Here is a 72,089-nt window from a genome sequence, read left to right on the forward strand (position 1 = left end):
CTTGGTCAAAAGGTAGCGGGACGACCCACGAAAAGTATGTTAACGACATGTTCGCATATAGCCCATCTACAGCCCGCTAACTCACAGCCTAACGGAATTTGGCCCAGTAGCGTCATCTGGGCCGTCCAATATGATACCATCCCGTTGTAACTTTCGGCCCATGTATACCCCATGACGTCTTTCGGCCCATAGGAGGCCCTTTGTAACTCTGGGCTAGTGCACGGTGGTTTCGAGTTCTTGAAGGGCAGCTTCGCATGGATCAAGGGATAGGCTGTGGGCCGGATGACCAAGAGTCGTCGCGGCAAGCTCTACATCGATGATGCAGGCTCGGGCCTCGAGGCCGGCTCAATTGAGTACGGGTATCAGGTCCCCTTCGGCGCAGTCCATGTTTTCGGCAAGATTGGTGAATCGGGCCCTGAGGCGGACACCTACACCGACATCGTCGAGATGGCTCAGCATGCACGAATCGCCAAGGTTCAGGCCGCTTTGAGGCATGCCTTTGTTGGTTTCATCCATGGGGCGGAATTTTAGGAAGGATTTGTGTCTGGTGGTGAGACGGCCGCCCACTCGGATGGTGAACCGTCAACCGAAGAGACCAATTCAATGTATCAGCTCCAAGATGGCTGGCTTGGGGGTTGTTTAGATGGCGACAGTATTCCGGACCCCTATGAGCTGCCCAATAGGGTGGCAATCTTCATGGTCGGTACACAACTGGTGCTCGGCTCGACAACTGCCGCAGCCATGACCTCCAGCACGACGGCTGGGGCTAGCGGCCCTGTGTGCCCGCCGGCTCAGGTCCTGACTGAATTACTGGATGCTTTGGCGGCTTTGATGGGGGTGGAGGCGACCTCGGACACTCAAGAGCATCATAAGGTGGATGTTGCGAAGCTACGAGATGAGATAGCTCAAGCCAAGTGAAAGTGCAATCATGCCCTGCTACCTCTTGAGCACTGCGTTGGTTTTCCCTTGAAGAGGAAAGGGTGATGCAGTAGAGCAGCGTAAGTATTTCCCTCGGTTTTTGAGAACTAAGCTATCAATCCAGTAGGAGGCCACGCACGAGTCCCTCGCACCTACAAAAACAAATAAACTCCTCGCAACCAACGCGATAAAGGGGTTGTCAATCCCTTCACGGTCACCTACGAGAGTGAGATCTGATAGACAAGATAAGATAATATTTTTGGTATTTTTATGATAAAGAGAAATAAAGATGCAAGTAAAATAAATAGCAAAGGAAATAACTAAGTATTGGAAGATTAATATGATGGAAAGTAGACCCGGGGACCATAGGTTTCACTAGAGGGTTCTCTCGAGAGCATAAGTATTACGGTGGGTGAACAAATTACTCTTGAGCAATTGACAGAATTGAGCATAGTTATGAGAATATCTAGGTATGATCATGTATATAGGCATCACGTCTGAGACAAGTAGACCGACTCCTGCCTGCATCTACTACTATTACTCCACACATCGACTGCTATCCAGCATGCATCTAGAGTATTAAGTTCAAGAGAACAGAGTAACACTTTAGGCAAGATGACATGATGTAGAGGGATAAACTCATGCAATATGATATAAACCCCATCTTGTTATCCTCGATGGCAACAATACAATGCATGCCTTGCTGCCCCTACTATAACTGGGAAAGGACACCGCAAGATTGAACCCAAAGCTAAACACTTCTCCCATTGCAAGAAAGATCAATCTAGTAGGCCAAACCAAACTGATAATTCGACGATACTTGCAAAGATAACCAATCATACATAAAAGAATTCAGAGAAGATTCTAATATTGTTCATAGATAAACTTGAGCATAAACCCACAATTCATCGGTCTCAACAAACACACCGCAAAATAAGATTACATCGAGTAGATCTCCACAATAGAGGGGGAGAACTTTGTATTGAGATCCAAAAAGAGAGAAGAAGCCATCTAGCTAATAACTATGGACCCGTAGGTTTGAAGTAAACTACTCACACTTCATCGGAGAGGCTATGGTGTTGATGTAGAAGCCCTCCGTGATCGATACCCCCTCCGGCAGAGCTCCGGAAAAGGCCCCAATTTGGGATCTCGTGGATACAGAAAGTTACGGCGGTGGAATTAGGGTTTTGGCTCCGTATCTGGTAGTTTGGGGTACGTAGGTATATATAAGAGGAAGGAGTACATCGGTGGAGCAACATGGGCCCCACGAGGGTGGAGGGCATGCCTGGGGGGTGAGGGAGTCCTGGATTAGGGGGTGTTCGGGTAGCCGGACAATACCTTCAGCCGGACTCCCGGACTATGAAGATACAAGATTGAAGACTTCGTCCCGTGTCCGGATGGGACTTTCCTTGGCGTGGAAGGCAAGCTTGGCGATGCGGATATTCAAGATCTCCTACCATTGTAACCGACTCTATGTAACCTTAACCCTATCCGGTGTCTATATAAACCGGAGGGTTGTAGTCCGTAGGCAATCAACTCCATATACAACAATCATACCATAGGCTAGCTTCTAGGGTTTATCCTCCTTGATCTCGTGGTAGATCTACTCTTGTACTACCCATATCATCAATATTAATCAAGCAGGACGTAGGGTTTTACCTCCATAAAGAGGGCCCGAATCTGGGTAAAACATCGTGTTCCCTGCCTCCTGTTACCATCCGGCCTAGACGCACAGTTCGGGACCCCCTACCCGAGATCCGCCGGTTTTGACACCGACATTGGTGCTTTCATTGAGAGTTCCACTGTGTCGTCGCCTTTAGGCCCGATGGCTCCTTTGATCATCAACAATGATGTGGTCCAGGGTGAGACTTTTCTCCCCGGACAGATCTTCATCTTCGGCAGCTTCGCTCTGCGGGCCAATTCGCTCGGCCACCTAGAGCAGATCGAAAGCTACGCCCCTGGCCATCAAGTCGGGTTTGGAAGCTTAAACTACATGGCTGACATCCGCGGAGACTTGATCTTCGACGGGCTCGAGCCACGGCCAAGCGCGCCGCACTATCTCGAGGGGCATGATCTAGCTCTGCCCCCGGACAGTGTCCTGGAGGCCGCACACGCATCGGTTCCGACCCCTAACTCGGAGCCTATTGCGCCAATCGAGGATGAGCGGTTGGACGTCACCTCGGGGGCTGCGATCCCGAAAGCGATCGAGCCGAACGCTAGCCCCGCACTCTGCACGGCCCGTGACTCCGAGGATCCGGACTCCTTCCCGGACTCCGAACCCCCCGCGCCCCTGCCAATCGAATCCGATTGGGCGCCGATAATGGAGTTCACCGCCGCAGACATCTTTCAGCATTCGCCTTTTGGCGACATCCTGAATTCTCTTAAGTCTCTCTCTTTATCAGGAGAACCCTGGCCGGACTACGGTCAGCGGGGGTGGGATACGGACGATGAGGAAATTCAAAGCGCACCCACCACCCACTTTGTAGCCACTATCGACGATCTAACCGACATTCTTGACTTCAGCTCCGAAGACATCGACGGCATGGACGATGATGTAGGAGATGAACAGGAACCAGCACCTGTAGGGCGCTGGAAGGCCACCTCGTCATATGACATATATATGGTGGATACTCCAAAAGATGGAGATGGCGATGGAACAGTGGGGGATGACGCCCCCATGAAACAGCCAAAGCGCCAGCGTCAGCGGCGCCGCTCTAAATCCCGCCAAAGCAAAAACGGTGATTCCGGCACGGGAGATAATACTACCCCGGATAGCACCGAAGAACACCCACCTCAGCAAGATTCGGCACAAGAAGATGGAGAAGCCAGCCCTCATAAGAGAGCGGCAGACCGAGAGGTCGAGGATGATAACTATACGCCTCCCTCCGAAGACGAGGTAAGCCTCGATGACGACGAATTCGTCATACCATCAGACCCCGCCGAACAAGAGCGTTTTAAACGCAGGCTTTTAGCCACGGCAAGCAGCCTCAAGGAAAAGCAGCAACAGCTTAGAGCTGCCCAAGATTTGCTAGCTGACAGATGGACTGAAGTCCTTGCGGCCGAAGAGTATGAACTCGAACGCCCCTCCAAGAGTTACCCGAAGCGCAGGCCGCTACCCCGATCAGAGGAGGAAGCACCTACATCACCAGCGCATGACATGGCAGACCGGCCACCTCGCGGCCGCGACAGAGAGGCCTCTCGGCCCTCCACCCAAGCCATGCCCCGACGCCGCTCAACTAAGGCACGGGAAAATGTGCCCGACCTGTGAGACATACTGGAGGATAAGGCAAGACAAACAAGATCGATCTACGGATCGCGCAGGCGCCCTACGGCATGTGACAATGATCTTCACTCCGGATACAACAAATCCGGCCGGGCCGAACACAACAGACATAGCTCTTCCGAGCTGCATCGTGATATAGCCCAGTACAGAGGCGCCGCACACCCGCTATGCTTCACGAATGAAGTAATGGATCATAAAATCCCAGAGGGTTTCAAACCCGTAAACATCGAATCATACGATGGCACAACAGATCCGGCGGTATGGATCGAGGATTATCTCCTTCACATCCACATGGCACGCGGCGATGATCTACATGCCATCAAATACCTCCCGCTCAAACTTAAAGGACCGGCCCGGCATTGGCTTAACAGCTTGCCAGCAGAGTCAATCGGTTCTTGGGAGGACCTGGAAGCCGCATTCCTCGACAACTTCCAGGGCACTTACGTGCGACCACCGGATGCCGACGACTTAAGCCACATAATTCAGCAGCCAGAGGAATTGGCCAGACAATTCTGCACATGGTTCCTAACAAAGAAAAACCAGATAGTCGACTGTCCGGATGCAGAGGCCCTAGCAGCCTTCAAGCATAACATCCGCGACGAGTGGCTTGCCCGGCACCTGGGACAGGAAAAGCCGAAATCCATGGCAGCCCTCACGACACTCATGACCCGCTTTTGCGCGGGAGAAGACAGCTGGCTAGCTCGCAGTAACAACTTATCAAAGAACCCTGGTAATTTGGATACCAAGGACAAAAGTGGCAGGACACGTCAGAATAAGCAAAAACACCGCGTTAGCAGCGACAACAATGAAGACACGGCAGTCAATGCCGGATTCAAAGGCTATAAATCCGGTCAGCGGAAAAAGCCATTCAAAAAGAATACTCAGGGCCCGTCCAGTTTGGACCGAATACTTAATCGCTTGTGCCAGATACATGGCACCCCTGAAAGGCCAGCCAATCACACTAACAGGGATTGTTGGGTGTTCAAGAAGGTAGGCAAGTTAAGGGCCGAAAACAGAGACAAGGGGCTGCACAGCGACGACGAGGAGCCCAAGCCGCCGAACAACAATGTACAGAAGGGCTTTCCCCCACAAGTGCGGACGGTGAACATGATATACGCAACCCACATTCCCAAGCGGGAGCGGAAGCGTGCGCTACGGGACGTATACGCGATGGAGCCAGTCGCCCCAAAGTTCAACCCATGGTCCTCCTGCCCGATCACTTTTGATCGAAGGGACCATCCCACTAGCATCCGTCATGGCGGCTTCGCCGCATTGATTCTTGACCCAATCATCGACGGATTTCATCTCACAAGAGTCCTCATGGACGGCGGCAGCAGCCTGAACCTGCTTTATCAGGATACAGTGCGGAAAATGGGCATAGATCCCTCAAGGATTAAGCCCACAAGAACGACCTTTAAAGGCGTTATACCAGGTGTAGAAGCCAACTGTACAGGCTCAGTAACACTTGATGTGGTCTTCGGATCCCCGGACAATTTCAGAAGTGAAGAGTTAATCTTCAATATAGTCCCGTTTCGCAGTGGCTATCACGCCCTGCTCGGACGAACCGCATTCGCAAAGTTCAATGCAGTGCCGCAGTACGCATATCTCAAGCTCAAGATGCCAGGCCCTCGAGGAGTAATTACGGTCAACGGAAACACCGAACGCTCCCTCCGTACGGAGGAGTATACGGTGGCTGTCACAGTGGAGGTACAAAGTAGCCTTCTCAGGCAATTCTCCAGTCCGGCCATTAAAAAGCCAGACACTGCCAAGCGCGCCCGGAGTAACCCACAGCAGGACCGCCTGGCACACTCTGAGCAAGCGTAGCAATGCGGCCCCAACCCCAGCTTTCGCGACATAGCGAAACCAGTACCTCGCGTACATAACTACGCCCTTGAAATACAATGGGCACAGGGGAAGGGGCACAATAACGGCACGCCCAAAATACGGCTTAAAACGTACTAGGGGCTGCCGCATTCTTTTTTTAATTTTTTCTTACTTTCAGGACTCCATACTTCGGACGACCTGTTCGGCAATTCGACTGCCGCACAAACGATGCAAGATCCAGGGAGGCAGACAAGCCATGCCGCATTATAGAACTCCCAGGTGGTCTCTGTTACGAGCGGTATACCTGTTTTAAATACAATTCCGCGGCCTGCCCCTGGTCAGGACATACTGAATAGTCCAATATCTTTTGCTTACCGCACTATTTGTATCGTTCGGCTTTGATAAATAGCCTCTCTATAAACAATGCTTAGCTTCTTGTCTATTTTTTGCATTGTCTTCTTTTCACATTTATGTTTATTAAATGACATGATTGCACCCGTACACCATGGTACGGAAAACACGCCAGGGGCTTCAGTACCCCTCATAATGGTGTGAGAAGTCCGTACACTTTCACAAGTGCGGCACCCCGAACTTATAGCACTATATGCATCGGCTCCGAATCATGATTTGGGTCAATAGTTGGGTTTGTCCGGCTCCTATGTTTTGGTGCCTTACGTCCGCTCTATCGGCTAAGGTAGCACTAGGAGAACCACTGTGATTGTGCCCCGGTTCAGCTGGGTTAAGCACATCAGTTGAGAAAGCTAAAACTGACTGTCATGATGTGGCGAGAGACCGGTCGCTGTTCGAGAGGTTTTTCGAGTCCCTAAAGGCTTATGCCGCTTCGAGCGAGGAGCTGGCTTTGTCCGGCCAAGGCGTGGATAGCGCCCCGAACTCGGTCTTCCGAACTAGGGGCTTCACCAAAATTTAAAATTATAGAGTTCAATGGCTAAGTGAGAGTGTTGAAGCATTATAGTCCGATTGCCTGGTTCGTTGTGCTGAGCGCCTCCCTCGAAGGACCCAACTATGGGAAAAAGAGCGCTCAGGTTTATCCCGAACACCCCAGCACTAGTGGCACGGGGGCAGAAGCCGACGACTGGCCATCTCTCAATTTTTGATAAACGGCCACACAGAAAGTAATATTTTAAATTCAATAAGCATTGCTTAGCGCATATGAACAACTTTTCAGCGCACAGGATAAACACGAGCGAGTTCATTCAAATATCAAATCCTTGGTACATTCATCCGCCACAAGGCGGGCACCTGCAAGAACATCCTTGTAGTAGTTCTCGGGCTTGCGATGCTCCTTCCCCGGCGGCGGCCCGTCCTTCACAAGCTTCTCACCGTCCAGCTTACCCCAGTGCACCTCTGCACGGGCAAGGGCCCGACGGGCACCTTCGATGCAGACGGAGCGCTTGATGACCTCAAGCCTCGGACAGGCCTCCACCAGCCGCCGCACCAGCCCGAAATAGCTCCCAGGCAGGGCCTCTCCGGGCCACAACCGAACTATGAAGCCCTTCATGGCCTGCTCGGCCGCCTTGTGGAGCTCGACCAGCTGTTTCAGCTGGTCGCTCAAGGGCACAGGGTGTCCGGCCTTAGAATACTGAGACCAGAACACCTTCTCCGTCGAGCTGCCCTCTTCAGCTCGGTAGAATGCGGCGGCATTGGATACGCTGCGGGGAAGATCTGCGAATGCCCCTGGAGAGCTCCGGATTCGGGTAAGTAACAGGTAGTTTACTTTTATATTTCTGCTTTGCATAAAGAATGCCTTACCCGCTGCTATCTTCCTCATCTCCTCCAACTCTTGGAGGGCCTTTTGGGCTTCGGCCTTGGCAGACTTGGCAGCCTCTAGGGCCGTTGCAAGCTCGGATGCTTGCGCCTTCGACTCCAGCTCCAAACTCTCATGTTTTTTCATGAGAGCCTGCAGCTCTTGCTGCACCTCGCCGACTTGAGCCCCAAGTCTATCTCGCTCGGTGCGCTCCGCGGCCGTTTTCTTTTCGGCCTCAGACAACGCCTGCTTAAGGGTCGCCACCTTAGTCGTGGCCCCTACAATAAGCAGTACAATCCTGTTACTCTTTTTTGCAATCAAGCCTTTTTATAGGCACTTTTTCTGTAAGGTATTTCTTACCTTCTTCCTCCTCGAGCCGCCGCTTGGCAAGGCCGAGATCTTGCTCGGTCCGCTCGAGGTCCTGCTTCAGGACACACACCTCCACAGTCAGTGCGGGGGTGGATAGCAGCAAAGCCTGCATACGCATATTGACTCTTTATTTAGACTCCTGTGAAATTTAATAGATCCTCTATTCGGCTTTTCTTTCCGAACGCCAAATAGAGCATCAGGGGCTACTGTCTATGCGGTAATATTTTTACATATTTTTACTTACCTCGAAGCCTGTTAGAAGGCTAGCGCAAGCTTCAGTCAGTCCGCTCTTGGCGGACTGAACCTTCTGGATCACCGTACTCATAATAGTACGGTGCCCCTCATCGATGGAGGCGTCGTCAAGCACCTCCAGCAGATTGTCCGGCCCCTCCGGTTGGACGGAGGCCGCCAGCTCAGAAGGCTTGCTCCTCTTGGAAGGAGTTCGCCTACAGCGGTCCGGAACTGATTCCGGCATGCTGTCCGGCACAAAGCCGGACTTAGAGCCCTGGGGAGCCTTATCCCCTTCACTCCTGGAGTCCGGGAGGTTGCCTTGCGGCTCCTCCGGGACCACCTCCTCCTACCCCAGAGCTTGTCGCGACGCCACTTCGGCGTCGTCTGCAGTGCGGGGGGAGACAACGGGCAGAACTGAGTTCACGTCTGATGAGTCCAGGGAGCCGCCCGACGATTCGTCGAATTCAGCCCGGGGCGGACTGCATAATTACATTCGACATTAGGGAAAGCTATGCAACAAAGGAACATCATGAGTTACTCTGATATCCGAACTTACGATTTCGCCGGACGCTTGGCCCTGTTTGGCCACTCCTCTCCGCCCTCTTCGGCATTGGGGGCGTAGTCCAGCGGAGGGGTCTTCCTTTTCCTAGACCCCTCGGCCTCCCCCGTTGGGGCGGCCTTCCTCTTCTCTCCTCCCTCCGCTGGGGGGGAGAGTTTTCTTCTTCCTCCTCCTCGTTTTCGCGGGAGGAGGGCGTCTCGGATTCGTCAGACGACGAGTCCGACACCACCACGTTGCGGGCACTCTTTCGAGTCCCCGTGGTCTTCTTCTTCTTGGCCTTCTTCTCCGGCACCACATAAGGCGCCGGAACTAGCAGCTTCGCTAGTAGAGCTGGGGCTGGGTCTTTGGGCAGCGGAGCCGGATAGTTAATCGGTCCGGATATCGCCCGCCAAGCCTGTCAAAGGTAAGGGAGTTTAGATCCCGCATAGAGTCAAACTATGAAAAAATCTTAACATCCTGTAAAAGGTGTAGATGGCATACCTCACTAACGTAACGCTGCGAGCTATATCCGCGGTCCTCAGAAGCGGATGCGGGAGCCTCGGCGCCCTTGAATAGCATCTTCCAGGCGTCTTTGTAGGTCGTGTCGAAGAGCCTGCTGAGGGTTTGATGCTGCGCCGGGTCGAACTCCCACAGATTAAAATCCCGTTGTTGGCACGGGAGGATCCGGCGGACGAGCATAACCTGGATTACATTAACAAGCCGGACTGGCTTGTTCACCAGGGACTGGATGCATGTTTGCAATCCGGTCACCTCTTTTTCGTCACCCCACGACACGCCCGTCTCTTTCCAGGACATAAGCCGCGTGGGGGGTCCGGATCGGAACTCGGGAGCTGCGGTCCATTCCGGATCGCGCGGCTCGGTGATATAAAACCACTCGGATTGCCATCCCTTTAGGGTCTGCACGAAAGAGCCCTCGAACCATAGGACGTTGGCCATCTTGCCCACCATGGCGCCTCCGCACTCCGCCTGGCTGCCGCGCACCACCTTGGGCTTGACATTGAAGGTCTTGAGCCAGAGGCCGAAATGAGGGCGGACGCGGAGAAAAGCCTCGCACACGACGATAAACGCCGAGATGTTGAGGATGAAGTTCGGAGCCAGATCATGGAAATCCAGGCCGTAGTAGAACATGAGCCCCCGGACAAATGGGTGGAGTGGAAAACCCAGTCCGCTTAGCTTCTTGACTTTGCCCTCCGTGACGGAGGAGACCATCCACTTGCCTCCCGCTCCAGACATTGCTGGAGAACGTTGAGGTGGGAAGTGCGGGCTTGGGCGCTGGAGCTCGGGTGCGCAGGAGATGGATAGGCAAGGGAGGAAGAAGGCGTAGGTAAAAAGGTGGATCCTTGTCCCCTTATATGGGCGGATGCGGTTGTGCGTCCCCACCTGCCTAGTAAAACTCGCTTGCCTCCCAAGCGCCGTGATAAGTGGCGCGGTTGGGTTACCCATGTCCGTATTGATGAGAATCCCGTAAAGAGGGGTACACGATCTCTGCTTTGACAAGACGTGCCAAGGAAACCGCCTCGCAAAACACGATGAGGTGGAAAAGTGAAAACGATTCGAGTGAAGGACTTGGCTGTAGTGTGATGACGCACTGTGGAATACGTCAGCAGATTTGATTTGTGTTAATATTATTCTCTCTATGGCAATATGTGGAAGCTTATTTTGCAGAGCCGGACACTACTCTTGGTGTTTACAATCTTCTATGAAGGACTTGGAGGAGGAACCCGCCTTGCAATGCCGAAGAAAATTTGCGTGCCGGACTCGTCGTCATTGAAGCCTGGTTCAGGGGCTACAGAGGGAGTCCTGGATTAGGGGGTGTTCGGGTAGCCGGACTATACCTTCAGCCGGACTCCTGGACTATGAAGATACAAGATTGAAGACTTCGTCCCGTGTCCGGATGGGACTTTCCTTGGCGTGGAAGGCAAGCTTGGCGATGTGGATATTCAAGATCTCCTACCATTGTAACCGACTCTATGTAACCCTAACCCTATCCGATGTCTATATAAACCGGAGGGTTGTAGTCCGTAGGCAATCAACTCCATATACAACAATCATACCATAGGCTAGCTTCTAGGGTTTAGCCTCCTTGATCTCGTGGTAGATCTACTCTTGTACTACCCATATCATCAATATTAATCAAGCAGGACGTAGGGTTTTACCTCCATAAAGAGGGCCCGAATCTGGGTAAAACATCGTGTTCCCTGCCTCCTGTTACCATCCGGCCTAGACGCACAGTTCGGGACCCCCTACCCGAGATCCGCCGGTTTTGACACCGACAGGGGGGTAGGCGCGCCCCCTACCTCGTGCCTTCCTCGTTGGTTGCTTGGCGTAGGGTCCAAGTCCTCTGGATCATGTTCGTTCCGAAAATGATGTTCCCAAAGGTTTCATTCCGTTTGATATTCTTTTTCTGCGGAACCCTAAAATAGGCAAAAAAAATAGCAATTCTGGGCTGGGCCTCCGGTTAATAGGTTAGTCCCAAAAATAATATAAAAGTATATAATAAAGCCCAATAATGTCCAAAATAGGATATAATATAGCATGGAACAATCAAAAATTATAGATACATTGGAGACGTATCAAGCATCCCCAAGCTTAATTCCTGCTCGTCCTCGAGTAGGTAAATGATAAAAACAGAATTTTGATGTGGAATGCTACTTGGCATAATTTAATGTAATTCTCTCAATTGTGGTATGAATATTCAGATCTGAAAGATTCAAGATAAAAGTTTAATATTGACATAGAAATAATAATACTTCAAGCATACTAACTAAGCAATTATGTCTCTTCAAAATAACATGGCCAAAGAAAGTTATCCCTACAAAATCATATAGTCTGGCTATGCTCCATCTTCACCACACAAAGTATTCAAATCATGCACAACCCCGATGACAAGTCAAGCAATTGTTTCATACTTTTGGTGTTCTCAAACTTTTTCGATCTTCACGCAATACATGAGCGTGAGCCATGGACATAGCACTATAGGTAGAATAGAATGGTGGTTGTGGAGAAGGCAAAAGGGGAGATGATAGTCTCACATCAACTAGGCGTATCAACGGGCTATGGAGATGCCCATCAATAGATATCAATGTGAGTGAGTAGGGATTGCCATGCAACGGATGCACTAGAGCTATAAGTATATGAAAGCTCAACAAAAAGAAACTAAGTGGGTGTGCATCCAACTTTCTTGCTCACGAAGACCTAGGGCATTTTGAGGAAGCCCATAATTGGAATATACAAGCCAAGTTCTATAATGAAAAATTCCCACTAGTATATGAAGATCATGGTGCTACTTTGAAGCACAAGGGTGGAAAAAAGGATAGTAGTATTGCCCCTTTTTATTCTTTTTTTGGGGTGCCTTCTTTTTTTGGCCTTTCTCTCTTTTGGGGACAATACTCTATGAATGATGGTCATCACACTTCTATTTATTTACAACTCAATGATTACAACTCGATACTAGAATAAAGTATGACTATATATGAATGCCTCCTGCGGTGTACCGGGATAGAAATGATGCATGAGTGACTTATATGAAAGAATTATGAATGGTGGTTTTGCCACAACTAAAATGTCAACTACATGATCATGCAAAGCAATATGAAAATGATGGAGTGTGTCATAGTAAATGGAACGGTGGAAAGTTGCATGGAAATATATCTCGGAATGGCTATGGAAATGCCATGATAGGTAGGTATGGTGGCTGTTTTGAGGAAGGTATATGGTGGGTTTATGATACCGGCGAAAGGTGTGCGGTATTAGAGAGGCTAGCAATGGTGGAAGGGTGAGAGTGTGTATAATCCATGGACTCAACGTTAGTCATAAAGAACTCACATACTTATTGCAAAAATCCATTAGTTATCAAAGTAAAGTACTACGCGCATGCTCCTAGGGGGATAGATTGGTAGGAAAAGACCATCGCTCGTCCCCGACCGCCACTCATAAGGAGGACAATCAATAAATACATCATGCTCCGACTACTTAACATAACGGTTCACCATACGTGTATGCTACGGGAATCACAAACTTTAACACTAGAATTTCTCAAATTCACAACTACTCAACTAGCATGACTCTAATATCACCATCTCCATATCTCAAAACAATTATCAAGTTTCAAACTTCTCATAGTATTCAACACACTCATAAGAAAATTTTATTATTAATCTTGAATGCCTAAGATAATTAAAGCAAATTACCATGCTGTTTTTGTAGGACTCTCAAAATAATCTAAGTGAAGCATGAGAGAACAATGGTTTCTATAAAACAAATCCACCAACGTGCTCTAAAAGATATAAGTGAAGCACTAGAGCAAAAACTATATAACTCAGGAGATATAAGTGAAGCACATAGAGTATTCTAACAATTTCCGAATCATGAGTGTCTCTCTCAAAAAGGTGTGTGCAGCAAGGATGATTGTGGAAAACTAACAAATAAAGACTCAAATAATACAAGACACTCCAAGCAAAACACATGGTAAATAAAAATATAGCTCCAAGTAAAGTTACCGATAGAAGTAGACGAAAGAGGGGATGCCTTCCGGGGCATCCCCAAGCTTTGGCTTTTAGGTGTCCTTAGATTATCTTGGGAGTGCCATGGGCATACCCAAGCTTAGGCTCTTGCCACTCCTTGTTCCATAATCCATCAAATCTTTACCCAAAACTTGAAAACTTCACAACACAAAACTTAAAGTAGAAAATCTCGTGAGCTCCGTTAGCGAAAGAAAACAAAACACCACTTCAAGGTACTGTAATGAACTCATTATTTATTTATATTGGTGTTAAACCTACTGTATTCCAACTTGTCTATGGTTTATAAACTATTTTACTAGCCATATATTCATCAAAATAAGCAAACAACACACGAAAAACAGAATCTGTCAAAAACAGAACAGTCTGTAGTAATCTGTAGCTAACGCAAGATCTGGAACCCCAAAAATTCTAAAATAAATTGCTGGACGTGAGGAATTTATCTATTAATCATATGCAAAAATAATTAACTAAATATCGCTTTCCAAATAAAAATGGTAGCAGTTTTCGTAAGCGCTAAAGTTTCTGTTTTTTACAGCAAGATTAAAAAGACTTTCCCCAAGTCTTCCCAACGGTTCTACTTGGCACACACACTAAATAACACAAAAAACACAACCAAAACAGAGGCTAGATAAATTATTTATTGAATAACAGCAAGTATAAATATTGGGTTGACTCCCGACAAGTGCTTTTCTTTAAAGCCTTATAGCTAGGCATAATATTTCAATGATGCTCACATGAAAGACAAGAATTGAAGCACAAAGAGAGCATCATAAGACACGTGACAAACACATTTAAGTCTAACATACTTCCTATGCATAGGCATCTTATAGGCAAACAAATTATGAAGGCAAGCAAAAACTAGCATATGCAAGGAAGCGGAAAGAAACAATAGCAATCTCAACATAACGAGAGGTAATTTAGTAACATGAAAATTTCTACCACCATATTTTCCTCTCTCATAATAATTATATGTAGGATCATAAGAAAATTCAACAAAATAGATATCACATAAAATATTTTCAACTTGACCCACATGCATGCAAAGTTAACACTCTTCCAAAATAGTGGGATTCACATTAACTAAAGTCATGACCTCTCCAAACCCACTTTTATCAAAAATTTCATAAGATTGAACATTCTCCAAATATGTGGGATCTAAAGTTGACACTATTCCAAACGCACTTTCAATAATATTGCAAACACTATTATCAATCTCATATTCATCATGGGGCTTAAATAAATTTTCAAGATCATAAGAAGAATCACCCCAATCATGATCATTGCAACAAGTAGAGGACATAGCAAAACTAGCATCCCCAAGCTTAGGGTTTTGCATATTATTAGCACAATTTACATAAATAGAATTTATAATAAAATCATTGCAATCATGCTTTTTATTCAAAGATCTATCGTGGATCGCTTCATAAAGTAATTCATCACACTTTTCAGATTCACGAATTTGAAGCAAAACTTCATAAAGATAATCTAGTGCACAAAACTCACTAGCAATTGGTTCATTATAATTGGATCTCTTAAAAAGATTAGCAAGCGGATGAGGATCCATAGATCTTAGGATCTCTGTTTAGTAATAAATAAAAAACTATTCCAACCAAACGAGCAAACGAGCCAAGTAAGACATCAAAGCAAATGGAAAGACGAAGAGAAGAAGGGCGAATAAAATGGCAAGGGTGAAGTGGGGGAGAGGAAAACGAGAGGAAATGGAAAATAATGTAATGCGGGAGATAAGGGGTTGTGATGGGTACTTGGTATGTTGACTTTTGCGTAGACTCCCCGGCAACGGCGCCAGAAATGGCTCATTGTCGGGAGTCCAAATCTTGACTTGACCTTGCGTAAGCCTCCCCGGCAATGGCGCCAGAAATCCTTCTTGCTACCTCTTGAGCACTGCGTTGGTTTTCCCTTGAAGACAAAAGGGTGATGCAGCACAAAGAAATAAACTCCTCGCAACCAATGTGATAAAGGGGTTGTCAATCCCTTCATGGTCACCTACGAGAGTGAGATCTGATAGATATGATAAGATAATATTTTTGATATTTTTATGATAAAGAGAAATAAAGATGCAAGTAAAATAAATAGCAAAGGAAATAACTAAGTATTGGAAGATTAATATGACAGAAAATAGACCTGGGGGCCATAGGTTTCACTAGAGGCTTCTCTCGAGAGTATAAGTATTACGGTGGGTGAACAAATTACTCTTGAGCAATTGACAGAATTGAGCATAGGTATGAGAATTCTAGGTATGATCATGTATATAGGCATCACGTCTGAGACAAGTAGACCGACTCCTACCTGCATCTACTACTATTACTCCACACATCGACCGCTATCCAGCATGCTTCTAGAGTATTAAGTTCAAGAGAACAAAGTAACGCTTTATGCAAGATGACATGATGTAGAGGGATAAACTCATGCAATATGATATAAACCCCATCTTGTTATCCTTGATGGCAACAATACAATACGTGCCTTGCTGCCCCTACTGTCACTGGGAAAGGACACCGCAAGATTGAACCCAAAGCTAAGCACTTCTCCCATTGCAAGAAAGATCAATCTAGTAGGCCAAACCAAACTGATAATTCAAAGGGACTTGCAAAGATAACCAATCATACATAAAAGAATTCAAAGAAGATTCAAATATTGTTCATAGATAAGCTTGATCATAAACCCACAATTCATCGGTCTCAACAAACACACCGCAAAAGATGATTACATCGAATAGATCTCCACAAGAGAGGGGGAGAACTTTGTATTGAGATCCAAAAAGAGAGAAGAAGCCATCTAGCTAATAACTATGGACCCGTAGGTCTGAAGTAAACTACTCACACTTCATCGGAGAGGCTATGGTGTTGATGTAGAAGCCCTCCGTGATCGATACCCCCTCCGACGGAGCTCCGGAGAAGGCCCCAAGATGGGATCTCGTGGATACAAAAAGTTACAGCAGTGGAATTAGGGTTTTGGCTCTGTATCTGGTAGTTTGGGGGTACGTAGGTATATATAGGAGGAAGGAGTACGTCGGTGGAGCAACATGGGCCCCACGAGGGTGGAGGGCGCGCTTGGGGGGGTAGGCGCGCCCCCTACCTCGTGATGTCCTCGTTGGTTTCTTGAGGTAGGGTCCAAGTCCTCTAGATCATGTTCGTTCTGAAAATCATGTTCCCGAAGGTTTCATTCCGTTTGGACTCCATTTGATATTCTTTTTCTGCGAAACCCTAAAATAGGCAAAAAAAATAGCAATTCTGGGTTGGGCCTCCTGTTAATAGGTTAGTCCCAATATAAAAGTGTATAATAAAGCCCAATAATGTCCAAAACAGGATATAATATAGCATGGAACAATAAAAAAATTATAGATATTTTGGAGACATATCATGCCCTTAATCTTATTTTGATGTTGATGACAACATGCAAATAGTGGACTAATCATTTTTATCAAGTATATCTCAGGATTAAGTCTCAAGGGTCGTGCGTATGGATCATGACTACAGACAAATATATATCACTCAAGAACGGAGATACAAGACAATAGCTTTGGCTCTTTTTCGGTTTGTTCTTGAGTATAGGAATCCCGCACTATTAAGAGGGGACCGTTAGATTTCGTAAAAGACTTGCTCAAAACCCACAAAGTATCATCTCACAACATCTCTGTTTCACCCCTAGCTCTTCCACTAACGTGTGGAAAAAGTTCTTTGTGCTCATGAGCTGGTGTGCTCGATTTTCATCGGACGACCGGTAATCTACGGACATCCGGCCCTTCACAGCCGATCAGGCATCTGGCTCTCTTCGGATGTCCGGTGCATCCTCACATAAAGAATATAGTGGAAATCTAGTCCACTTCAGACGACCGGTCATCGGACGTCCGTTTCTCTCCAGAAATACAGTACTGCCTCAACAGACCATTTATTTACGGATTTCCGGTCCTCACCGGACAAGCGGCACCTTTCGGACGTTTGGTGGCTGTGTGCCTCGTGCTTCTTTTGTGGCCTGGTAGGATTCCCAACGACCGACGCCCGGCCGGACGTCCATACCAATCTGTGCCACCAGACTTTCGGTACTCACCGAACGTCCGACAACTTCAGTACACTAAGTGGCTCAACGGTCAATTTTTACACTACTACTATATATAGCCTCCTCCCTCCACAGGATAAGGTTGACCATTCACTTTGAGCTTTCTAAGAACACATCTCACTCCCTCTCTTGATCCCCTACACCAAATCCTAGACCCCCAAGGGATTTGGGGACATTTGAGAGAAGTTCTCCAATCAAGTGATAGATCCACTCCTTCCCCTTCTGCTCACCAAAGGAATTCGTGATTTGAGCAAGTTCTTGAGAATTTCCCATTGTTTTTGTTACTCTTGGAGGTTGGAGACTCCTAGGCGGTAGGAGTCCTTCGGAGAGGAATCGATCATTGTGATTACCCCCGGAAAGTTTGTGAGGGTTTGGAGATCACCCCAAGGTCTACCACCAGTGGTTGAGAAACGCCTTCATGGTGTTGTCTCAAAGGGAGAATAAGGTGAGCTTTCGTGGCGTTGGTGTGCCTTCATGGTAACATCCACCTCTCTAACGGTGACGTAGCTACCCTCCAAGGAAGTGAACATCGGCATACATCCTCGTCTCGCGGAGTTGCGGTTATTCCTCACCCTAACTCCCTACTTCTGGCTACTTGTCTCTTGTCCTTGCTTATATATCATATTGTGCTTGTTTATTCACATAGTTGTGTTACTTGTTTACCTTGCTTAGCTCTTAGCATCATACTTGCAATTGTTAGGCTCACCTTCATATTCCGCATTATTGCCTAAAAGTGCTAAGTAATAATTAAAATTTGTAATTGTACCTATTCACCCCCCCCTCTAGGTCCATCTCGATCCTCTGTGGATCTCATCTCTATCTCGTTCATTTCCCTCCAAGGTAGCATCCGTCTTCTTCTCCTCCTCTCATCAATCGACTTCTCCTTCGATCTATGGAGATGGATTGTTGATTTGGGTCTCCCTCCTCCTCTAGGTCGGGATGCCAAGGACCAAGCGCTCTGCACGCAAGCAGGCCCTAGGTGGGTCCTCTCGCCCCGTATCGTCGTGGTGTTCCGATGATTCACAAGAGCGTAAGCGTGCCGCCCAACCTCGCAGCTCTGCTAGCGACTCCTCAACGGAGGACTCTGACTATGAGGATGAGCTGGAAGATATTGAGCAGGCCGAGTATGTTGTTGTTCGCACCACTGCACCTAAGTCAGGAACTCGTCGGCCCACCTTCAAGCCTCCTCCTCCTCCGGTGCAACCTCAAGGTGATGCCCGTCGCATCTCTCTTGAACCTCCACTACCTCTCGGCCACAACATTAAAAGGTTCAACGAGGTTTCCATTGCTTCCTATCTTAAACTTCGTCGTGATGTTGACCAATTTTCGATTCTTAGCAACTCCCAAGACGATCGCTTTCGCACTAACCTCCAGGCAGACATCTTTACCACTGTCATCATTCCTAAGGGTCTGTCTCTGCATGTGTGCATTGACTTAGAGCACATTCATGCTCATCCGGTGAAATATCCGGGGGCTATTGAGCTCATCGAGTCATCTAATCTTGCTACTCCATTTGCATTTCAGCATGATTTTAACCAAGCTGCCATTCATCAATTCTATGCCACATGTTTCTTTGGTCCAAATGACACTGTCACTTGGATGACCTCCGACACCGTGCTCACGGCTTATTATTCTCAATTTGTTAATTCCCTTGGTTTTCTTACACTGGTTTCAAAATCCATAGGGATGACCCCAACCATAGGCCCAAGGGCATTGAGGTTTGTGCGGATCTTCTCAAACCCATAGATGAAATGACTAATGAGGAGAAACAGAAGGGTCTGAACCAAATCTCCATTTGGTGCTCTCCTTTCTACATTATCTTTCAATGTGTCATTCGCACCATTTATCCCAAGATAGGTGACAAGGGGTCTTGCAATAGCTACTGCATCAATCTCATGCATCGCCTCTATGTGTATCCCAAAGGGAAGATCAATGTCCCTCATTTCCTGTGGCATGAGATCCGTCTCGCTTGTCTTCAGCACAAGCGGGTCTTTCCTCATGCTCCCTTCCTTCAGGCATTCATCGAGAGTGTGGCTTCGTTTTCCATTGCCCGCACTCACTTGCATGAGTGGTGGGTCATTCCACCTCACATGGCGGATGATTGGGTCCCCAAGGACTCTTCCTCTTCTGATAATGCTTGCCGAACTGTTGCTAGCATTCCCCCTGCTGCTCACACTGCTCCTTTCGGATCTGTATCATTTAGGCGCGTTGCTCGCTTTCTTGGGAAGGCACTCTGCCATGATGAAGGTTTTTTCCTTTCACTGCTCCCAAAATCACGATGTTGTCACTTGCATGGTCACTTCCAAGAATGCTCAGAAGGCTCGTCTGAGAGACTCCGGAGTTTTTAATGTGAGTGATGATGAACGTCTTCCTGATGATCCACCTTCTAACTTTGGCTTTCCCTCGGGTCCTGAGTGGTCTGATTTCCTTGACGAGGCTGGTGGCAGTGGTGCTCACGATGATGATGCTTTATGATAGCCTAACCCCTTTTGGGTACTTGATGCCAAGGGGGAGTAGGCACTTATCTATTATGTAATGCTGTGAGATTAGCTTGTATCAAACCAATTATGTTTATTGTTGTTTTATGTACTATGCTATGAGTGATGAACTGTTATGGGTTGTGTAATGCCACTGGTGCGCGTCGGTCCTAAACAAACGGTTTTTAACCCCTTCCCGCGATGGCATTTGGAACCGTCGCCAAGTGAGTGTGGGCGATAGGGGGGTCCTTCCCACACGACCCAGAAACCATCGGGGATATGCCCTCCTGGCAGGCACGCTCGGCAAAATGAGAATGTGTGCGACCGACGAGCGCTCAAATATGGAAAAACATACAGTAGAGCTAAAGAATACAATTATACAGCGAAATTGTTTCCGATCGCAAGTACATCCCACATAGTCAGTCCCCGCTAAACATTTCCGTTCGTATGTACATCCCACATAGTCAGTCCAAAGAAAACGTTTCCGTTCACAGGTACATCACACACAATTTTTCCCATTAATTCGTTTGCGTTATTGAATGTATCACACACGGTCCGTAGAAGAAATTGTGTGGCAAAGGCTATCCATCACACACAGCTTTTATGTGGTAAACGTTTGCGCAAGGTAGCCTAACACAAATAGTTTTCAAGAGAAAGTCATGTGTGATTGTTCATTGATCCAACACGGTTTATTCCAAGAAACTGTGTGCGTTGCCTGAGGTCATCGCCTGTAACACCCTCGATGCGACTATAGCTCCCACGTGTCGAGGCACGACTTAGAGACATAATCGCATTGAAGGCATATGTCGCAAGTAAGGTAATCTTTACACATCCCATGTAATATAATAATAAAGGGGAGATAACATAGTTGGCTTACACTCGCCACGTCAATCAAGGTACATAAATAACATTACATCATCCAAACACTCATGGCCTGACTACGGCGCCAAAATAAAAGATAACCCAACATGCGACACGGTCCCGATCACCCCCAACTGGGCACCACTACTAATCATCAGGAAAGGAAACATAATAACGTTGAGAGTCCTCGTCGAACTCCCACTTGAGCTCGAGTGCGTCACCTGGAGCGGAATCGTCAGGTCCTGCATCTGGTGTAATAGTAATCTGTGAGCCACAGGGACTCAGCAATCTCGCACCCTCGCGATCAAGACTATATAAGCTTATAGGTAAGGCAAGGTAAATATAAGTGGAGCTGCAGCAAGCGACTAGCATATATGGTGGCTATACTGTTCAAAAAAGAGAGCGAGAAGAGGAGGCAAAGCGCGAGCGAGAAAATAGAGAGCAACCTGCGCAAGCATTACTCCAACACCGTGTCCACTTCCCGGACTCCGCCGAGAAGAGGCCATCACGGTAACTCACACGGTTGATTCATTTTAATTAAGTTAAGGTTCAAGTTATCTACAACCGGACATTAACAAATTCCCATCTGCCCATAACCGCGGGCACGGCTTTCGAAAGTTCAAATCCCTGCAGGGGAGTCCCAACTTAGCCCATGACAAGCTCTCACGGTCAACGAAGGAATAGACCTCCTCCCGAGACGTTCCGATCAGACTCGGTACCTCGGTTCTTCAAGACACTTCGACAGGTTAAAACAAGACCAGCAACATCGCCCGAATGTGCCGACAAATCCCAATAGGAGCTGAACATATCTCGTTCTCAGGGCACACTCAGATGAGACATCCTACGAGTAAAACCAACCCTCAAGTTGCCCTGAGGTGGCCTCGCAGTCTACTCGGTTCGTACCAACACTCAGAGGAGCACTGGCCCGGGGGGTTTTAAATAAGATGACCCTCGGGCTACGGAAACCCAAGGGAAAAAGAGGCTAGGTGGAAAATGGTAAAACCAAGGTTGGGCATTGCTGGAAAAGCTTTAATCAAGGCGAACTATCAAGGGGTTCCCATTATAACCCAACTGTGTAAGGAACGCAAAATCCAGGAACATAACACCGATATGACGGAAACTAGGGCGGCAAGAGTGGAACAAAACACTAGGCGAGAGGCCGAGCCTTCCACCCTTTACCAAGTATATAGATGCATTAAGATAACAAGATGATATAGTGATATCCCAACAAGTAAATAAATGTTCCAACAAGGAACGGCCTCCAATCTTCACCTGCAACTAACAACGCTATAAGAGGGGCTGAGCAAAGCGGTAACATAGCCAATCAACGGTTTGCTAGGACATGGTGGGTTAGAGGTTTGACATGGCAATTTGGGAGGCTTGAAAGCAAATGGTAGGCATCGTAGCATTGGCATAACAAAAGAGCGAGCAATCTAGCATAGCAAAGATAGTAGTGATTTCGAGGGTATGATCATCTTGCCTGCACAGTTGTCAGAGTTGACTGGATCCTCGAAAGCAAACTCAACGGGCTCCTCGTTAGCGAACTCGTCTCCCGGCTCTACCCAAAGAAGACAAACAAGCAACAAGGACACAACCAACCACGTGCAAAGCTCAAACAACATGATGCAACGATGATATGCTATGCGGGATGCGATGCGGGATGCATATGCGAGATGTGACAAGGAATGCGTGAACCTGGCCTCAACTTGGAAATCCAAGTGTGCCACTGGAAAGATGAGATGAAATCGCTTGAAAACAATATAAAGAACGTCGGAATCGGAGTTACGTTTTGGAAATGGCAAGCGATTCAAATATGACACCAGTCTGCGATTTACAGCAAGTAGTCATCTAAATGCAATGAGATGAACATGCTACAGCACCCAAATATGGCATAAAAATACATGGTAGGGATGCATTCATGATGCTTAACAAAAGTCTAGCACTGAGCTATGGCCAATTCATCCATTAACAGGTTCAAACAAGCATGGCAAAAATGCATATGGCAAACAGATTTCAGGCTTAGTGAAATTAACACTTGTCTGGAATTTCAGATCAGGTAGCTCTCTTCGGAGCAACAAAACTACATGCTATAGGACCTGAACATGGCAAAGTAAAGCATGGCATGGAGCTACTCAAAGAGCTTAACAAAAGTCCCTTAGTGACCTTGAGCCAAAAGGGATCAGAAAATACAATTGCAAGCATGTGAACATGGCAAAAACATAATCAGATCACAGACTTAGTGAAAACTGGAGCATGCTGAAAACAGATATCAAGTAGGCATGTTTATGAGCTCGATGCACTCGCTACGGAGCAAGTCATGACAAGCTAAGCATACACCCATCAAGAATACACAAAATGCAAGCTAGACATGGCAAGAACAATAGCATAGCATGCACGGATCAACTACAACATCATCGGCAAAATTGCAAACAAGTTGACAATCTGCCCAGATTCACAAAGTAGCAAAAGTAGAGCTCGATTGACTCAAGCTAGGGTGCTCCATAATTGCAAAAAAAGACATGGATGGATAGAGCACTACAAGATTAACAAAACATCCTTACTGATCATCCTCAAAAGAGGCACGGATCACTCGGAAACAACATGAACATATGGCCATATGAAATAAACAGATCAAGGACTTGGTGGAATTGCTAAGTCCCTGAAATCAGCACTTCCAAGTGCCTCACTTCGCAAGCTTGTGCTAGTCACCACACACATCACAAAAATACATGGGTTGCACCTCTGGAAAAATGACAAAACCCTTAACAAAACATATGTAGAGCTCAAGGGCATATCATGCACACAATAATCATGGCAAAAAAGACAAATATGCAAATGGAGTAGCAGATCTGACAATTATCTCAAGTAGCCCTCTTCTAACAGCATTTCGGGCATCACAATGAACTCAAATGCAAATGATGCAATGGAATGAAATGATGTACTCTCTGAGACGAACAATTTGATATGCTATATGCCAAAAACGGAGCTACGGATGCGGAGATAGAGCCTAATGAATAGGAGCACATGGATCTGAAAATTTAGGGACTTAGAAGAAAAAACGACCTAGGGTTTACTGTTCACCAGATCTGGATCCAGATCGGCGCACGGATTCCGAGGCACGCCGGAGCACTGTTCACCAGCGCCGGAGAAGAAGAGGACGGCGGCCGGCGTGGTGGTGGCCGGAGCTCACTGAGGCGGCGCGGAAGAGGATGGTGGCGGCGTCGGCGGCCGGATGCGGCGGCGAAGGCGGGCGGTGAAGGCGGCAAGGCGGCCGGCGGCGATGGCGCAGGAAGCGGCGCGGCGGAGGGGCGGCGCCGGGCGAAGTGGCGGCGCCGGGCGGGCGCGGGCGGCGCTGGAGGCGGGGAGGAGGCGCGGGGCGCGGCGGAGAGGCGGGCCGTGGGGGCCGGCCTCGGGCTCCCGGGCCGCGGCAGCGGCGGGGACAGGCGATGCCACGTGGCAGGCAGCAGTAGGCGGCGGCGGATCCGGACACGTCCGGCTCGGCGCGGACGTTCTCCGGCGGCGGCGGAGATCTCTTTTTTTTTAGGGTTGGACGGGGAGAAGAGGAAGAAGAAAACGGAGGGGGTCTTTAAATAGGCATAGGAGGAGCTAGGAGAGTCCAAATGAGGTGCGGTTTTCGGCCACGCGGTCGTGATCAAACGCTCTAGATGATGGAGCAGGTTTAGGTGGGTTTTGGGCCAAATTGGAGGGGTGTTGGGCTGCAACACACACGAAGCCTTTTCGGTCCCTCGATTAACCGTTGTAGTATCAAACGAAGTCCAAATGATACGAAACTTGACAGGCGGTCTACCGGTAGTAAACCAAGGCTGCTTGGGAAGTCTCGGTTCAATCTGGAAATTTTTAATCCCCACACACGAAAGAAAGCTAGAAATGACCACCGGAGGAGAACGAAGCGCCGGAATGCAAAACAGACAACGGGGAAAATGCTCCAATGCATGAGATGAACATGTATGCAAATGCAACGCACATGATGACATGATATGAGATGCATGACAACGATAACCACACACGGAGACAAACACCCGAACCCAAGAAAATAAAATAACTTAACGCCGGAAACGGCAAGAGTTGGAGTACAAATTAGGAAAATTACATCCGGGGTGTTACAACACTCCACCACTACGAAAGGATCTCGTCCCGAGATCTAGGACTGAAAGAACGCCGGGTACTCAGAACGGAGGTGATCCTCGCGTTCCCAGGTAGCTTCACAGTCGGAATGGTGTGACCACTTGACTTTGAGGAATTTGATTGACTTATTGCGAGTCTTGCGTTCAGTCTCTTCAAGAATAGCAACTGGGTGCTCACGATAGGAAAGATCTTCTTGGAGCTCAATGTCCTCGAAGTTGACGGTGTGGTCAGGAGTCTTGAAGCACTTTCAAAGCTGAGAGACATGGAATACGTCATGAACATTTGCAAAGTTTGAAGGAAGCTCGAGTTGATAGGCGGGGTCGCCTCTCTTGCTGACAATCTTGAAAGGTCCCACGTATCTGGGGGCAAGCTTCCCTTTGATACCGAAGCGACGAGTACCTTTCATAGGAGAGACACGGAGGTAAACATGATCTCCGATCTCGAAAGCCAAATCACGGTGCTTACTATCATAGTAGCTCTTCTGGCAGGATTGGGCTTCTTTGAGGTTATCACGAATGACTTTGCACATTTCCTCTGCCTCTATGATTAAATCAATACCGAGAAGCTGACGTTCACCGGTTTTAGACCAGTTGAGAGGGGTACGGCACTTCCTGCCATACGATGTGCAAGACCAAATTGTTAAAAACCAAATTATTAGAATGGTTCCTACAATTGCACAATAATGTGCTATTCGAGAATGGACCATGCACATGCTAACCTCGATCGTAAACCTCACTGCTTCCCATTGTTTCCCTGCAACACATATAAGGTAGTTAGTCATCAGGTTAAGGGTTCGCATGATATCGGTAAAATATGTTGATGAAAAATAAGCATATTGCAGATTCATCAGATTAATTCAAGCCACACGGAAAACCCATTTACCCAAACCAAGCATGATTAAGAACTAGGACATATAGCACTTGTATATGTTTCTCATGTATTAAGTGCAGCCAAATTTGATTTATTCCTCACATGCACAACAATACAAAATTCTACCCACGAAAATTGGACATCGCATTGCAGAATTGAACCAAGTAGTTAACTAAACACCACAACAAATGAACCAAACATTAACTGAGCACCACATTGCACAATATAACATACTCCTAATAGAAGATCAGACAGTTAACCAAACAGTTAACTATAGACAATTGTAGCAATTGTATTTGTTTCTCATGTATTTACTACAGCCAAATTCAATTTATTCCTCTCATGGTATACAATAACAGAATGCACCCACGACTATTGAACATCGCATTGCAGAATTGAACCAAATAGTTAACTAAACACCACTACACAAATGAACCAAACTTTAACTGAGCACCACATTGCACAATGTATAACCAAACCAAGCATGCTTGACAACTTGGAAATATAGCAATTGTATATGTTTCTCATGTATTTTGTAAATATAAATTTGATTTATTTCTCACATGGAAGACAATACAAAATTGCAGCCTGAAGAATTGAACATCACATTTGCAGAATTGAACCAAACAGTTAACTAAAGACAACATATACACTTAATAAGTGAGCACCACACTGCACGACATATAGAACATATACACTAGAGCAACAGATTGCATGGTAAAATCAGATAGCACAATTCACTAGAATTTGTGAAGGAAAGGCAGGAGCAGCACACGCAATGGGTAAACCGAGCATGCGTAACCGGCGTAGCTAGCAAATGGCAAGGTGCTCCTCCAAGATCTGGGGGTCTGCACGAATGGCAGCCATCGTGACCTCATACGCGCGTGCGATCGCGATTTGCTTCTCCGCTGCCAAATGCTCCTTGAGATCCTGGCTATACTGTGTGCACCATGGCTTAGGGCAGCACTTATTTGGTGGAGGGGTCGGTGTTTTGGGTGGAAGGAGTCATGCTCGCGCCGGCGATCGGGGCATGTGGGATGTGGAAGGAGGAGGAGGATGGGGGTCCGGTGTGGATTACCTGCCAGGATAGACGAGTGTCGGTGTCAAAACCGGCGGATCTCCGGTAGGGGGTCCCGAACAGTGCGTCTAAGGCGGATGGTAACAGGAGGCGGGGACACAATGTTTACGCAGGTTCAGGCCCTCTCGATGGAGGTAATACCCTACTTCCTGCTTGATTGATCTTGATGATATGAGTATTACAAGAGTTGATCTACCATGAGATCGGAGAGGCTAAACCCTAGAAGCTAGCCTATGGTATGATTGTTGTTGTCCTATGGACTAAAACCCTCCAGTTTATATAGACACCGGAGGGGCTAGGGTTACACAGAGTCGGTTACAAGGGAGGAGATCTACATATCCGAATCGCCAAGCTTGCCTTCCACGCAAAGGAGAGTCCCATCCGGACACGGGATGAAGTCTTCAATCTTGTATCTTCATAGTCCAACAGTCCGGCCAAAGTATATAGTCCGGCTGTCCGAGGACCCCCTAATCCAGGACTCCCTCAACGAGGCCGAGCAGCTTGAAGGAGGGTCGCCGACGAGGAGGCGGTGCTGCAAGCAAGGAGTGAAGGTTTCAACTTGGAAAGGAAGGCGGAAAGTGGGGTAATGTGGCTTTTGGTAAGGGGGAGGGGCGGGGAGGTAGATATTTCTGCGGAAGCCGAAAATTTGGAATCGCTTTAGCCAAAAAACTGGCACGCAAAGTGTCATCAAACACGGTCCCTTATTCAGAACTGTGTATGATATGTGGACATCACAAACAATTCAGATACCTTCAACCGCGTGTGATGAGTTTGAACGTCAAAAGTTTTGGTTCGAATTTCCATGGTTATGGTGGTCATCCACGTCATTGCATAATTTGGGTACACAAAGGAGACTACAACACACCTACACTTCTTAATCGAGCAAGTTCAGCAATTAAATAGAGCTAGCTGACCTAAACATTACTCTAACAAATTAAAGACCGGCACTCTTAATTAAACAAAACAAAGAGAACTACTACAGCTGGTGCTTGTCGATCTCCGCCGCCGCCTCCATGTCCAGCTCGTGCCCGACGGTATCCTGGGGAAAGGGCTCCATGGCATCCATCGCACCATACTCGGCAAGCATCTCGCCATCCGCGTCCGCCATCTCTTTGGAAAAGGCCGCCACGAGCTGGGCGTGGGCGGACGCGATCTGGGCTTGGACGGGCTTCGTCGTCGCAAGGTATGCGACGGAGGAACGGACAGCTGCTCGAACGCTCTCGGCAATTGCCTGCTCTTCGGCCGTGGGTTGCCGACCGTTGTCGGAGAAACTTCGTTCGATTTGTGTGGTGACCGCCAGGAGCTGGGCGTGGGCGGCCTTGACATGGTCGTGGGCGGCCTCCATCAGGGCTAAGGCCGCCGCTACGGAACGGACAGCTGCTATGCCTCTCTCGCCAGTTGCTATCCCCGAGGCAGATGTTGCTGCCGCCACCTAAGAAGCAACAACGGTCGTTTTCGCTGCCTTTGCTGCCCAGTCGCAGATTGCGGCCATGCTCATGCACCTTGTTAGCACGCTGATGGCGCCTGCGATCGCGCTCTTGCTGGAGTGAGCTACCGAAGTTGCCCTCACGACGCGGGTCCACGTGCCCATCTTTCACCGACGATGATTGAATAGTGAAATGATATTTGGGGAGCGAGTTAGTGTGCTTGAGATGCCGGCTGTGGACTCTAGCGGAGCTCCAGGCATCCTGAAGGGTGCCTGCCTTGTGGCGAAGGAATGTTCTAAGGATGTAATATTTGAATGAATGTACTCATGTGATCCTGTAATATGAAAACGAGTTTGTCTGTGCTATATAACGCTTGTTGATTTAAAATATTACCTTCTCTGCGGCCGTTTATAAAATCTGAGAGTTGGCCAATCGTCGGCTTCTGCCCCCATGTAGCTAGTACTAAGGTGTTTGGGATAAATCTGATCACTCTTTATCCCAGTTTTGGGTCCTTCGAAGGAGGTGTTCAGCACAACGAACCAGGCAATCGGACTATAAGGCTTTATCACTCTCACTTAGCCATAGAAGTCTACAATTTTAAATTTTGGCGAAGCCCCTAGTATTCGGAAGGCTGTACTTGGGGCGCTATGAATGCCTAAATCTGACAAGACTGACTCCTCGCCTGAAGCGGAAAAAATCTTTAGGGATTTGGGACCTCTCGAACAGCGACCAGCTCTCGCCGCATCATGATAGTCAGTTTTCAGCTTTCTCTACAGAGGTGCTCGTCCGGAAGAACCGGGACACAATTGCAGTAGTTCTCCCAGTGCTACCTTAGCCGATATAGCGGAACGTAAGGCACCAAAACATGGGAGCCGGGCAAACCCAACTATTGACCCAAGACATGATTGGGAGCTGATGCATATAATGTTATAAGTTCGGGGTGCCACACTGTCGAATGTGTTCGGACTTTTCTTGTCGTGTTATGGGGTACACTGAAGCCCCTGGCATACTGAACGTACCAGACTGTACGGGAGCAACTTGTCGTGAATAGACAAACAAGGAAGAAAAAAAGGAAGGTGAAGAAATGTAATAATAAGTTGATGTTGTGCATTGTTATTTATAGGATACGTCAAAGCATATGTGTATAAGTAGTACAATAAGCAAAAATAGGACTATCTGACATGTCCGATCCAAGGGCGAGCTGCGTGCCGGTATGTAAAACAGGTATAACGATCGGTATGAGAGACCACCTGGGTATTCTCTTGTACGTCAAAACTTCTTGCTCCCTTGGTGCTTCCTTCCCGTAATGGGTCCGATGATCTAGCTATCGGAGAGGGCCTCCAGAGAATAGGGTCCTGAAAGGAAGAAAATGATAAAGATATACTGGTCCTGAGGCAGTTGAACCGCATTGTGGGACATGCCATAGTCGTGCCTTCTGCTATACCCATGGTATCTTTAGTGCATAGTTATGTACGCGCGGCGTAAATTTCGTCGCTTGACTGGGACTAGGACGGAGGCCGAATTGCTAGGCAAGCTCTGAACGCGCCTGGCGATTCTGTTGTAGGTTATTCCGGACTCGCTTGAATGTGTATGTGGACCTTGTCGCCGAATTGGCGGTTTGCCTCAAAAGGTTGCTTTGCATTTCTGCTGCAAGGGCCGCGGTGTGCTCCTTCGTGCGGAGCGAGCGTTCTGTGTTTCCGTTAACTGTTATAACCCCGCGAGGTCCTGGCATTTTGAGCTTGAGGTATGCATAATGCGGTACCACATTGAATCTAGCGAATGCGGTTCGTCCGAGTAGTGCGTGATAGCCGCTGCGGAAGGGGACGATATCGAAGATTAACTCTTCGCTTCGGAAGTTATCCGGAGATCCGAAGACCACTTATATTGTGATTGAGCCCGTGCAACAGGCCTCTACACCTGGTATGACACCTTTGAAGGTGTTTTTTGTGGGTTTGATCCTCAAGGGGTCTATACCCATTTTGCGCACCGCATCCTGATAAAGCAGGTTCAGGCTGCTGCCACCGTCTATAAGGACTCGAGTGAGGTGGAATCCGTCAATGATAGGATCGAGGACCAATGCGGCAGAACCACCATGACGGATACTAGTGGGGTGGTCCCTATGATCAAAAGTGATCGGACAAGAAGACCATGGGTTGAACTTTGGGGCGACTGGCTCCATCGCATAGACATCCCTGAGTGCATGCTTCCGTTCCCGCTTGGCGATATGGGTTGCGTATATCATGTTCACTGTTTTCACCTGGGGAGGAAATTTCTTTTGTCCTCCTGTGTTTGGCAGCCGGGGCTCCTCCTCGTCGTCGCTATGCAGCCCCTTTTCCTTGCTTTCGGCATTCAACTTGCCGGCCTGTTTGAACACCCAACATTCTCTATTGGTGTGGTTGGCTGGCTTATCGGGGGTGCCATGAATTTGACAAGAACAATCGAGTATGCGGTCCAAACTAGACGGGCCCGGATTGTTTCTTTTGAATGGCTTTTTCCGCTGACCGGATTTAGACCCACTGAATCCGGCATTGACTGTCGTGTCTTCGGCGTTATCGCCGTTGCTGCGGCGCTTGTATCTGTTGCGACGTGGCTTGCCGTTGCTGTCCCTGGCCTCCGATGTGCCAGGGTTGCTTGTTGTGTTGTTGCTACGGGCCAACCAGCTATCCTCGCCCGCGCAGAAGCGGGTCATGAGTGTTGTGAGGGCTGCCATGGACTTTGGCTTCTCTTGGCCGAAATGTCTGGCGAGCCACTCATCACGGATGTTATGTTTTCAAGGCCGCTAGGGCTTCGGCATCCGGACAGTCCACAATTTCGTTCTTTTTGGTTAGGAACCGAGTCCAAAATTTCCTGGCTGACTCTCCGGGCTGTTGTGTTATGTGACTTAAATCATCAGCATCCGCTGGTCACACATAAGTGCCCTGGAAGTTGTCCAAGAATGCGTTTGCCAGGTTCTCCCAACTTCCGATGGAGTTTGCTGGCAAGCTATTTAGCCAATGACGAGCTGGTCCTTTGAGTTTTAACGGGAGGTACTTGATGGCGTGTAGATCGTCCCCGCGAGCCATGTGAATGTGGAGGAAGAAATCCTCTATCCATACCGCGGGGTCAGTAGTACCATCGTATGATTCAATATTCACGGGTTAAACCCTTCTGGGAATTCATGATCCATTACTTCATCAGTGAAGCATAGGGGGTGTGCGGCGCCTCTGTGCCGGGCAATGTCACAACGCGGTTCATACGAGTCTTGTCTGTTGTGTTCGGCCCGACCGGATTTGCTTTTGGTATATCCGGCATGACGGTCGTCGTCATGTGTTGGGGCGCGCCCTCGTGATCCGAAGATCGATCTTTTGTGTCTTGGTTTGTTTTCCAATACGTCTCGCAGGTCCTGTGTGTTACCCCAGGCCTTGCTGTTTTTGTTTGACTGGCGACGGGGTGTGGGCTGGACTTCGGGCTTATATGCCACCTCGTCTCAGCCAGAAGGTGGCCGGTCTACCGCATCATATACTGGAAGCGCAGGCTTTAATGCTTCCTCTTCAAGTTGGGGTAGCAACCTGCGCTTTGGGAAACTTTTGATTGGGCGCTCGAGTTCCTGTTCCTCGGCTGCCAGGACCTCAGTCCATCTATCTGCTAGCAGATCTTGCTCAGCTTGAAGCTGTTGTTGCTTTTTCTTCAGGCTTTTTGCTGTGGTAATAAGCCGGTGCTTGAAGCGCTCCTGTTCGATGGGATCCTCAGGCACGATGAATTCTTCATCGCCGAGGCTCACCTCGTCTTTGGAGAGAGGCATGTAATTGTCATCCTCTGATTCTCTGTCTGTTGCATGTTCCTTGGAGCTGGCTTGCCCATCCTCCTGCTCAAAGCCTGGCTGGAGGGGATTGTCTTCGTCTTCGGCACTATTTGCAGCGTTATTGTCTCCTGTGCCGGTATCACTGTTTTTGCTATGGCGGGGCTTAGAGCGGCGCCGATGACGCCGGTTCTTGGATTGCTTCTTGGGGGGATCATCCTCCGTTGCCTTATTCCCATCGCTTTCTTTGGGGTGTCCACCATATATATATCATACGATGAGGTGGCAGTCTAGCGCCCTATGGGCGGTGGTTCCTGTTCGTCTCCCACATCGTCGTCCATACCGTCGATGTCTTCGGAGTCGAAGTCAAGCATGTTGGTTAGGTCGTCGACAATGGCTAGCAAGTGGGTGGTGGGTGGGGAACGAATTTCTTCGCCGTCCGCTTCCCACTCGAGCCGGACATAGTTCGGCCAAGGGTCTCCTGACAAGGAGAGAGACCGTAATGAGTTTAGCACGTCGCCTAGGGGCGAGTGCTGAAAGATATCCGCGGAGGTGAACTCCATGATCGGTGCCCAATCAGATTGGATGGGCACGAACACGAGTGGTTCGGAGTCTATGGCCGGGGATGAATCCGAGTGTTCGGCAACACATGTCTCATAGGAGGTGAAGTCAGTATTCGGCTCTACCGCCGCTGAGTGTGCGGCCTCCGTGGCGGGGTCCATCCACCCGTCCTTGGACTGCACGATCTATTCCGGTTTGAGGGCCGGAGTAGTTACATGTGCGATCTCCCGAACACTGTCCATCGGCAGAGCTAAATCATGCCCATCGTGACGGTGTCACCTGATATGGGTTCGAATCCGTCGAAGATCAAGTCTCCGTGGATGTCGGCGGTATAGTTCAAGCTTCCAAACTTGACCTGATGGCCAGGGGCGTAGCTCTCGATCTGCTCCAGATGGCCAAGCGAGTTGGCCCGTAGTACAAAGCCGCCAAATACGAAGATCTGTCCGGGGAGGAAAACCTCACCCTAGATCGCATCGTTGCCGATGATCGAAGGAGCCATCAAGCCTTGATTGTGACGGCACAGTGGAACTCTCAATGAAAGCACCAATGTCGGTGTCAAAACTGGCGGATCTCGGGTAGGGGGTCTCGAACTGTGCGTCTAAGGCGGATGATAACAGGAGGCGACGGACACATTGTTCACCCAGGTTTGGGCCCTCTCGATGGAGGTAATACCCTACTTCCTGCTTGATTGATCTTGATGATATGAGTATTACAAGAGTTGATCTACCACGAGATCGGAGAGGCTAAACCCTAGAAGCTAGCCTATGGTATGATTGTTGTTGTCCTACGGACTAAAACCCTCCGGTTTATATAGACACCGGAGGGGCTAGGGTTACACAGAGTCGGTTACAAGGGAGGAGATCTACAAATCTGAATCGCCAAGCTTGCCTTCCACGCAAAGGAGAGTCCCATCCGGACATGGGACGAAGTCTTCAATCTTGTATCTTCATAGTCCAATAGTCCGGCCAAAGTATATAGTCTGGCTGTCCGAGGACCCCCTAATCCAGGACTCCCTCAACGAGGCCGAGCAGCTTGAAAGAGGGTCGCCGACGAGGAGGCAGTGCTGCAAGCAAGGAGTGAAGGTTTCAACATGGAAAGGAAGGCGGAAAGTGGGGAAATGTGGCTTTTGGTAAGGGGGAGGGGCGGGGAGGTAGATATTTCTGTGGAAGCCGAAAATTTGGAATTGCTTTAGCCAAAAAACTGGCACGCAAAGTGTCATCAGACACGGTCCCTTATTCAGAACTGTGTATGATATGTGGACATCACAAACAATTCAGATAGCTTCACCCGTGTGTGATGAGTTTGAACGTCAAAAGTTTTGGTTCGAATTTCCATGGTTACGGTGGTCATCCACGTCATTGCATAATTTGGGTACACAAAGAAGACTACAACACACCTACACTTCTTAATCGAGCAAGTTCAACAATTAAATAGAGCTAGCTGACCTAAACATTACTCTAACAAATTAAAGACCAGCACTCTTAATTAAACAAAACAAAGAGTACTACTACAGCTGGTGCTTCTTGATCTCCGCCGCCGCCTCCATGTCTAGCTCGTGCCTGACGGTCTCCTGGGGAAAGGGCTCCATGGCATCCATCGCACCATACTCGGCAAGCATCTCGCCATCCGCATGCGCCATCTCTTTGGAAAAGGCCGCCACGAGCTGGGCGTGGGCGGACGCAATCTGGGCTTGGACGGGCTTCGTCGTCGCAAGGTATGCGACGAAGGAACGGACAGCTGCTCGAACACTCTCGGTGATTGCCTGCTCTTCGGTCGTGGGTTGCCGACCGTTGTCGGAGAAACTTCGTTCGATTTGTGTGGTGACCGCCAGACGCTGGGCGTGGGCGGTGTCAGCGTTCTGGGAACGGGGGTCCCCAGACTTGTCTGCCTGCGGCCTGCGGCGTGGCTCAAAGGGGGGCCCAGCACGACCCATCTTCATCAACATAGACCCAAGACCCACGCGAGGGGCCAAGCCTCGCGGGGCGGACGACACGGAGCTTCCTCAGGCACGGCCTCATCAGGTTGGCTCGCGAGTAGGCGGAGAGATCAAGGCGGCAGGGAGGAAGTCATTGTGGAGCCCAAGCCAGCGTCACCACCAGAGCCTTTTGCAGGCGAGGACCAACTTTAGTCAGGATAAGTGTACCAGATGTTCCCCTTCAAAATGGCCAATTGTTGGCGCCCTTCCCGCTCAATATTTGGGAAGAGGCCCAGGGCCTTTGCCTATAAATAGGACTATCCACCCCCAGGGTAGGGGAGATCGGATCTAGAATCGGCCAACCCAGAAACAAGCTGGGATCGGATCGAGTAGCATCATAGAGAGAGAGAGAAGGGTGATTGAACTCCTCCTATTAGTTCATCCCCCCAGCCAAGAACAGACCCTCGCGAGGTTGTTCTTCCTTGTATTGCTCATCATCATCAGCCCAAGAGGCAATCCACCACACCACACACTGGAGTAGGGTATTACACCACAACGGTGACCCGAACCAGTATAAACCCTGTGTCTCTTGTGCTGTTCTTTCCATAGCTTAGATATTAGCGAGGCGGAGGGGTGCAGGTAGGTAGAAGGCGAAATCTCCGCGCGCACCCCAGTGTTCGAACCTCAAGGGTCTGCCGGAACCCGAAATCCGACATTTGGCGCGCTAGGTAGGGGTGCGCTGGAATTCGTCTTCCACCACCCCGTTCTCCTCCGACCATCGCGTCCATGTCTGACGCTCGTCGGGCCCGCGCCGAGCGCCGGGCCGCTCTCGCTTCCCGCGTCGCCCAGACGGCTCCTGTCAGCGGGCGTCCTTGCCGTTCCCCGTCACCTGCCATCAACGCCGCCACCGGCCCGGCGGGGGACGAGCGGCAAGCGTCGTCTCAGCATCCGTCCATGCGGCAAGACGGGCGCACGACTACTCCCTCGCTCACCCCAGCTGGTTCTTCGTCTCGCGCGCTCCGCGCACCCATGGAGGCTCGAGCTGCGCTCATTGCGGCAAACGAGCTCCTGCACTACCGTCCCATCGACGACGTCTATGGAGAATGGCTCGACCGCGTCGCCGAGCTCGTCCGCGCCACAGGGGGCTCTCCTGCGCCGTCCGTTCCACTGCACCGCACCCCGCCCCGCGCGGGCAACGATGCTCTGGCGGCGCCCCGGCCGCCTCCTCCTCAAGAAGGCGCCATGGCTCCAAGGCGTGTGGCCCCTGGGCGGAACCCACTCCGTCAGGTGCCAGCGCGGCAAGAGCAGAGCTGCCAAGAAGTCCCTCGCCCGCAAGAAGCTGCCCGGGCGCTCCCTGCTCCAGCACGTCGCGACCATGCTCCTGCTCTCGCACATCAAGACCCCGCGCTGCTCCCAGCTGCAGCGCGTGGGGACATGCAAGACCAAGCTCTCTGTCACCCAAGGCCTCCCGTGGCCACAGCTGGCTGCCGTGCCTTCACCACCGAGCTACGCAGTGTCGCGTGGCCCGGCAAGTTCAAGCCAGACCTGCCTCCTTGTTACGACGACATGGCCGACCCTGCGGAGTTCCTCCAGCTCTATGAGCTGGGCATCGAAGCTGCCAATGGAGACGAGAAGGTCATGGCGAACTGGTTTCCCATGGCGCTCAAGGACGGGGCCCGCACCTGGCTCCTGAACCTGGCTCCAGGCACGATCTCCTCCTAGGACGAGATGCGCACCCGCTTCATCGCCAACTTCCAAGGTACTCGCGACCGGCCACCCGCCATGAGCGACATGCGCCGCATCAAGCAACAACCCGGAGAGACCCTGCAGAAGTACATCCAGCACTTCAACAATGCACGCCTCAAGATTCCCAAGGTGACCGAGGAGGCCATCATCTCAGCCTTCTCCGACGGCGTGCGCGGTGTCAAGATGAAGGAGGAGCTGGCGATGCATGAAGACCTGTGCACTTCCTTGGAGTTGTTCAACTTGGCAACCAAGTACGCCAGGGCTGAGGAAGGGCATATCTCCCTCCTTGAGCTGCCTGCCGCAGACCCAGAAGAGAAGAAGCCCAAGGCCAAGGATGTGAAGCGCAAGGGGGCTGCCGTGCTCCAGGCAGAACCAGACACCAAGCGGGGCAGAGATCAGCCCGAACATTCCAAGGGCAGTCGGTACTGTGTGTACCACGACCTCCACACCCACAACACCAACGAATGTCAAGAGCTCCGAGCCGTGCGAGAAGGAAGGATCGGCCGTCGCCCCGACCACGCTGACCGGGGCTACAGTCGAGGAGGAGGAAGGAACGCAGGACGCTGGGAAGACCGCTGCCCGCGCCAAGGGTGGCGGGATCGACCTCGCGAGGATCGCTAGCAAGACCCGCCTCGCGAGGGAGACTGCAGGGATCAGCCTCGCGAGGATCACCGGCCAGGCAACGCAGGCCTCCCTCCGCTGCCGCCGCAGCCAAGGAGAAACAAGGACCGCCATCAGGACAAGGGGGCTGGGGGCTTCCAGGAGCCGCGCGCAGTCGCCTGCATCCTGGGCGGGGCTCAAGCCCCAGCCTCTCAACGCATCTTCAAGCAGTTCGCCCGCGAAGTGAATGCAGTCCTCCCCAAGCTGGAAGCCACGCGCCCTCTCAGGTGGTCGGTGTGCGCCATCACATTCAGCTCAGCAGATCTGCTCAAGTGTGCGGCTACAGCCGGAGTCCTCCCGATGCTTTGTTCCCCAATCATCAGCAACGTGGTGGTCACCAGGACCCTCATCGATGGCGGGGCAGGGCTCAACGTCCTGTCCGTGGAAACATTCAACAATCTCCAAGTGCCCTACAATCAGCTTCAGCCAACCAAGCCTTTCTCCGGAGTCACCGACGGCTCCACGGTCCCGATTGGGCAGGTCCGCCTCCCTGTCACCTTCGGGGCACGCGACAACTACCACACCGAGCTCATCGACTTCGACATCGCTCACATTCGCCTGCCGTACAATGCCATCCTTGGGTACCCATCGCTGGCCAAGTTCATGGCCGTAACTCACCACGGCTACAACGTCCTCAAGATGCCAGGAAGTGGCAGAGTCATCACGGTGCCCTGTGAAGAGAAGGACGCGGTGTGTTCCCTGGAACGAGCCTTCCAGGCTGCATCACTGGAAGACCCGGATCGCGGAAGCAGGAGGCTTCCCAAGACCGCCCCCAAGAAGAAGAAGACATCGTCCGGCCCGGCCCCTCAGGAGGCAGGCCCCTCAGGGCCCGCGCCTGCCCAGGGGGAACCTCCTTCCATCGCATAGGAAAGCACGCCCGGTGCCCTCCTCAAGCAGGGCTCGGGGGCTCTCCCCTGGAGGGCCACCAACCTGGCTAAGGCCACGAGGGAGGCGCTTGGGCACCACATGGAGGCGTGTTTCAAAGCACGTTTCCCTCAAGAAGGAGTAAGGCAAGGAGAGCCAGACCCTCAGGAATTCGTCAGCAAGGCCATTCAGGAGCTACAGGAGTCAAGAGTCATGAAAGGCGGCCGCCGCCTACCAGCTGTGGCTCCCCATCCAGGCGAGAATGGTGGGCTGCGCGTCTGCATCGACATACTAGGGCTCAATCGAGTCGCCTCTGGCCCTCGCGAGTGGGGTGCTGCGAAGGTCCACCCCACAGCTACGTTCGCATGCCTTACGGCTTGCCAAACGCGGCTGCCACGTACCAGCGCCTCATGAGGGGCATCATGGAGGCTCAAGAGGCCAGGCGTTCCGCAGCCCTGGCGGAGATGGAGATGGTCCGCGAGGAGCCACCAGCGCCTTCGGAGCTTCCCGAGGCCCCTGGGCCTGGGAGCTCGTGAGGATCGGCTTCCGCAGCCCACCGAGTCTGCTACACCAACACTCCTTCATCCTCAACATCATCAGGTGACATCTTTCAAGTTTCATTTCCAGCTGGGAGTGCCCCCCGGGGCTGCATTATTCCCAGGCCGCGTGGGTCCGTCCCTGCGGCATGTATCCCTTTTATTTCATGTTGTTAGCTTACCTTGTTGGGGGCGCCCCTCAGGCTGCATCATCCCCCAAGTCGCTCGGGCCAGACCCAGCGGCATGTATCCCTTTTGCGTTTTTTTCCGGCTATACGTTCGACCCACCATGCTTGATTATTTGATGCCTGTCCACGGCACCTCTTCTTCTCCATGCCGACCACTTGCACGTTAAAGGGGGGGTACCTGAGCATCACGGCTCAGGGCTCTTACTGGCTTTCCAACCCTCACCCTCTGGCCTTGTCCACGGCATCGCGACCTGGCATACCAGCGACGGCTGAGACCAGCTCGAGGGCCGGGACCCGAGGACGTAGAGTGTCGGCATCTAACCAAATTTGCAGGGACACATCACAAGATAAGGCCCAGTGCCAGGCGCAACCCGCCTAGAGGTAGGGCCCCGTGAGTCCCGCGCTAGCTCACGGGTGCCCAGATACACCTCGCCAGGCCCTACCGTGCCAGCCACGTGTCAGGGCGGGGTTGTACATGCCCCGGGGGCTCCTCCCGGAGGGGAGCCCCCTCCCACGTACCAGTGGAAGCACCATGCTCCGCGCTGGCTGACGACACTGCCGAGGAGCAGCTATGCTCGTACACATACGGAAGCGCTATGCTCCGCGCTGGTGATAAACAACTAGGGGCGGCCCCCGGGCCGCATCAACCTCAGGGAGCCCAGAGCTCAGTGTCTAGCCTCATCGTAACGCCTCCCCTCGGGAGTGCCGCGCGAGGGGGCTGGGCACGGGGGCTGCGCCTGGGTCACGCCCAGACGCACGCCACCCAGCCAGGCCCCCCGGGCCTGGTTCGTCACGCGTCTCTCCCTGAGCGGAGCCAAGGTACGAAGGCCGTTTGAGCGTCAAGGGGGACTCCTGAGCATCGCGACTCAGGAGCCTAACTGGTCATGTAGCCCCTCACTCCTTAGTTCCGAAAGGCTAACGGCAGTTGAGGTATGCGCGCGACCGGGCTCTGCAGACGTAGAACGGTAGATCCACCCACATCACACCTCCCTACTTGCTGTTCGTGCGCCAAGGGGGACTCCTGAGCATCGCGACTCAGGAGCCTAACTTTTCACGTAGCCCCTCACTCCTTGGTCCCGTCCTGGTTTCCGGTCGGGGCTAACGGCGGCTGAGGTATGCGCGGGGCCGGGCTCTGCCGGCGTAGAACATAAGCAAGTAGGAAGGAAAAGCGTAAATTTCAAGGAATTCAAAAGCAAATATTACAGTCCACACTGTTATCTCAATGCCAAACGCAAGTTTAAACGCCTCCCCGAGGCATGATACATGTGCAGGAATTAAGGGCAGGACAGGAGCCACAACGGAGTCACTTGTCGGCGGAGGAGCAGCGCGGAGTGGGTTCGCCTCATGGAGCAGCGGGGTCGGCAGCGCCTTGCTTCGGCTTGGTGCTGAAGGCCCGGAACTTCCTCAGCAGGGCCTCCACGCGACCCTTCACGGCCTCGGCAGCGACAGCGGCACGCTCGCCGCTTATTGGCTCCAGCAGGCTGTCGAGGTCAACGCCGGGATCGCGAAGGTAGATGTGGGTGAGGACCCACGTCAGCGCTGCAGAAGACAGGACACGTGCCTCGGCCTCGGCCGTGGGGCCAAGGCCAAGGGCGACATCTTCAAGAGCACGAACCAGGAAGGGAAGCATCTTGGCGGGGCCGTCCTCGGCGCCAGCCAGCGGGCTCTCCAGGCCGCTGTCGTAAAGCGTCCTCGGCGAGGAGCGAGCCTTCGCCTCCATCTCCGCGAAGGCCACGCGGTCCTCGGCAAGAACCTGGGCCTTGTAGTCCAGCTCGACCTTCCTCGCCCCCAACTCCTGCTCCAGCGCGCCTAGGCGGTCACAGCGCCTCCTGAGCTTGACCTCCCTCTCCTTGACGGCAGCCTCGCGAGCCTTCACGCCTTCTTCCTGCTCTTGGCGAAGGCGGGCCTCTTTCACGAGCTGGTCCCGCAGGCCTTGCAGCTCGTCCTCCAGCGCCTTGCAGCGACCACGGATGTCGACCACCTCCCCCAGGGCTGCGTCACGAGCAGCCTTCGCCTCAAGGACGGCCTGCCTCTCCTCATCGCAAACCATCGAGGCCTGGACCAGCGCCGCCCGAATCGAAGCGTCGGAGCGAATCCATCCTGAAGCCAGCTCCAAGCGCCTGGCCACCAAGCGAGGGACGGCGCCAAGAAGATCCTGCCGCGGCCGGTCCAGCTCAGCAGCAGCACGATCCAGAATGGCAGGAGGAGTCGGAGAGACAGCAGTCGGTGGAGTAGGAGGAGAAGGCGGCAGCGCGACCACAGCATCCTGAGGCGAAGCTTGCTGCGCCCCAATGGCTGTAGTGGCGGCAGCAGGCAAAGGCACCTCGGGAGTCACTTGGGCCATGGGGGCTAAGCTCGCCCCAGCCGGCTCAGCCAGGCCTCGTGAGGACGACCGGGCAGGAGAAGCCCGTGCGTCGCGGTCACCTTCCTTCACGGGTAGAGGCGCTGCCACGGATGGAACCTCAGGAGCTCCCTTCGGCTTCTTTGCTGCGGGCGCCAGCCTATCCAAGAGATGCGGACGTCAAGCCTCAGAAGCAGAACAAGAAATAAAGACAAGAATCAAGCGCTTACGGGTCGTCGCCAGTAAGCTCAAGCGGCCTCCGGCCAAATTTGAAGCCTGAAAGCCGGCTGGAAGGGTCAACCTCGGGAAGCTTGGAAGCGGAAGGCGCGTCTGCGGTCCGCCACGGGGCCGGGGCAGACCCGCGGGAGATCAGCCCGGTCCTGTCCTTCTTCGGGATCGGGGGCAAGCTCCCGCCGTCCTGCTCGTCATCATCCTCGTCGTCATCGCTCGGAGAGAGGCGGAGAACGCGGGACCTGCACCGGGGGAGGGGAGCCCTCGACTCTCCGTTAGTCGCCTCGGAGTCAGGCCCTTTTTCCCGCTCCCCTCCTTCCTCCTCTTCGCTGGAGTCGTCGGAGGACACGTCCACCGATTCCCTGGGAGTTTCCATGGGCACGGGCCCGTCCCCATTGAAGACGGGCATGGACTCCACTACCTGCTCCCAGTCGTCGTGGAGGAACAAGGGCGTAGGAGCGCCCTCCAACCTCGCCACATCGCCCCCGACCAGAGATTGGAGGACCGCAGCCAGATCTTCGTCAGCCAAGGCCACGGGGCTCGGATGGGGCCTCCACATCAGAAGTGAGTACTACCGAAGCGGAGCCAGCTGGCGCTCCAGGAATTCCCTCAGCAGCGATGCGTCGGTCAGCTTCGCCGCCGCCATGTTGGCCGGCCTCAGATCCGCGTCCATCTTCTCCAACACCAGCTTCGCGCAGGGGTCCGCGAGCTCCGCTCGACCCCAATCGCTGGAGCTCGTGGGTTGCTCCGTGGGCAAGATCAGCTGAGGGTGGATGCGCCCAGCATCTGCCAAGACCCACTTGCTCCTGAAGCCCTCAATCCTTTTCCCGGGGTTCGAAATGGCAATGGCGCCACCGTACGCGATGAAGCTCGCGCACGCGGAAGCAGGACCGCGAGAGGTCCGGAGGTAGAAGTAGTGGCGCAGCAAGGCCACTGAGGGCTGCACCCCTACGTGAGCCTCGCAGTAATAGGCGAAGATTGCCAGGAGAAGGACGGAGTTGGGGTGGAGATGCAGAGCCTGTAGCTTATAATGGCGGAGGACAAAGAAGAAGAACTCGGAGAAGGGAGGTACCAGGCCAGCAGCAATGGCGCTTACAAAGAACGGATAGAAGGTGCTCCCTTGGCCCTCGGGGGTGGCGGGGCCGGCCTTGAACACCTTCGCCCCGTCGATGCCCTGCGCCGCCGCCATCCGGCGCAACTGGGCGAGGCTCGCCTCAGACACGTTCGGCGAGTCCAGTGCAGACGAGTACCAAGCTCCGGCCGGGGACTGACGAGGCGCCATGGCTTCCTAGGTCACGCGGTCGGAGTAGATCTAGAAATTTTGGAGGAAGGAAGGAGAGGCGCAAGAAAGGGGATCTGAGCAGCAACCGGAGAAAGCAAAAAAGCAAAGCCTAGGCAGATGCCGCTCCCTTATCAACTCGCGCGGTTGCTGAGGCGCCCACGTCCAGTCAACCGCCACGCGGCGCCCAAGGCCGCAGGCTGTTAGGGCCCGCGGCGCTTCGCTCTTGCCCTTTCTCCTCCCTACACGGCCAAGTCCGGGCGAGCCTTGGGCCCGGGGGCTACTGTCGGCGTTCTGGGAATGGGGGTCCCCAGACTTGCCTGCCTGCGGCCTGCGGCGTGGCTCAAAGGGGGGCCCAGCATGGCCCATCTTCATCAACACAGACCCAAGACCCTCGCGAGGGGCCAAGCCTCGCGGGGCGGATGACACGGAGCTTCCTCAGGCACGGCCTCATCAGGCTGGCTCGCGAGGAGGCGGAGAGATCAAGGCGGGGTACCTCACGAGGTGCCCGTGACACAAGCCATGACGACCAAAGGCGCCAGGCGGGCGCCAGCCGCGCAGTGTCCTCCTTTCCTCTTTGGTGCAAAGGGAGCAAGCGCAGGCGAGAGCATCAAGCAAAGGCACCCGTTTCGGTGCAACAAGACCAAGACCAGTCCAACGGCAGGGAGGAAGTCATTGTAGAGCCCAAGCCAGCGTCACCACCAGAGCCTTTGGCAGGCGAGGACCAACTTTAGTCAAGATAAGTGTACCAGATGTTCCCCTTCAAAATGGCCAATAGTTGGCGCCCTTCCCGCTCAATATTTGGGAAGAGGCCCAGGGCCTTTGCCTATAAATAGGACTAGCCACCCCCAGGTAGGGGAGATCGGATCTAGAATCGGCCAACCCAGAAACAAGCTGGGATTGGATCGGGTAGCATCAGAGAGAGAGAGAGAGAGAAGGGTGACTGAACTCCTCCTATCAGTTCATCCCCCCAGCCAAGAACAGACCCTCGCGAGGCTGTTCTTCCTTGTATTGCTCATCATCATCAGCCCAAGAGGCAATCCACCACACCACACACTGGAGTAGGGTATTACACCACAACGGTGGCCCGAACCAGTATAAACCCTGTGTCTCTTGTGCTGTTCTTTCCATAGCTTAGATCTTAGCGAGGCGGAGGGGTGCAGGTAGGTAGAAGGCGAAATCTCCGCACGCACCCCAGTGTTCGAACCTCAAGGGTCTGCCGGAACCCGAAATCCGACAGGCCGCCTTGACATGGTCGTGGGCGGCCTCCATTAGGGCTAAGGCCGCCGCTGCGGAACGGACAGCTGTTGTGCCGCTGTCGCCAGTTGCTATCCCCGAGGCAGTTGTTGTTGCCGCCACCTGAGAAGCAACAACGGCCGTTTTGGCTGCCTTTGCTGCCCGGTCGCAGATTGCGGCCATGCTCATGCACCTTGTTAGCACGCTGATGGCGCCTGCGGTCGCGCTCTCGCCGGAGTGGGCTACCGAAGTTGCCCTCACGACGCGGGTCCACGTGCCCATCTTTCACCGGCGACAATTGAACAGTGAAATGATATTTGGGGAGCGAGCTAGTGTGCTTGAGACGCCGGCTGTGGACTGTAGCTGATGCACCTTCTCGCATAAGCCATAGGCGTACTATACACCGACGGTGCTCCAGAATATTTTCTGCTTCATCTCACACGGTTGCTGATAATAAACTGTGTGCGATCTCCTTCATTTTTCATTTTAATTTGAATTACATAATGGGGTCCCGGCGGCAATGGCCGGTGTTTGAATTGCTAGACCTTTTATCTGGAGTGAACATGCAACTATATGTGTGTCGTAAAAAAATTGGAATTATTCAGGGTTCGTTTCAACATTTTATACATTAAATTGGTTTTCTAGCCATTTTAGGTGCATAATTAAATTTTGAACTAAATGCACATGCTCCAGTGCATATAAATTGGTTGAAAAATCAAATATGTGTCCTTGAGTGCATGCTTAGGTCCCATGCAAGATATCAGAATGAATTTCAAACACCAGGGCACCGTTGATTGCCGGCAAAAAATTGAGATGCCTCGTTTTTAAATTCTAGTAAATCCAAAACCCGTCTGAAATTCATGAAACTTGGCATGCTATCATGGAGCGGCATCAACATGTCGTGGTAAAAAATTTGCCCTAGTTGGGACAGGTTTGGGTATATGCTTCTCACAAACCGGAGCGTCTCACAACAAGCATGAAGGTTTTCAATGGGAACGTCCCACCTTTGGGGACGAAACAATATCCATTGCCTCTTATTGCTTTCAATTTTTTTCTCATGTCAACATAGAACAACAGGAGTGTTGATTTCTTTGATTTTTTTGGGGTTCGTTTGGACATTTTTATGCATTAACTAAGTTTTAAATGCATTTATGTGCATAACTCAAATTTGAATTACATGCACATGCTCTAGTGCATGTAAATTGGTTGAAAAATCAAATATGCGCCCTTAGGTGCATGCTTAGGCCCCATGCAAGAAATGGGAATGAATTTCAAACACCAGGGCTCCGTTGATTGCCGACAAAACGTTGAGATGCCTGGTTTTTAAATTCTAGTGAATTCAAAACCCGTCTGAAATTCATGAAACTTGGCATGCTATCATGGAGCGGCATCAACATGCCGTGGTAAAAATGTTGTCCCATTTGGGGCAGGTTTGGGTATATGCTTCTCACAAACCGGAGCTTCTCACAACAAGCATGATGGTTTTCGGTAGGGAACGTCCCACTGATACGTCTCCAACGTATCTATGATTTTTGATTGTTCCATGCTATATTATATTCTGTTTTGGACATTATTGGGCTTTATTATACACTTTTATATTATTTTTGGGACTAACCTATTAACCGGAGGCCCAGCCCAGAATTGATGTTTTTTGCCTATTTTAGGGTTTCGCAGAAAAAGAATATCAAACGGAGTCCAAACGGAATGAAACCTTCGGGAACGTGCTTTTCAGAACGAACGTGATCCAGAGGACTTGGACCCTACGTCAAGCAATCAACGAGGAACGCATGAGGTAGGGGGCGCGCCTACCCCCCAGGCGCGCCCTCCACCCTCGTGGGCCCCCTATTGCTCCACTGACATACTCCTTCCTCCTATATATACCTACGTACCCCCAAACTACCAGATACGGAGCCAAAACCCTAATTCCACCGCCGTAACTTTCTGTATCCACGAGATCCTATCTTGGGGCCTTTTCCGGAGCTCCGCCGGAGGGGGCATCGATCACGGAGGGCTTCTACATCAACACCATAGCCCCTCTGATGAAGTGTGAGTAGTTTACTTCAGACCTACAGGTCCATAGTTATTAGCTATATGGCTTCTTCTCTCTTTTTGGATCTCAATACAAAGTTCTCCCCCACTCTTGTGGAGATCTATTCGATGTAATCTTCTTTTGTGGTGTGTTTGTTGAGATCGATGAATTGTGGGTTTGTGATCAAGTTTATCTATGAACAATATTTGAATCTTCTCTGAATTCTTTTATGCATGATTGGTTATCTTTGCAAGTCCCTTCGAATTATCAGTTTGGTTTGGCCTACTAGATTGATCTTTCTTGCAATGGGAGAAGTGCTTAGCTTTGGGTTCAATCTTGCGGTGTCCTTTCCCAGTGACAGTAGGGGCAGCAAGGCACATATTGTATTGTTGCCATCGAGGATAACAAGATGGGGTTTATATCATATAGCATGAGTTTATCCCTCTACATCATGTAATCTTGTTGTAACATCCCAAATTTTCTATTTGGAATGTTATACATTAGATCATCATTGCATATCATATTTTTAATTGCTTTTGGTTTGATCCTAGAAATTCTACGCAACTCAAGGACCCTCGGAGAGAGTTGGGGATTTCGTTATTTTCATATTTGAGTTTTCTCAAATTTTGAAAATAGGATCATTTGATTTTATTTATTTTATCTTCAATTGTTTCTATTATAAAAATATGAGAGAGGGAATAAAATGACTATCCCAAAATAAAGAAATATTGAGGATTTAATAAAAAATCAAATAAGATTTTATTTTGGATTTATTTGCTATTTTATTTGAATTTAGGAAAAATGTGCGTTTTTCAAAATTGCATTTAGGCCCCAAATAAATGTTCATCATGTTCGGCTTGATTTTAGAAGTCGGGGAAAATTTATTTCGGGATTTTAGGAGTCCGTTTAGTATTTCTTTTATTTGTTTTTCTGCGCGTAATTATTTTTAAAAAAGAAACGCGCAACCGACTTTGGGCCGTATTCAGCCAGGACTCTGTTTGGCCGGCCTTTATAAGGAGCCGCCCCGAGCCCGTAAGCCCACCCCGCGCCTAAACCTAACCCTAGCCGCCCCAAGCCGCCCCAAGCCGCGCCGCCTTGCCACCTCGCCGCCCTGCCACCGCGCCGCCGCTGCCGCCGAGGTTGACCCCGCCCCGCCGCCGGTTTTCCCCGGAAAACCGTTCGGTTTTCCGCCGGTTTTTCGTTCGGTTTTTTAGATCCTTTTCATTTAGATCAGTTTATTTCCGGTTTAGTTTATTTAGCGAGCGTTCGATCGTTCGTTCGTTTTAACGAACGCGTCACCGTTTAGTTACAGAAAACAAACGTTCGTTCGTTAATCTGTTCGTCGTTTTTCTTTTTCTCGGATTTTCCGCAATTATTTCTGATCACGATTTCAGATCCAATTTTCGTTCTAGTATAACTTTTCACTCGTTTATTGGAATCAGGCGGTTCAAGCGCCTGGAGTTTCGTCTCGAAACCCTCTTTCCGTTTAACCAACTCAAACAAGTTTTTGCTTCTGTAAAATTTGAACTAGATCCAGATTAGTAAGTGAAGCTTGTTTCTTTCGCCGTTTGACTTTCGTTGCTTCGTTCGATTTGATTCTTTTTGCAAACTGGAGTTCTTAAGTTGAAATTTCTGGTTAGTTCTCTTATTTGAATTTTACCCGTGCATTAGATGAGTACTTATTGTATGCTTGTTTGTTTACGATAGAGTACCCGGAGTGCGCCGCTTGCTACTTTGAATCTCTAGGTTTCGCGGATCATCAGCAAGGCAAGTAACACTTTGATCATACCTCCTACTACCCAGTTTTATTGCATTAGATCAATCCTCAAAAATTGCATGATTAGGATCTAATTAAATTGTGGGTTTTTGGGAAGTAGATGAGGTAGTACCTATCACCTGTTTTATTATCAAACCTTTGGGAGTTACTTCTACATTTGCTTATATTGCCATGCTATGCTAGTAGACGTGGATTGGGTGAGTGTATCCAGGATAGATGTGAGATTGTTAAATTAATGGTTTATCTAAGATGGCAACTTAAACACACATCTGGGTGGATTGAGGCACCTGGGTATTCCAGCGATTGCCCGTTTTTCTTTATGGACCGCCACCCAGGCTCAAAGGGATCATGAGATTATTCATGCTAGAAACTTCTGTGTGCAGCCACAAGCTACTATGGGCTCTAGCATAGTTGACTAAGTCATGCGAACTCTTACAGTGGTAGACTAGCAGATGTAGGGGATGTAGGTTGGTACGGTCTACCCGTTTGTAAGGTGCTAGCGCTTCTGAAAGACTATGTCTCGGTCATCCGTTTCTCAAACATCATGTAGCGCGAGAATCCCAACGGAGGAGATCGAGTCTTGTGGGGAAAAGTGCGCAAACCTCTGCAGAGTGTATAAACTAATCATGGTTAGCCGTGTCCCCGGTTATGGACAACTTGAGTATCTAGTACTTGGAGTATCATGTGAATCTCATCATGTTACTTTAATTAATATTGTTGGGTTTTAATGATGATGCTTAATTGGGATTGAGAGGGTGTCTACACTCTCAATGTTTAACAACTACCAAGATAGTTAAATAAAATTTATTCCTTTGCAGTAAGGGAAAATTTGGCTTTACGCAAAACTGTAACCATAGAGCTTTCCACCAGCCAAATATGCATGTAGTATAGCCTTAATCTTTCATTACTCTCTATGTGTTACATTGCCAGCATATTCCATGTGCTGACCCCTTTTCGGGCTGCAACGTTCATGTTGCAGCCTTTTTCAGACGAAGAGTAAGGTGCCTTTAGGTCGTGGTTCTATACTCAGTGATGCCGTTGGAGTTGATGGACTCACTTATCTTCCAAGCCTTACGCTGTTATCATTATTAGATGGCCTTAAGCCATATTTATTGTAATAAGTTCTCTTTTGAGACTTTCGATGCAACAAGTGTGTGATCGCTACTCTGTTATAAATCCTTCAAGTATTGTGCGTGTCAGCATTACCGATCCAGGGATGACACTGATGCACAGAGATCAGGCTATTTGAGGTCTGGTCGCTACACTTGCTTAAAGTGTTACTCTGTTCTCTTGAACTTAATACTCTAGATGCATGCTGGATAGCGGTCGATGTATCGAGTAATAGTAGTAGATGCAGGGAGGAGTCGGTCTACTTGTCTCCGACGTGATGCCTATATACATGATCATACCTAGATATTATCATAACTATGCTCAATTCTGTCAATTGCTGAACAGTAATTTGTTCACCCACCGTAAATACTTATTCTCTTGAGAGAAGCCACTAGTGAAACCTATGGCCCCCAGGTCTATCTTCCATCATATTAATCTTCCAATACTTAGTTATTTCCTTTTCCATTTATCTTACTTTGCATCTTTTATATCTCTTTATCATAAAAAATACCAAAAATATTATCCTATCATATCTATCAAATCTCACTCTCGTAAGTGATCGTGTAGGGATTGACAACCCCTTATCGTGTTGGTTGTGAGGATTTATTTGTTTGTGTAGGTGCGAGAAACTCGTGTGCGGCCCCTACTGGATTGATACCTGGGCATCGATCACGAAGGGCTTCTACATCAACACCATAGCCCCTCCGATGAAGTGTGAGTAGTTTACTTTAGACCTACGGGTCCATAGTTATTAGCTAGATGGATTCTTCTATCTTTTTGGATCTCAATACAAAGTTCCCCCCCTCTCTTGTGGAGATCTATTCGATGTAATCTTCTTTTGCGGTGTGTTTGTTGAGACCGATGAATTGTGGGTTTATGATCAAGTTTATCTATGAACAATATTTGAATCTTCTCTAGATTCTTTTATGTGTGATTGGTTATCTTTGCAAGTCTCTTTGAATTATCAGTTTGGTTTGGCCTACTAGATTGATCTTTCTTGCAATGGGAGAAGTGCTTAGCTTTGGGTTCAATCTTGTGGTGTCCTTTCCTAGTGACAGTAGGGGCAGCAAGGCACGTATTGTATTGTTGCCATCGAGGATAACAATATGGGGTTTATATCATATTGCATGAGTTTATCCCTCTACATCATGTCATCTTGCTTAAAGCGTTGCTCTGTTCTCTTAAACTTAATACTCTAGATGCATGCTGGATAGCGGTCGATGTGTGGAGTAATAGTAGTAGATGCAGGCAGGAGTCGGTCTACTTGTCTCGGACGTGATGCGTATATACATGATCATACCTAGATATTCTCATAACTATGCTCAATTCTGTCAATTGCTCAACAGTAATTTGTTCACCCACCATAAATACTTATGCTCTTGAGAGAAGCCACTAGTGAAACCTATGGCCCCCGGGTCTATCTTCCATCATATTAATCTTCCAATACTTAGTTATTTCCTTTGCCATTTATTTTACTTTGCATCTTTTATTTCTCTTTATCATAAAAAATACCAAAAATCTTATCCTATCATATCTATCAGATCTCACTCTCGTAAGTGATCGTGTAGGGATTGACAACCCCTTATCGCGTTGGTTGCGAGGATTTATTTGTTTGTGTAGGTGCGAGGGACTTGTGTGCGGCCTCCTACTGGATTGATACCTTGGTTCTCAAAAACTGAGGGAAATACTTACGCTACTTTGCTGCATCACCCTTTCCTCTTCAAGGGAAAACCAACGCAGTGCTCAAGAGGTAGCACCCACCTTTGGGGACGAAACAATATCCATTGTCTTTATTGCTTTCAAACTTTTTCTCATGTCAACATAGAACAACAGGAGTGTTGTGTGATTTTTTGTGATTTTTGGGGTTCGTTTGGACATTTTTATGCATTAACTGAGTTTTTAATGCATTTATGTGCATAATTCAAATTTGAACTACATGCACATGATCTAGTGCATATAAATTGGTTGAAAAATCAAATTTGTGTCCTTGGGTGCATACTTAGGTCCCATGCAAGATATGAGAATGAATTTCAAACACTAGGACACCGTTGATTGCCGGCAAAGATTGAGTTGCATGGTTTTTAAGTTCTAGTAAATCCAAAACCCGTCTGAAATTCATGAAAATTGGCATGTTATCATGGAGCGGCATCAACATGCCGTGGTAAAAACTTTGTCCCATTTTGGGCAGGTTTGGGTATATGATTCTCACAAACCGGAGCTTCTCACAACAAGCATGATGGTTGTCGGTAGGGAACGTCCCACCTTTGGGGCCGAAACGATATCCATTGCCTCTTATTGCTTTCAAATTTTTTCTCGTGTCAACATAGAACAACAGGAGTGTTGTGTGATTTTTTGTGATTTTTCAGGGTTCGTTTGGACATTTTTATGCATTAACTGAGTTTTCAATGCATTTATGTGCATAATTCAAATTTGAACTACATGCACATGATCTAGTGCATATAAATTGGTTGAAAAATCAAATTTGTGTCCTTGGGTGCATGCTTAGGCCCCATGCAAGAAATGAGAATGAATTTCAAACACTAGGGCACCGTTGATTGCTGACAAAACATTGAGATGCCTCGTTTTTAAATTCTAGTAAATCCAAAACCTGTCTGAAATTCATGAAACTTGGCATGCTATCATGGAGCGGCATCAATATGCCGTGGTAAAAATTTTGTCCCATTTGGGCCAGGTCTGGGTATATGCTTCTCACAAACCAGAGCTTCTCACAACAAGCATGATGGTTTTCGGTAGGGAACGTCCCACCTTTGGGGACGAAATGATATCCATTGCCTCTTATTGCTTTCAATTTTTTTTCTTGTGTCAACATAGAACAACAGGAGTGTTGTGTGTTTTTTGTGATTTTGGGGGGTTCGTTTGGACATTTTTATGCATTAACTGAGTTTTCAATGCATTTATGTGCATAATTCAAATTTGAACTACATGCACATGCTCCAGTGCATATAAATTGATTGAAAAATCAAATCTGTGTCCTTGGGTTCATGCTTAGGTCTCATGCAAGAAATGGGAATGAATTTCAAACACCAGGGCACCATTGATTGCCGGCAAAACATTGAGATGCCTCGTTTTTAAATTCTAGTAAATCCAAAACTCGTCTGAAATTCATGAAACTTGGAATGCTTTCATGGAGCGGCATCAACATGTCGTGGTAAAAATTTTGTCCCATTTGGGGCAGGTTTGGGTATATGCTTCTCACAACAAACATCATGGTTTCGGTAGGGAACGTCCCACCTTTGGGGACGAAACGATATCCACTACCTCTTATTGCTTCCAAAAAATTTCTCGTGTCAACATAGAACAACAGGAGTGTTGTGTGAATTTTTTTGATTTTTCGGGGTTTGTTTGGACATTTTTATGCATTAACTGAGTTTTCAATGCATTTATGTGCATAATTCAAATTTGAACTACATGCACATGCTCCAGTGCATATAAATTGTTTGAAAAATCAAATCTGTGTCCTTGGGTGCATGCTTAGGTTCCATGCAAGAAATGGGAATGAATTTCAAACACCAGGGCACCGTTGATTGCCGGCAAAACATTGAGATGCCTGGATTTTAAATTCTAGTAAATCCAAAACTTGTCTGAAATTCATGAAACTTGGCATGCTATCATGGAATGGCACCCGACATGCTGTGATATTTTTCGTGTCCATTTTGAGAGAAGGCGCACTCGAATAATGACAGCCAACAAAGGCATTTTGAAAAAATAGCTGCCACTTTAATATCTCAAACGTTTGTATAATTCAAACTGTGTGCATTCTGTTAACCATTCATGTGATGCCATGTGTCTTGATTTTAATGGTTGTAGGAGGTGCTGTGCGGACAGCTGCTTGACCTTAAGTGAACGGGAGGCGCGTGAGCATCGTCCGGTGCACAGGCTAACAGAGAGGCGTGCATGCTATCTTTGAATGCGTAGGCTCACCGAGAAGCGTGCGAGCTGTACGCTGCGTAGGCTCACTGGGAAGCGAGCCCTTTGACTTCCATGGCCGCCCGCCTTGCTCTCATCCTCTCCATTAATGGCGCCCAAGCCATAGTTTAATTCGCTATTTAAATATAAAACAATCATCGCAAACATTTTAGTTAGAACACCCGTATGCAAACCGACAGCTTCCCCAGGAAGCCAAATGAAAATGTGCCGAGCAAGATTTCGGCTGCTCTTGATTGCAAACCTTTTAGATAGAACACCCGTACGCAAAGTGAGAGCAGCGCAGGATTTGTGCATCCCTTCAACGCAAACGGTTGTTTTGGATGACCCGTGTGCAACCACGTACAAACAATTTGCTAAGATTTGTCAATCCTTGTAACACTGCGATTTGTCAAAATATGAAGCTAAAAATCACTAGCAGTATCTAATTTTTGCAACTAAAATTAAGTAAATAAGCACAGATTTCATCCATAGATTAACCAGTCGTTCTTAATTTATACAAACAGTTCAACTCGACAGCTGAACCGACCAAACTTTTCCCCAATTGTTGCCAACCACGTACTGAAATAGCTAGTTCAACTATATATACTAGCTAATTTTAAGTACGTTGTATAATTCCACCACATCTATAGTCAGATGAACTGAAGAAAATAGCCCCTAAATACTACTACTACTGCGGAGGGGTTTTGTACTACTTCCGGCTGCCTCTCCTCTGCCGAGCGCGCTCAGTAAGAGGCAGAGGAGGAGGAGCCTACTGACGAGCTGGGCAACCGCAATACGGTGTCTGCTGCTGTTGCAGCTTCAACGACGCTCACCTCTAATGCCCTCTGCCGCTCCAGACAACACCTCTCGAAGCGGCGGTTCTCCTTGTAGATCTCATGATTCCTCGCCTCTGAGGCAGCGTGTGTCGCGGCCACGGCGGCGGTAAGGCTCTTGGCATGCTCGACGAGGCGCTCCTCCTCCTCCCGCAAGAACTTGGTGTAGCGCGCAAGGTCGCTGACGCACGTGCGGGCATCCACGTCCACCTCCCCGCCTTTGGGTGACGGTGGCGGAGCGAGTGATGACCCCGGCAGTCGATGGTGGGCTGGGGGCCACGGCGGCCGATGACGGGGTGGCAGCCACGACCACCACCTCCCGCCTTTGGGCCACGGTGGCGGAGCGGGTGATGGCCACAGTGGCTGGCAGTGGGGTGGAGGCCACGACGGCCACCTCCCGCCTTCGGGCCGCGGCGGCGGAGCACGCGATGGCCCTATCTTTCGACGGTGGTGTGGCGGCAACGGCGGCCGGCAACAGCTGTCGACGGGAACCGGTGGCAGAGCGTGTGGTGGGTGTTCCGCGCACACCCAACAGGGACGCCACGCGCACTACACTACGCCGGGGACTGCGTCGTCGCCGCGGTGTAGCCTCCCAGCTGGAGATGTCCTCTGATGACAGCTGAGTGGCTGAGCGACGATGACGAACCAGTGCCATTGGCGATTGTGGGAGAAGCAGACGAGATAAGCTACAGGGGGGGAGGGGAAAATGCGATGCATGACTCGCCAGCCATGAGGGTTTATATAGCAGGCCAGTAAGCATTGGGATTTTGGGGGATTTCACCGAGTCAGGCGGGAAGCTTGCGCGGGAACCTGCGAGGTTGCGCGGGAACGGGCTCACCGATGATTCATTGGCGCCACCGTTTGGCCAAAAGAATGCTCCCACGCGTTGCGCAAGCTTGCGCTGTAAGCCGTCTGCGGCAGCGGGGTGACAAGACGTGCGAGAGGAGCACGAAAGGCCACGTACACATACGGTTAATAAAAAACGTTTGCAATTTAATTACCTACTATACCATCGTCCTGCTTTATAAGTATGATTTAACTAGTAAAATACGAATGCATGTCGCCAAAGATTATATAGTTGGATTTGTATTTGAACATAGTTTCCAATTATATAATTTTTAAAACATGCATTAACATTTTGTTGGTTAAATTTGAGGGCAAAGTATGGCATAGAATATAAAGGAGACTATAGACTAGGCGGAGGTGGTAGCACACGGCCCCTCTCTACGCAGCGAGGCAACTGTCGACCGGCTTGTAGGCGACCATTTCCTGCCTGCTCAACTGCTCTATGCGTGTGGTTGCTTGCGGTTCAAGCGGCCGCGGTGCGCTCTGCTCGCGTCCCGCCGCGCGCGTTCTACTCTCGCGTCCCTCCGGGTGCTCTGCCCTTGTTCCTCCACGCGCGCTGCCAGTGTTTGGGGCCGGCACACGATCACGCATGTTCGTGTGCAAGCGGTTGCGCCGGGCGCGGCGCGACGATGCAGTTACTCGCTGCAAAAACAATCATGCAGACGCGCCGAGAATCCACGCCGCCTAGCCCCCTTTTATTCCTGTGGCCATTTACCTTCATCTCTCATCTCACATGACACAATAAGCACACCCACGATGACACATATAGAGAGGACATCCAGCTATTCCAATGGCGCTCCCCGTGGCTCCAATGGCGCTCCCAGCGGCCGACAACGACAACGGCAGGCAGTTCACCACGCATCACGTAGTGGACACCCACGTGAGGGGGAAGGCCCTCTCGGTGGTGTACACAAATGATCTGGTCTCAATGGAGAGCTCCATCCAAACTATGGAGCAGTTCCTTGCCAAGGACAAGTACCGAGTGGTCGGCTTCGACCTCGAGTACACCAGCGGTCATGCTGGGCACGATCAGAAGGTTGTTGTCGCCCAGTTGTGTGTGCGACATGACATCCTCGTCTACCACTACCACCTTGCCACAAGGCCTTACCAGCGTTTCTCCAGGTTTATCAATAGCTCCGACTACAGTTTTGCTACGGTGGACACCACCAACGATCTAAAGGCGCTCAAGGTTTCAGACTTGAAATGCCCGAACCTTGTCAACATCCAAAGCCACTACAAGGTCTGAGGCAGCGACAAAAACAAACTGAACTCCCTGGTTGACCTCGCCTCGGCCATCATCGACCCCTACTACATGAAGATGAAGAATGAGAGCAATAAGGAAAGGAACGCCTGGCACAGTGTGTGGCATAAGAGACTGGATGAAGAACATGTCAAGTACGCGGCCATGGATGCGTACACAAGCTACGAGATGTACAGGCAGATCGTTGACATGAGGAACTGTCTTCTTCCTGACCCAGACAAGGGATCGAGCCACATAGCAGTGGCGGGAGCGTCACAAGAAGTAGATGACTAGACGATCATTTCTCCTACTTTAGAATGCACGCAATTGTTTATTGAGGTGTGTGCGAACGATCTGTATAGTCACTTATGTAATTGGATGTTTATTTCAGTTATATATACATGTTATTCTACTGTAGACAGAGCAAATCACATGGCTTATTAGCAGCAATCGTCTGTGTTACTATTGGTCTTCGCACACATTTCTAATTACGGACCTGTTTGCCGCATATCACACACACCTTGATCTGGCTGACCGTTTATTTTGTGTTGCCTAATCACAAATAGTTCATCCGAGTGAACCGTATGCTCTATATCGCACATGCCTTCATCAGGCTGCCTGTTTCTTTTGTTCCTCCTCATCGCGAATAGTTCATTGAGCTGAACTGTATGCCCTACATCACACACGCAACTAAAATTTGAACTGTGTTTGATTGCTCCACCATCGCAAACGTTTTGCACCTTTTTTACGGTTCTTTTACACAATCGTTTGCGATTATGGCATCGCACATAGTTTCATCGAAGGGTCTCTGATTGTAGTGTCGTGTTTGGACCATCCACCTATCCATGGAGCCTACTATGGTTTTATGTTATCTTGCTTATGAGATTTGGTTGTGTTGGTATCATATTGAGGGGGAGCTCTCTTCATGCTTATTTTATTTATGCACATGTTTAGGGGGAGCTCCACAACAAATCCTTTCGATATTCAAAGTTTTTTTAACATATTGAGAAGTGCATGTATGTTGTCATCAACTACCAAAAAGGGGGAGATTGAAAGTGCAATCATGCCCTTAATCTTATTTTGATGTTGATGACAACATGCATATAGGGGACTAATCATTTTTATCAAGTATATCTCAGGATTAAGTCTCAAGGGTCGTGTGTGTGGATCATGACTACGGACAAATATATATCACTCAAGAGCGGAGATACAAGAAAATAGCTTTGGCTCTTTTTCGGTTTGTTCTTGATTATAGGGATCCCGCACTACTAAGAGGGGATCGTCGGATTTCGTGAAAGACTTGCTCAAAACCCACAAAGTATCCTCTCACAACATCTTTGTTTCACCCCAAGCTCTTCCACTAACTTGTGCACAAAGTTCTTTGTGCTCATGAGCTGGTGTGCTCTGTTTTCACCGGATGACCGGTAACCTACGGACGTCCGGTCCTTCACACCCGACCGGGCATCTGGCTCTCTCCGGATGTCCGGTGCATCCTCACAGAGAGAATATAGCAGAAATCCGGTCCACTCCAGACGACCGGTCACCGGACGTTCGTTTCTCTCCGGAAATCCGGTACTGCCCCAACATATCACTTATTTACGGATTTTCGGTCCTCACCGGATGACCGGTCACCGGACGACCCGCACCTTCCGAACGTCCGGACCAATCTGTGCCACTGGACGTCCGCCAACTTCAGAACACTAAGTGGCTCAACGGTTTGTTTTTACACTACTACTATATATAGCCTCCTCCCTCCAAGGGATAAGGTTGACCATTCACTTTGAGCTTTCTAATAACACATCTCACTCCCTCCCTTGATCCCCTACACCAAATCCTAGATCCCCAAGGGATTTGGGAACATTTGAGAGAAGTTCTCCAATCAAGTGATAGATCCACTCCTTCCCCTTCTTCTCACCAAAGGAATTCATGATTTGAGCAAGTTCTTGAGCATTTCCCATCGTTCTTGTTACTCTTGGAGGTTGGAGACTCCTGGGTGGTAGGAATCATTCGGAGAGGAATCGATCATTGTGATTACCCCTGGAAAGTTTGAGGGTTTGGAGATCACCCCAAGGTCTACCACTAGTGGTTGAGAAACGCCTTTGTGGTGTTGTCTCAAAGGGAGAATAGGGTGAGCCTTCGTGACGTTGGTGTGCCTTCATGGTAACATCCACCTCTCTAACGGTGACGTAGCTTCCCTCCAAGGAAGTGAACATCGACATACATCCTCGTCTCTCGGAGTTGCGGTTATTCCTAACCCTAACTCCCTACTTGTGGTTACTTGTCTCTTGTCCTTACTTATATCATATTGTGCTTGTTTACTCACATAGTTGTGTTACTTGTTTACCTTGATTAGCTCTTAGCATCATACTTGCAATTGTTAGGCTCACGTTCATATTCAGCATTATTGACTAAAAGTGCTAAGTAATAATTAAAATCTGTAATTGTACCTATTCATCCCCCTCTAGGTCCATCTCGATCCTTTCACCAAGGAGGAACTGGCGGCTGAGAACACTAGGATGGCTACAGAGTGAGCTGCTTGACGCTCAGGCACAATGGATTCATGCAGACTCTTTCCGGCTCATCTTGGATCAAAACGCTTCAAATGTTATCATGAGAAGGAGGCACCAGAGTATTTTAACCCTAGTTTACGATGCAAGAAACCTCTTCAACATGCATGGGGCAGGGACCAGTGACCCGCCTCTGGTGAACCAGGCGGTTGAGGCGCCCGTGACCAGAGCGCCGGTACAGCCGCGCACTATGGATCCTCCTCATTTGGATATGACTCCGCCTCAGCATGTTCCGACACTGCCAGATCATTATTCAAACCCTTTGGATAACTAATGACCCACAAATATAGGGGATCAATTGTAGCGCTTTTCGAAAAGTAAGAGTGTCGAACCCAACGAGGAGTAGGAGGAAATGACAAGTGGATTTCAGCAAGGTAATTTATGCAAGTGCTAAAATTGTAAGTAGCAGAGTAGTTTGATAGCAAGGTAATTTGTAACGAGCTGGTAACGGTAGTAGTAAAAAAAGTACAGCAAGGTAGCCCAATGCTTTTGAGGCAAAGGACAGGCCAAAACGGTCTCTTATGATAAGCAAAGCGTTCTTGAGGGTACACGGGAATGTCATCTAGTCACTTTCATCATGTTGGTTCGATTTATGTTCGCTACTTTCATAATTTAATATGTGGGTGGACCGGTGCTTAGGTGTTGTTCTTACTAGGACAAACCTCCTACTTATGATTTCCCCCCCCCCTCCCGCAAGCATCCGCAACTACGAGAAAAGTATTAAGAATCAATTCTAACCATAGCATTAAATCTTTGGGCCCAATCGGTCCCTTATGGAATAGAGCATAAACTGGGGTTTCAGCTTCTGTCACTCTTGCAACCCATCATCTAATTACTATTCCACAATGCATTCCCTTAGGCCCAAATATGGTGAAGTGTCATGTAGTCGATGTTCACATGACACCACTAAGCTAATCACAACATACATACTATCAAAATATCGAACACTTGTCAAGTTCACATGATTACTTGCAACATGATTTCTCCCGTGACCTCAAGAACAAAAGTAACTACTCACAAATGATAATCATGCTCAAGATCAGAGGGGTATTAAATAGCATATTGGATCTGAACATATAATCTTCCACCAAATAAACCATATAGTAATCAACTACAAGATGTAATCAACACTACTAGTCACCCACAAGCACCAATCTATAGTTCCGGCAACAAGATTGAACACAAGAGATGAACTAGGGTTTGAGAGGAGATGGTGCTGTTGAAGATGTTGATGGAGGTTGCCCTCCCCAAGATGGGAGAGTTATTGGTGATGATGATGACGATGATTTCCCCCTCCGGGAGGGAAGTTCCCCCGGTGGAATCGCTCCGCCGGAGGGCAAAAGTGCTCCTGCCCAAGTTCCGCCTCAAGACGGCGGCGCTACGTCCCGAAAGTCCTCGCCATATTTTTTCTAGGTCAAACGACTTATATACCAAAAGATGGGCACCGGAGGTGGGCCTGGGTGAGCACAACCCACCAGGGCGTGCCTGGCTCCCTAGCGCGCCCAGGTGGGTTGTGCCCACCTGGTGGGCCCCCTCTGGTAGTTATTTGCTCCAATAATTCTTATGTATTCCATCAAAAAATCCTCGTGAAGTTTCAGCTTGTTTGGAGTTGTGCAGAATAGGTAGCCTGGCGTAGCTTTTTGAGGTCCAGATTTCCAGCCGCGGGAATTCTCCCTCTTTGTGTATACCTTGCATATTATGAGAGAAAGGGCATTAGAATCACTCCAAAAAGCGTTATTATGGATAAAAAACATCATAAATAATAGTAGGAAAACATGATGCAAAATGGACGTATCAACTCCCCCAAGCTTAGACCTTGCTTGTCCTCAAGCGAAAACTGAAATCAAAAATCATGTCCACATGCTTTGAGAGAGAGGTGTTGATAAAAACAAAATACGGACATAGAAGCATCATGTTGGTTATTATAACACCAACAAAATTAAACATAGGACTTCTATCATAGAACTTTTATCATATACTTCTCACGAATAAGTAATAGTTCATCACACAATCGAAGTATAAAGTAAAAACTCCATTAGAAACTAACAAGCTATGTTCTCAGTCAACTTTGCAACTACAATTCATCAAATTTTCAGGAAGGGTCACGTATCCGAGCCTTTAGGCAAGTCCACATACTCAACCATCATATAGTCTACTATGATTGCTAACACTCACCACGTACACATGAGCAGAACGTTTCAACCGGACATATAGAAAGATAGGGGCTTATAGTTTCGCCTCCCAACGTACTCACCTCAAGGGTGATGTCAACAATAATAACTCATGATATCTATATTCAACTGGACATATGTGCCTAGATCTTTCCTCACCACATGATGCTTGCCAAAGGAGAAAAATAAAAAGGAATAGAAGGAAAACTTTGACTCTTTGCATAATATTAAATACATAAAAGTAAAAGATAGACCCTCATACGTCTCCAACATATCTATAATTTTTGATTGTTCCATGCTATTATATTATCTGTTTTGGATGTTAATGGGATTTATTTTACACTTTTATATTATTTTTGGGACTAACCTACTAACCTAAGGCCCAGTGCAAATTGTGTTTTTTGCCTATTTCAGTGTTTCGTGGAAAAGGAATATCAAACGGAATCCACACGGAATGAAACCTTTGGGAACGTGATTTTTGGAACAAACGTGATCCAGAGGACTTGGAGTGGACGTCAAGAAACGGACGAGGAGTCCACGAGGCAGGGGGCGCGCCTACCCGCCTGGGCGCGCCCTCCCCCCTCGTGGCTCAACCAACCTACTTCTTCCTCCTATATATACTCATATACCCTGAAAACATCCAGGAGCACCACGAAACCCTATTTCCAGTGCCGCAACCTTCTGTACCCAAGAGATCCCATCTTGGGGCCTTTTCCGGAGCTCTGCCGGAGGGGGCAACGATCACGGAGGGCCTCTACATCAACTCCAAGGCCCCTCCGATGATGTGTGAGTAGTTTACATCAGGACTTCGGGTCCATAGTTATTAGCTAGATGGCTTGTTCTCTCTCTTTGAATCTCAATACAAAGTTCTCCTCGATCTTCTTGGAAATCTATTCGATGTAACTCTTTTTGTGGTGTGTTTGTCGAGATCCGATGAATTGTGGGTTTATGATCAAATCTATCTATGAACAATATTTGATTCTTCTCTGAAATCTTTTATGCATGATTGGTTATCTTTGCAAGTCTGTTCAAATTATCAGTTTGGTTTGGCCTACTAGATTGATCTTTCTTGCAATGGGAGAAGTGCTTAGCTTTGGGTTCAATCTTGCGGTGCTCGATCCCAGTGATAGAAAGGGAAATGACACGTATTGTATTGTTGCCATCGAGGATAAAAATATGGGGTTTATATCAAATTGCTTGAGTCTATCCCTCTACATCATGTCATCTTACCTAATGCGTTACTCTGTTCTTATGAACTTAATACTCTAGATGCATGCTGGATAGCGGTCTATGTGTGGAGTAATAGTAGTACATGCAGGCAGGACTCGGTCTACTTGTCACGGACCTGATGCCTATATACATGATCATGCCTAGATATTCTCATAATTATTCGCTTTTCTATCAATTGCTCGACAGTAATTTGTTCACCCACCGTAATACTTATGCTATCTTGAGAGAAGCCACTAGTGAAACCTATGGCCCCCGGGTCTATTTTCCATCATATAAGTTTCCAATCTATTTTATAATCTTTACTTTCAATCTATATCATAAAAATACCAAAAATATTTACCTTATCATTATTATGTCTATCAGATCTCACTCTCGTAAGTGACCATGAAGGGCTTGACAACCCCTTTATCACGTTGGTTGCGAGGTTCTTATTTGTTTGTGTAGGTACGAGGGAATTGCATGTGGCCTCCTACTGGATTGATACCTTGGTTCTCAAAAACTGAGGGAAATACTTACGCTACTTTGCTGCATCACCCTTTCCTCTTCAAGGGAAAACCAACGCAGTGCTCAAGAGGCAGCAAGAAGGATTTCTGACGCCGTTGCTGGGGAGTCTACGCACAAGTCCAGACATACCAAGTACCCATCACAAACTCTTATCCCTCGCATTACATTATTTGTCATTTGCCTCTCATTTTCCTCTCCCCCACATCACCCTTGCCGTTTTATTCGCTCTTCTTCTGTTCATTTGCTTTGATGTCTTACTTGGCTCGTTTGCTCGTTTGGTTGGAATAGTTGTTTATTTATTGCTAAACAGAGAACCTAAGATCTATGGATCCTCATCCTCTTGCTAATCTTTTTAAGAGATCCAATTATGATGAACTAATTGCTAGTGAGTTTTGTGCACTAGATTATCTTTATGAAGTTTTGCTTGAAATTCGTGAATCTGAAAATTGTGATGAAGTACTTTATGGAGTGATTCACGATGGATCTTTGAATAGAAAGCATGATTGCAATGATGATAGTATAAATTTTCTATTAGTGTCAATTGTGCTTATAATATGCAAAACGCTAAGCTTGGGGATGCTAGTTTTGCTATGTCTACTACTTGTTGCAATGATCATGATTGGGGTGATTTTTATGATCTTGAAAATTTATTTAAGCCCCATGATGAATATGAGATTGATAATAGTGTTTGCAATATTATTGAAAGTGGGTTTGGAAGAGTGTCAACTTTAGATCCCACATATTTGGAGAATGTTCAATCTTATGAAATTTGTGATAAAAGTGGGTTTGGAGAGGTCATGACTTTACTTAATGTTAATCCCATTATTTTGGAAGAGTGTCAACTTTGCATGCATGTGGATCATGTTGAGAATATTTTATATGATAGTTATATTGTTGAATTTGATTATGATCCCACATGTAATTATTATGAGAGAGGAAAATATGATTGTAGAAATTTTCATGTTACTAAATTACCTCTCGTTATGTTGAGATTGCTATTGTTTCTTTCCGCTTCCTTGCATATGCTAGTTTTTGCTTGCCTTCATAATTTGTTTTCCCATAAGATGCCTATTCATAGGAAGTATGTTAGACTTAGATGTGTTTGTCATGTGTTTTATGATGCTCTCTTTGTGCTTCAATTCTTGTCTTTCATGTGAGCTTTGTTGAAATCTTTTGCCTAGCTAAAAGGCTTTAAAGAAAAGCGCTTGTTGGGAGGCAACCAAATATTTTTCCTTACTGTTATTCAATAAATAATTCATATAGCCTCTGTTTAGATGTGGTTTTATGCTTTTAATTAGTGTTTGTGCCAAGTAGAACCTTTGGGAAGACTTGGGGAAAGTCTTTGCGATCTTGCTGTAAAAAAACAGAAACTTTAGCGCTCACGAGATTTTCTGCCATTTTTTACTGGAGAGTGATATTTTGTTAACTCTTTTTGCACATGATTAATAGATAAATTCCTCACGTCCATCAATTTATTTTAGAATTTTTGGTGTTCCATAACTATTCGAAACCTACAGATTACTACAGACTATTCTATTTTTGACAGATTCTGTTTTTCGTGTGTTGTTTGCTTATTTTGATGAATGTATGGCTAGTAATAAAGTTTATGAACCATAGAAAAGTTGGAATACAGTAGGTTTAACACCAATATAAATAAATGATGTGTTCATTACAGTACCTTGAAGTGGTGGTTTGTTTTCTTTTACTAACGGAGCTCACGAGATTTTCTTTTAAGTTTTATGTTGTGAAGTTTTCAAGTTTTGGGTAAAGATTTGATGGATTATGGAACAAGGAGAGGAAATGGCCTAAGCTTGGGGATGCCCAAGGCACCCCAAGGTAAAATCCAAGTACAACCAAAAGCCTAAGCTTGGGGATGCCCTGGAAGGCATCCCCTCTTTCGTCTTCGTCCATCAGTAACTTTACTTGGCGCTATATTTTTATTCACCACATGATATGTGTTTTGCTTGGAGCGTCTTGTATGATTTGAGTCTTTGATTTTTAGTTTACCACAATCATCCTTGCTGTTCACACCTTTTGGGAGAGACACACATGAATTGGAATTTATTAGAATACTCTATGTGCTTCACTAATACCTTTTGAGCTAGATAATTTTGCTCTAGTGCTTCGCTTATATTTTTAGAGCACGGTGGTGGTTTTAGAGCACGGTGGTGGTTTTGAGATATAAAGATGGTAATATTAGAGTGTGATAGTTGAGTAGTTGTCAATTTGAGAAATACTTGCATTGAAGTTTGCAAGTGTCGTAACATGCACGTATGGTGACCGTTGTGTAACAAATTTTAAACATGAGGTGTTATTTGATTGTCTTCCTTATGAGTGGCGGTCGGGGACGAGCGATGGTCTTTTCCTACCAATCTATCCCCCTAGGAGCAGGCGTGTAATGCTTGGTTTTTGATGACTTGTAGATTTTTGCAATAAGTATGTGAGTTCTTGATGACTAATGTTGAGTCCATGGATTATATGCACTCTCAACCTTCCATCATTGCTAGCCTATTCGGTACTGTGCATTGCCCTTTCTCACCTTGAGAGTTGGTGCAAACTTCGCCGATGCATCCAAACCCCGTGATATGATATGCTCTATCACACATAAACCTCCTTATATCTTCCTCAAAACAGCCACCATACGTACCTATTATGGCATTTCCATAGCCATTCTGAGATATATTGCCATGCAACTTTCCACCGCTCCATTTATCATGACACACATCATCATTGTCATATTGCCTTGCATGATATGTAGTTGACATCGTATTTGTGGCAAATCCACCGTTCATAATTTTTCATACATGACACTCTTGATTCATTGCCCTTCCCGGTACACCGCAGGAGGCATTCATATAGAGTCATACTTTGTTCTAGTATCGAGTTGTAATCATTGAGTTGTAAATAAATAGAAGTGTGATGATCATCATTAATAGAGCATTGTCCCAAATAAAAAAACAGAAAGGCCAAATAAAAAAAGGAAGGCCCAAAAGAAGGACAATGCTACTATCCTTTTTTCCACACTTGTGCTTCAAAGTAGCACCATGATCTTTATGATAGAGAGTCTCTTGTTTTGTCACTTTCATATACTAGCAGGAATTTTTTATTATAGAACTTGGCTTGTATATTCCAACAATGGGCTTCCTCAAATTCCCTAGGTCTTCGTGAGCAAGCAAGTTGGATGCACACCCACTTAGTTTCTTTTGTTGAGCTTTCATACATTTATAGCTCTAGTGCATCCGTTGCATGGCAATCCCTACTCCTTGCATTGACATCAATTGATGGGCATCTCCCTAGCCCATTGATTAGTCACGTCGATGTGAGACTTTCTCCTTTTTTGTCTTTTCCACATAACCCCCATCATCATATTCTATTCCACCCATAGTGCTATATCCATGACTCACGCTCATGTATTGCGTGAAAGTTGAAAAAAGTTTGAGATTACTGAAGTGTGAAACAATTGCTTGGCTTGTCATCGGGGTTGTGCATGATGAGAGCATTCTTGTGTGACAAAAATGGAGCATGACCAAATTATATGATTTTGTAGGGATGAACATTCTTTTGCCATGTTATTTTGAGAAGACATAATTGCTTAGTTAGTATGCTTGAAGTATTATTATTTTTATGTCAATACTAGACTTTTGTCTTAAATCTTTCGGATCTGAATATTCATGCTGCAATAAAGAGAATTACATTGAGAATTATGTTAGGTAGCATTCCACATCAAAAATTCTATTTTTATCATTTACCTACTCGAGAACGAGCATGAATTAAGCTTGGGGATGCTTGATACATCTCCAATGTATCTATAATTTTTGTTTGTTCCATGCTATTATATTATCTGTTTTGGATGTTAATGGGCTTTATTTTACACTTTTATATTATTTTTGGGACTAACCTATTAACCGAAGGCCTAGTGCAAATTGCTGTTTTTTTGCCTATTTCAGTGTTTCACAGAAAAGGAATATCAAACGGAATCCAAACGGAATGAAACCTTCGGGAACGTGATTTTTGGAACAAACATGATCCAGAGGACTTGGAGTAGACGTAAAGAAAGGGACAAGGAGTCCACGAGGTAGGGCGCGCGCATACCCCCCTGGGAGCGCCCTCCCCCCTCGTGGGCCCCTCGTGGCTCAACCTACCTACTTCTTCCTCCTATATATACTCATATACCCCGAAAACATCCAGGAGCACCCCGAAACCCTATTTCCATCGCCACAACCTTCTGTACCCAAGAGATCCCATCTTGGGGCCTTTTCCGGAGCTCCGCCGGAGGGGGCAACAATCACGGAGGGCCTCTACATCAACTCCATGGCTCCTCCGATGATGTGTGTGTCGGATTTCGGGTTCCGACAGACCCTTGAGGTTCAAACACTGGGGTGCGTGTGGGGATCTCTCCCCTACCGATCTACTTCCGATCCTCTCATGCGAACTAAGATGAAAATGATGAACAACACAAGAGACACGAGGTTTATACTGGTTCGGGCCACCGTTGTGGTGTAATACCCTACTCCAGTGTGTGGTGTGGTGGATTGCCTCTGGGGCTGATGATGGACAGTATAAGGGAAGAACAGCCTCGCGAGAGGTGTTCTTGGGCTGGTGCGATGAACTGCTAGGGTGAGTTCAGTCGCCTCTCCCTCTCTCTCTCTGCTAGGGTTCTATCAGATTTCCAGATGTCCCCTCCCCTCTGTGGTGGCTAGATCTATTTATAGAGGCCCTGGGCCTCTCCCCAAATAATGAGCGGGAAGGGCGCCAACAATTGGCCATTTTGAAGGGGAACATATGGTACAAGTTATCCTGACCAAAGGTGGTCTTCGGCTGCCAAAAGCACTGGTGATGACGCCGTCTTGGGCTCCACGGTGACCTCCGTCCGGCTGGTCTTGGTCTCTTTGCACCAGAATGGTAACCTGTGCATGATACCTTGGCCTGTGCTTGCCCCCTTTTCACCAAAGGGGAAACAAGGACCCTGTGCAGGCCGGCGCCCGCCTGGCCTTGATCGTCATGGCTTGCGTCATGGGATCCTCGCGAGGTACCCTTGCATTGATCTCTCCGCCTCCTCGCGAGCCTGCCTGATGAGGCCGCTCTTGAGGAAGCTTCATGTCGTCCACCCCGCGAGGCTTGGCCCCTCGTGAGGGTCTTGAGCTTGGGATGATGAAGATGGGCCGTGCTGGGCCCCCACCTGAGCCACGCTACAGGCCGCAGGCAGGAAAGTCTGGGGACCCCTGTTCCCAGAACACCGACAGTAGCCCCCGGGCCCAAGGCGCGCGCGGGCTTGGCTTAGCAGAGAAGCAAAGGGGCAAGCACGAAGCACCGTGGGCGCTAACAGCCTGCGGCCTTGGGCGCCGCGTGGCGGTTGATTGGACGTGGGCGTCTGCACTTCCCCATGATGCCTCGGCGACCGCACGACTTGACAAGTTCCTGCATGCAGAGATATGGGTCATGATTACCTGCGATCGTGGTGCTCGGTGGTTGGCCTTCCCTGGCTATAAGTACAGGGCCGTGTGAGCTTCCTCAGTTCACTCCTTTCTGCTACTCCCTTCTTCTTCTTGGCCACTCGCTGTTCTCATGGCTCCGAAGAGATTCTCGGCCGCAGAGAAGGGAAAGGTCCTCCAGGCAGGGCCCGACTCCCCCCGGCCAAGCGTGGCCGTGGTCGTCCTCGCAAGCATCCCGCAGTCCCCGCAGCGGCTTCCCGCGGCCACGGAGGTGGTTCCCTGCACGGTGGTGAGCGCTCGGCTGCCGAGGGAAGGCATGTCGTGACCGCGCGGCCCCCCAGGCCACGCTTTCGCTCGGCGGAGGTGCTGCCGGAGTTCATCGTGTGGTTGGCGGACCCGACTAGCTCCTGGCTCCAGCTCCCCCGCTTCTTCGTAGGTGAGCTGCCGGCCAGCGCCCGGTGCGGCTTCTGGCTCTAGGCAGATGGTTGCTACAGCAGGGCCTTCTGGGCTTCGCTGGAGGTCTCCCCTTCCGGAAATGGGGCCCTGACTCGCGGCTGGCAAACGTTTGCCCGCGCGCGCGGCCTGAGTCGGCGGTGCACCCTGCACTTCAAGTTCGATGGCGACGCCACCCTCTACGTGAGGGTGTTTGGGGAAGATGGTCGCCGCGTTGGGTGCTGCCCCGAAGATGATGACCGCGGCCGTCTGCCTAGCCCCGGCACCGACCAGGATGAAGACAGCGCCAGGCGCGCCGGCGGAGGTGCTCGGGGTTCGCCAAGTTTCGGCGACTCTCTCTCGGGCAGCAGCTCCTCCAGCGGTGGCCGCGACCAGCCCCCACGCCGTCGCGCCCGCCTGGGTGAAGGCAGCGGGTCCACCCGCCGCCACGCCCTGGTGAAGCGAGAGGAGGCGTCTGCCCGAGCCCCAGGAGCAGCTCGAGCTTTTGCTGTAGGTTGGTGTTGGACAGGTCGTGTCCATTTTGCTTCCCTCCTTTCCTGCGTAAGAAGAAGGTAGTACAGGGCCCCATGGGGGCGTGTTAGAACTGTTGCTGTCAAGTGTCGCGTTGCTTTTGCCATTTCTGCACTATGTTTCCGTGCTGCGTGTCCATTTGCGGGAGTCATTTGAGCTTGGTGGAGATTGACGCGGCCCTTGCCTCCCGAGGCTGAGGCCTCGCCGTGCGTTTCATGCCCTGCAAGGATTAGTTAGAGGGATAACCTTTGGTCTCGGCAGCGGGGGCGATCAGCCTAGGTCCTGCGTTCGTGTCGCGATGCCCATGAGGCATGGACTGGGAGGGGTGCTCCCGCAGAGGACTCAGACAGGAAAGCTCCAGACGATCGGGGCAGAAGACGCTCGCGAGGGCGCCCGCGAACATCCCTCGCGAGACTCGTGCGAGAGAAAACGAGGTGAGCGAGCAAGAAAGACAAAGAGTCACAAGCCAGGAACGTCAGCAACTCCAATAAAACTTCAAACGGGAATAAACAGCCAACTGAAGAAAGCAAATGGGAAAGCCACGTCCGGCACCTATTCTAGTCTTCGACGTCTTCTCACCAGCGCGGAGCTAAGTGCTGCCACTAGGCGTGGGCGGGAGCCCCCGAGGCCCGAGGACGGCACTCCAGAGACTCCGAGAAGTGTATAGCCCCACTCATTATTACGTGAGAGTGTCACGGGCGGCGAGCTTCACAGGCATTCGCCTTCTTCACAGGCACCGGGCCTTTCCCAAAATGTGATAGCTTCATAGGCATTGGCCTTCTTCACAAGCACCAGGCCTTTCCCAAAACGCGATAGCTTCACATGCATTGGCCTTCTTCACAGGCACCGGGCCTTTCCCAAAACGCGATAGCTTCACAGGCATTGGCCTTCTTCACATGCACCGGGCCTTTCCCAAAACGCGATAGCTTCACAGGCATTGGCCTTCTTCACAGGCACTGGGCCTTTCCCAAAACGCGATAGCTTCACAGGCATTGGCCTTCTTCACAGGCACCGGGCCTTTCCTAGGCACTAGGCCTCGCTCAGGGGTAGAACCTCCGGAGATGTTGAATGTTCCATGCGTTCTGGATGGGTACTCCCTCCGGAGTCTCCAAGCGCGCGGAGCCAGGCCTAGAAACATGAACAACCTTGAACGGGCCCTCCCACATGGGAGAGAGCTTGTGCAGCCCCTCCCTGGAGAGAATCCGTCTGAGCACGAGATCCCCTACCTCAAGGGTCTTGGGGCGGATGTTGCGGCAGTGGTATCGTCGTAGCACCTGTTGATATCTTGCCGCTCGCAGTGCGGCTTCCTGACGGTGTTCCTCCCCCAGCACGAGATCTATCCCCCGCACGGCGTCCTGCTGAGCCTCGTCGAATGCCAGGACTCGCGCGGAGCTACATCTGACCTCGTGAGGGAGAACAGCCTCTGCTTCATAGACGAGGAAGAACGGGGTCTCGCCAGTCGGCTTGGTCGCTGTCGTGCGGATTGACCACAGCACGGACTAGAGCTCGTTGTACCAGCCCCTGCCGCAGGCTTCCAGCTTCTTCTTGAAGGTCCTGGCTTTGAGGCCCCACAGGACCTCCGCGTTGGCCCGCTCGGCCTGGCTATTGCTCCGGGGGTGTGCTACCGAAGCGTAGCATATCTGCGTCCCAAGGTTAGCACAGTACGTTTTGAAGAGATTACTGGTGAATTGTGAACCGTTGTCAGTGATGATGCGGTTAGGCACCCCAAACCGGCTCATGAGGCCCTTGATGAATTTGACTGCCGAGCCTGCCGGGATTGTGCGGACAGCTTCCACCTCGGCCCACTTGGTGAACTTGTCCACGGCGACGTAGAGGTAGCGATAGCCCCCTAGCGCCCGAGGAAATGGGCCCAGAATGTCGAGCCCCCAAACTACGAACGGCCATGAGAGGGGTATAGTCTGTAGACCCCCCGCAGGCTGATGGATCTGCTTAGTGTGAAACTGGCAGGCCTCGCAAGCCTTCACAAGCTCAATGGAGTCGTTGAGTGCTGTGGGCCAATAGAATCCACTACGGAACGCCTTGCCGACGAGGGTCCGTGACGACAAGTGGTGCCCGCAGTCTCCGTTGTGTATGTCCGCCAGTAGCTTCTTCCCTTGCTCTCGGGAGATGCAACGTAGGGACACGTCATGCAGTCGCTTCCTGTAGAGATCTCCATCCCTGATGCAATAAGTCGTGGCCTGCCGCGCCACACGCTCCGCTTCCTCCTCATTCTCCGGCAGAGTCCCTTGCATCAGGTAGTTCTTGAGCTCCGGGATCCAACACCCTTCCTGAGGCTCTATCGCCAGGAGCAGGCGTGCCCCTGAGGCTGGGCCGCAGACCGGGGCTCCTGAGGCAGGCGGCTGAGGGAGCTCCTCCCTTGGTTGTGCCATGCTCGACAGCGGCGGCACCGCCGAGGGTTTGAAGAGCCGCTCCTCAAAGACGCCAGGCTCCTGAGGCAGCCGCCTAGATGCCCTCTTGGCGATGTCATCAGCCTCCTGATTGGTGCTGCGGGGCACATGCTGCAACTCCAGTCCCCAGAACTGTTTCTCCATCTTGCGAACCTCAGCGAGGTAGGCTTCCATGTGCTCGTCCTTTGGCTCGTATATCTTGTTGGAGAAGTTGACGAGGAGCTGCGAATCGCCCTTGATGATGAGGCGCTTCACCCCTAAGGCAATTGCGGCCTTCAAGCCTGCTATTAGGCCTTCGTACTCCGCTACGTTATTGGAGAACTTTTCTCCGTGCTGGAAGCAAAGTTGCACGGTGTAGTAGAGTTTGTCCTGAGTGGGGGATACGAGCACCGTGCCAGCTCCTGCGCCATGTTGGGAGAACGCCCCATCGAAGTACATGACCCAGCCATCCGGCGCTTCGCTTCCCGGGGAAAGTGACCGGTCTTCTCCTGCCTCAAGACCCGGTGCTTCTGCCCATTCTGCCATGAAATCCACAAGCGCGGCTCCCTTGATGACCCTGGTCGAACTGAATTCCAGCTGAAATGCATGTAGCTCGATGTTCCATTCAGCAACCCTTCCAGCTGAGTTGGGGCTCCTGAGCACTCTTTCCAAGGGGTATGCTGAGACGACTTTGATGGGATGTCCTTGGAAGTAGTGGCGCAGCTTGCGTGAGGCCACTAGTAGCGCGAGGAGGAGTTTTTGAGGCATGGGATACCGTGCCCTTGCGTCCTGTAGCACCGTGCTGACGAACTACATGGGATGGTCGACGAGGTTGAGGGTGCTGGCACTGCTTGCGTCCTCCAGAGGTCGAAGTGTCTCTTGAGACGATGGAGCTCCCAGTGCTTGGTCGCCTGAAGGGGCCTCTCCTGCTCCGGGTGCATTCTCCTGTTGCGGCTGTTCCTTTCCGGCTGCGGTTGCGGCCTTCGCGAGGCCCTCCTGGCTCTGCTTAGCTTCAGTTCAGACGGTCGATGCGGCCTTGGCACAGCGCTCCTCCCTGACCGCTACCAGGGCTGCGCTAGCGGAGTAGGGGGTGGTCGCAAGGTAGAGCACCAGGGGCTCCCAAGGACGCGGAGCTACCATCACTGGTGGACTGGTAAGGTACCTCTTGAGGTCTTGGAATGCCTTGTCGGCCTCTTCAGTCCATTCGAAGGGGCCCTTTTTCTTCATTAGCTTGAAGAAGGGCAGCGCTCGTTCCCCCAGCTTGGAGATGAAACGCCCCAGCACAATTACACGCCCGGTGAGCTTCTGCATTTCTCTGAGGGTCCTTGGC

Source organism: Triticum urartu, chromosome 7A (genome assembly GCF_056163025.1).
Source record: "Triticum urartu cultivar PI428250 chromosome 7A, HENAU_Tu73, whole genome shotgun sequence".
Lineage (NCBI taxonomy): Eukaryota > Viridiplantae > Streptophyta > Magnoliopsida > Poales > Poaceae > Triticum > Triticum urartu.